This window comes from Chroicocephalus ridibundus, chromosome 2 (assembly GCF_963924245.1).
Source record: "Chroicocephalus ridibundus chromosome 2, bChrRid1.1, whole genome shotgun sequence".
Taxonomy (NCBI): domain Eukaryota; kingdom Metazoa; phylum Chordata; class Aves; order Charadriiformes; family Laridae; genus Chroicocephalus; species Chroicocephalus ridibundus.
The window spans coordinates 70,034,162-70,106,250 of NC_086285.1; the positions used below are offsets into that span (position 1 = coordinate 70,034,162).

The 72,089-nt window shown below is 41.3% G+C and overlaps 1 long non-coding RNA gene across 7 annotated transcripts; it reads left to right on the top strand.

Annotated features, from left to right (window-relative positions):
* Window positions 1-3,516: 3,516 nt before the first annotated feature.
* Window positions 3,517-31,574, top strand: LOC134511592 (uncharacterized). Of its 7 annotated transcripts, none has more exons than XR_010069920.1 (6): window positions 3,517-6,066; window positions 17,295-17,397; window positions 18,700-18,750; window positions 23,052-23,209; window positions 23,881-23,979; window positions 25,342-31,574. It is a non-coding gene; the product is annotated as an uncharacterized LOC134511592 (long non-coding RNA). The 7 variants fall into 7 exon arrangements; XR_010069918.1 differs by having other exon boundaries at window positions 25,695-31,574; XR_010069916.1 differs by having other exon boundaries at window positions 23,881-31,574.
* Window positions 31,575-72,089: the final 40,515 nt, after the last annotated feature.

The window sequence follows — 72,089 nt, forward strand, 5'->3', positions numbered from 1 at the left end:
CTATCCCAAGTTTGAGTCCCACTTGATAAGGCCATTTTTTATTTGTATTTAGGGACCAGTTCTGAAAGCGTTTTCATGTCTTCAGAAAAGTCAGTTCCTTCGCAAATTCTGTTGAAGAAAAGTAAGAATTTTGGATTTGCTTTTCTCCCAGTAGACTTGACTTACATGAAGCTTGTTGAAGACGTAGGGAGCAGGGGGTGGTGGTCAATACACTCCTTCACTGAAATCTTAAGAGAACCAGCTGTTGGGAAGTTCTTATACAATATGTGTATATTATTTTAAATACCTGAAGGCCCAAAGTTTGTACACTGGGAAGGAGTGAAAAACTAGGTCAACTAAAAGTGGACAGGAAAAACCTGTAGATTAATGTATTCCCTGTTACTTATTTACACAACAGCATCATTAAAATCAAAGCAATTGGATTATCTGACAAGTAGCAAGAAAAAACCTGAAAAGGTCCATTTGAAATAAATATTAGTTGATTAAAAAAATAGCATTTAAGTATACGCATTGACTAAAAACTACAACCAACAGAAGAAACAGAGAAAAAGCATAGAACATAAACCAGCCTTATTAATTTGCAGTGACGCTCTGAGATTTTAAAATAACATCAGCTGAATGAATATGGTGTTGCACATGTTTAGGAAGGGGGAACACAACATCCAAAGGACTTGTAAAACGCCTTGAGTTTGTAATTTAACATAATACATGGGATATATTTGGTGATGCCTTAAAAATTCAGCTCTAATACAGCATCCTGTCAGCAGTGCTACTGTTAAGAGCCTGTGAGAGAACGTCCCTTTAATGTCATTCGCCCTTCAGCTTTCAGTTTAATATTTAAGCTGTTTCTAATTGTGTTCAGCTAAAACTTGGCATACAGCTTACGGACTTGGATGCAATTTTAATTTCAGTAAAAAAGAAAAGGGGAGAAAAGAGGCAAAATTTTAATCTGTTCTGTTCCCAGAGTTATTAAGTGGTAAATGAGATAAAAGTTTTCAATATTTCACTTTTCCCAAATTTGTCCACGTGTTGCTTACTTACCCTAAACATAATTTTAATGCAGTGTAATATAACACATACACATGCTTACATAGCCAAGAACTAATCAAAACACTCAACTTCAACTTCCTGCGACAGACTTTAAAAAAACCAAATTAGGATCTTGTTCACGGGGGGAGGTGTGTGTGTCTGTGTGTTAATGACAAGAAAAGGAGCTCTGCACACATTTCAGGAAATTGCATTAGCCTTCATCAACACCAGAAAACTAAAGTGCAAAGTCAATCTCGAAACCAAACCCTTATGTGGGTTTCAGGAAAGCTCCTGAACTGTTGTCAGTGGATACGCCTCGTCCTTCATTTCACACATCACTGACCCCCCAGGGCACCTCTGCCAGAGCCAGCTGGCCTCCCTCACCCTCTCCTCAGCAAAGGTTGCAAGATGTATGCTCTGGCCTTGCAGGGCTTTGGGGGAATAAAATACCTCTGCCTATCCCCAAAGAGACAATGGGATTACAGGGAAAAAAAACTTGGGATAAATTTTCGGTCTGTGATTGTTATAGCTGTCGCTGGCCCCACAGCGGTTGGTGGGTTGGATGAAGCGGTGGTCGGGGAACAGGAGAGAAATGTTCCCTCCCGCCCTCTCCCCTCCCATGGCTGTAATGGTTGGCAGAAACGCATCTTCTGCCATCTACAGACCATCTTTCATTTAGGAAGAGCTGCTGCTTGAAAGATCCCTGTTGGAGGAGCAGCCATCCAGCTTATCTTGAGGCCAGAAAGTGAGGCCGTGGAGAGGAGCTCAGCAGAAAAGTGGGCTTCATTAGTACAGTCAAGACAATGCTAGCCATCCAGCAAGTCCTTTAAGGCAGGAAAACTGGCATTCTTAGCTTCCTGGAGTTTGCCTAGACTTCATGCTTCTGCCTAGCTTTTATCAGAGATCCCAGAATAGCAAATAAAAAGATATTCCTGAATAACAAGTCTATGGGGCTGTTGGAGGCACAGTCTGTAATTGAGGAGTGTGGTCGGTGGGTTGTATGGGGGAGGAGGAGGCATCGCCCTGCAAGATGTCTGTGCCGATTTTCCTGATGGCAGCAACAGTGGCCTTAGGGGCATTTAATAAAAAATGATTAAGGAAGAGACAGGACTGGGGCTATATTACTCATCCATTAACCGGCTACGCATGAGAACAGACATTTCTCCCCCTGAAGCAATATAGCAATGGACATACAGTCTTTGCATGGGCGCTCTGCTCTTTGTGTTGTCTAAGAGAATCGCACCTTAAAGATACAGCACAGCTTTTACCATTTTTATGGCTTTACTACAATTTGTTTGGGTTTTGGTGCAAATTGCTGTGTTATAACAGAATTCTGTATTATGTCCACTTTAGGGCTGATGTAACAGCATGAGTAGAGATACTGCAGGGAATACCAACTTGGTGTATAATGATTGCTTGCTTACTTGACTGTTGCTAAATATCAGGCTAAGACTTTCTGAATACTTTACAATGAACTTATAACGCGTCTCACTGAAATGCACAGCCTACAGTAGTAACTGTGAGAGCCAATTTAGTTCTGGCCTGAGCAAGTACAGCAAGTCCACTGAGATGAGTGGAAGCTGATCTAGGTCCTAGGCCAAGGGTAACGCTATATAACATAAATTCTTTCAGTAAGTGATTGGCAAGTTGATTTATGGCAATTTCTGGTGGACCTGCTCTATCTTTAGGTATAACTTAAGTAGGTAGACACGTGGTGAGGTTTTTGAAGAGCGTGCCTGACATTCCCCAAGGGAACATTCAAAGTCCCCAGTGGCAGTGGGGCACTTGACTTCTCTTGACTCCGAACTTTAATCAGTTCCCGTATTTGCCAGCTGTAAGACTAAAGTTCTCCCCTCCGATTTCCCAGAGGCGTGAGCAGCCAAATGCTCCCAGTGAATTTAGCTGGGAGCTACAGAGAACCGTGAAAATCAGTCTAGGTAGTTAGATGCCTCGATGAGAACTCAGAAACGTGCTCTTGCCAATTAGGACTTGCCTTTCGGGGTGTTCACCTGATCACTTTCTCTATCCTGGAGCACGTCAGTAGTCAGGGGGAGGAGGGGCATTAACCAAAACCCACCAGGTTTTCTTGCAGAAATGCGGTTTACAAGCAATACTTTTTACCTAACCACTCTTATAATGGTAACTGTTGTCATCAGCGGCACATGACCATATTGACTATTTCGTGATAGAAGGAAAACTGCTTGATAAACGACAAGTTCTGTTCTGCAAAGAAGAAGGAAAGGAGGAAGGGAAAAGAGACCGTTAAAGACCTTGACGATAATGCTATACATCGCCCCAAAATTGCTTGCAGGTGTACACGAGTCCCGCCACTCCTTCTAGCCCAATTTTTGTATGCAAGGTCATCCTCCTGGTGCTACCTTAGAAACTGGCCTTATTCTATAGAGGACATTGAATGATAACACTGCGAGTCAGCTGACTGCTGTGTCACAGAGCTGCTGCTTTCTACATTATCGCAACTGCCAGAGCTCTTACTGCTGCAGTTTTCTAGTCGCAGTGCGGCAAAGCAGACGCATAGAACCAGGCACAAAGCAGCATAGGGTTTTTTTTATATCCTTGCCTTTTTCATACGAGGGGAATTTTCCTGGTGTTAGCGTAGGAACAGACACGCAGCCTGGATGTGTTGGCTTCAGCCTGGCAGCGTTTTCAGCTGAGCAGGGACTGCGTGGAGCTCTGTACCCAAATTGCCTCTGCGGAAGAACGCTTGCTTTCCCACTTTGTGTACTAAGAGGGTTTGCTTTTTTTTTTTTTTTACGCTACGGTGATATACCTGCAGCGATAGGACAAAGGAGATGGCACTTGTCACCGTTTGTCCGACTGGGGCCTTTGCAGGTGCTCCACTGCCGAAGCCGTGCCAGCATCCCAGGGTCGTATAGATTGGTAATACCGATTGCCGCAATTTCTTACATCAGTTAGAGCAAAGCTCAAACAAGAAACCAGACTCTCTGACCTAAATCAATGCCAGTCCTTCTGGATACAGGGCAGCAGTCGACTAGCAATGACACAACCAGCCATCAAGTGGAGAGTCTCTGGGATTGCAATCTGTATCAGTTGGAGGCTGAGAGAACGAAACCCTTTCGGTTATCCAGTCGCTTCTCCTTCTTCTAATACTGCAATTACTACAACTACTACTACTTCTGGTTTTCTTGCCTGTAAGAAGCTATTAATTGTGCTTCGTCTCTGAGTGTGTATTTGTGTGGATTAGCCTGTCTATAACGCAGCCCTTATCTGCTCCTGCTGGAAATCAGGGCACGAAGTCAGCCTGCTTTAACAGTTGTTTCTTTCTGCGTGATGCTATGCAACTAGAATGGGTTACACTGACAACAAAGGAACAAGCACAAAGCACCACTTTCTTTGCTGGACTGTTACAGGAACATAACTCTTCTTCGAAATGACACCCTGGTCTCTTTGCTGGCTTTTTTTTTTTTTTTTTTTCCTCCTCCTTTAATTCATCTAATCGAAAAGCCTAACAGACACCATCGTGGATGTGGTTTTTTAATGATTTGGAAAAGACAGCCTGTGGAGACTGCGATTTGAGACAGCAACACATTTAGGTTATTGCCAATTTGAAATACTTGGTTTGTGAAGCACAGCCCTAAGGGACGAGCTCAGTAACTGAGAAAGAGATTGTAGATAAAGAAATAAAAATGACAAGCGTAATGGAGGCTCTGCAAAAGAGACTGTCAGAGAATCAGTTCATGGATGGCAATTTCACCAGTCTGAATCTGAATAATTCATAGATTGAAATTACCCTGCTTTCACCTTTCCATTTAAACCGGCATGATCTGAATCTCTAATAAATTTTCAAGATAAAGTAAAATGCCAATTTGAATCTGAAGAGCTTTTAAAACCAGATGCTACACCCTGAATCTTTCGATACCTTTCACAATTATCCTGTGAGAACCGCACTTCATCACGAAGCACCATTACCAGTGAAAATTACTGTGATTACAATAGCAACAATAGAATACCATCAAATGATCTCTAATTTACCTAATTTACCAAGGCTGACTGTGTGCCCATTGTGTTTCACTACGACTGGCATTGGATCAATATCACAGTGGAACAAAAATGCCTTAGTGTGTGCTCCCTTTTGCTACCTTTGACAGCACAGGGGAAAAAAAAAATTAAAAAAATCTATCTACTGTTAAAATGTTTTTACAGCCAATCTACATGCCTGCTGTAGGATCCGATTGATTCTCCATGATTTTCTTTACTTCCTGGGTATTGGATGTCATTGTGTTACTGATTTTGTTTATAACGTATACTCATGCACAAAGGCTGCAGCCAAACGAGTACCAGCAGAGAGACCCTGCACTGCTGCTGCAGTAGCAGCGCTCTCGCAGGGGAAGCCAGCACGAGTTCGGTGCCTTATGTGAATAATTACTCGTGTCTGAGTTACGCACGCTTTCTAGCATCCCCGGTCTTGGTGGTACTACGTGAAAAATGTATGTTAAAGCCATGGTCAAGGAAAACGATTGTGTGTAACACTAACGAGATTTTCCCCCCCCCCTCCCCTATTCAGCAATTAGCATGTGGTTGCGAGAGACAGGCTGCGGCTCCTTCTGTAGAGGTGTGTATGTAGGTACGTATGCACATACACAAATGTAAAGATACTGTGCTTTGTGAATGTGTGCCGATCACTGAAAGTAACAACTTTTTCTGACAAGCCAGGCGCAGTGCTTTGCCACAATCTGCTCGGTTGTAACAAATCCCTGTTTTGGAGGTGTAAATTTCCTATAGGATGATGCACGACTTCTGGAGCAGTAAGTACCATTTAAGCAATGCGCTTGGTGCCTATAGCTATGATACAGAATACTATTTTAAGCATAGTTTGAGTCCTTGAGTCCTCACTACAATGTGGAGAAGTGAGAAACATATACAGAAGGCTAGAAACAGGCATTCTTCATGGAGACGACTCTGTCTGCTGTCTGTATGCGTGTTGTACATTTCAGGCTTGTTTTTCATTTTATAACCAGATTTAATCTGCCTTCAGGGAATATTTTCTAAGGAGGGAAGGTAAGCAGTATTTCTCCTTATTTATATGACTGTGTCGTATTTCTTTTGGGGAAAATGCATGTTTATAGCACATAGTCATATAGTATAGCATGATCTCATGACATCCTTTTAAGTGTTTCAGTATTTGTTCATGTTAAAACCGGGCAAGAAGGCATATTTAAAATATGGCTTTTTATTCAAAATACACTTGTAGAAGTGCTACGCAAAAAAGAATGTAAAGATCGGGTTTGCATTCAGCTTTGACTCTTTAATGTTATTAAATAAGAGCCTATTCTACCTAAATAATAATGTTCTTGAAACCTTTGGATTTTAGATATTTTGTCTTCCGAAAACACAATTTACTGTACTTCTAAATTTCCTGTATATGAATAGAGACTGTTCTCTAGAGGTAAAAGAGGCAAAAGATTTTACAGCTTGAGCTGTGATAACAAAGGAATTTGAAAGGGTACAAAATATGATTATACAAAAATCTTGGATTTTAAATTACTCAGTAACATGATTTAGCAAACTGTTTTTCTTAAACAGCATACTCTTAAGTTACTACACTATCTGGAATTAATTAGTCCATTCAGTCCATTTATATTCTTCATTTTCACACGGTATTCAAAACTTAACAAAGAAAAATCCTTATACAGGACAAAGACTGAAACTCTGGTGAAAGTGTAAAACCTACATTCTGTTATTGTGGTAATAAAATCAAGAGATTAAGATCAAACTTTTCTGAAGAGAATTGGGTCTTTTGGCTTAACTGTTTTATGATGAGCATTCTATGGTTTTCTGTACACAAATATAACATATACTGATATAACTACTGTACTGCGAGGATCATGCAAACAGGAATGTGAATGTTTTGTAAAATACCATACGAATAGCTGCCAGCATTTACATTATTATTATTGCTATTACTACCATAATCTTCTAGTATCATATACTGTTTTGAAATTGTGGTCTGTTAACCGTTTTGATTCTGTTGAGTATTTGCAGTCAGATTTTTTTTTTACCAGCGTTACCTGCCGCAACAGCCTGTAGAGAGCGGCTGGTCATGGGGTGCTAGATGTCCTCATTAACAAACAACTGCGGAGCAGATCTAATATGCAGTTTAAATGCTCTTCGTGGTTTCATTTAAGGGCCTGATCCAAATCATACACTGGATCCACTCTGGAGTCCTCTAACTTACTTTGTGTTTCTATTATTCAGTTTTTAATGTGCCACTTTCTTTGGCAGGGGGCTTTCTCCCACTGCTCCACACTGGCCTCACATTTCAAAATACGTAATGCCGGTCAGGCCCAACACTGTTTCTCCGTGTATGTCACCGCAGTAGTTGCCAGAGGATGTTATGACAGTGCCCTCAGGAGGTGAGGTTATCTGTCTGGGAGACTCTGTTGCAAAGCACTCTGAAAAAGTTCGAAAACCTCAGGAAGTAAATCCTGCCTTTTGGGTGGTGTGTGTTTCAAAGAAGGCAGGATCGCAGTCTGCCAGCAGGATAGACTGCGCATGCGAATGAGGGAAAAAGCATTAAAACCTTTTCAGCCGTGGGATCGTGAAGTGAATATTAGCAATATTACCTCATAAAAAGCATTAAAATATAGTCAACTGTATCATCAATGTATTTTCTCATACGGCTATAGGTAATCAGGTGCAGCTACAGTTGAACTGTTTAAGCTGTATAATTGTACGTACTGAAGCAAATGGCAGACTGTGCAATATTCAATTTGTACCATAAAGCCGCTAATTTTAGCAATAGTGATTCAACAGTTAATCTCCATTATATTACAAGATGTATTAGTCTGGGTTTGTGCTTATGTTTTCGCTGTGTTACACCTGTTTGTAAATGAATCTGCAATGGCAAAATAAGGGCCAAACAAATTCTTTACACGAGTTCCCAGTTAAATGGAATTATCCAATGGAGTCAAATTTGCTCTATACATTCGATGGACCCATGCCCTCATCTGCAGCTAGACAGATGCGTGATGCAGTTCTGCATGTGAAAAACATACTGAAGTCCATTCTACTACCACTGACATTCATAGCAAGTCTCCCTGTGCCTTCAACATAAAAGATGGATTAATTAATGTCCTTCCATTACAGCCCTCCTGTGAAAGTTGTTCCTGGTTTGGTTTTGGCTTTTTTTTTTCTTTTTTTTCTTTTTTTCTTCTTCTTGATTGTAAGAGTCCAGTATAGGTGACGTTAACTTTGAACAGAAAATGCTTTCTGTTCACCAGGACACATGACCTGGGATAAACATACACTGAAACCAGCAACTCAGGATAGGTTTAATTGCAAATTGAAGGGACTTTCTTGACTGTAGTTTTGTTGATAATATTTGTGCTCACTAGCTTGACAATTCTGCATTCTTATCAGCTGCTATAAAACACACAAGTTCTGATCTGTAATGGTTGTACCTATTTGGACAAGAGCCCTGAGGATACAAGGGTTTGTTGTGGGTTTGGGTTTGGTTTTTTTTTCACCTTACAGTTGCTTTGAATTAATTGTAACTGCCTATGGAAATATGATCCCCTAAGAATGTAAAGAAATGCATTATTGATAAGTATGTATGAAGTATCTCTAGATTCCTCTGCACTCTGGCTGACGTGAATTTCACACCATTATTCCCGGGCAAAAATGTTAGGAGGAAAGTAAGGCTGAAGTAACCTGAAAGGATAACAGCAGCATTTCCAAACCATCCGTTTCGATGCAGGAAATTCAGATTTAAACAGAAGAAAACCCAAATGGGTTCATAAATGCAATTAAAATAGCTAAGCAGCTTACTCCCTTTTTGATGCCTTGTGATAACTGCAGGATGTGATAAAGGTAAACAATTTTGCCATTTCAGTTAGTGTTAACATAGATATGATCAAAAAACACCTCTGGCTTTAGAAGTATTTGCATCACATTTCACAGTATCGATTCAATTTCGGTATGGATTATAAATGTACGTCTGCTCTGCGCTTTTAGCTGCACAACTGTAACGTAACCAAAAGTTCTGAAAATTGAATAATTTCTAACTGACCAAAAGCGGGAAGTGAATTCCGAAATGGGAATTGCAGCACAGGCAATGGGTTTCCCAGGTCTCATGCCAACAGAGCTTCTTGTTGTGGGTTTTCTAGATCAGGTTAAACTCCTCATTGCGTCAGAACTTGTCTTAACAAACACAAAGTTAAAAATGAGTGGGAATTCAAAATATGGCCCCATTCGTACCTGAAAACTTGCCCTCTTTTTTTTTTTTCCTTAAACTACATTTGATGCTATTTCTGCCACAGCTCTTGTCTCAAAGTTTAGCAGGGAATTGTATCCGAAAGCATCCTTGGAACAGTATAGCTCGTCCATAGCTAGTCCTACATACCCAAGCACACACAATGAATTAACACCTGTGGAAAACGCGAAATTGGGAAATGCTGTTAAAATGAAAAAAAAAAAAAAATAATGACTGTAGGATTGCCATTGAACTGTTTGCTTATACTCAGCGTTTCACAGAGATTGTGCAGAAGTGAATGTATGGTTAAACTATACTCGGTTATACACAGCAAAACATTCAATAGAAAAGCCTTTTCTCATACTCACTCATTTCTGTTTCTTCTGCCTCCTACGTTCATTCAAAACCCGTCTCCAGTGGCACAGCAGTCACAGCGCCCTGCCACTCCTCTGACCTGCAGGTAGTAAGTGATGGCAAGAGGCTTCACTGAGAATGGGAAACTGATGAGATCCCTCATCCTCTGCTCCTAAAAGCAATTCCCTGGTTGGCGGGGCTGGGGGAGAGGGATGTATGCAGAGGGACCTCGAGGAAGGGAGACTATTTATGTGCTACATACTTCTCTCTCTTATACTAAAGCACAAGTGGAAAAATGTCATTATAAAGTAATTAAAGAGGAGTAGGAACATCTTTAGTTTTCGTGTTTTCTGTAAACTTGTCATGTTTACCCCTAGCGTGAGCACCATGTACCGAAACTCCAAGTCACCCAGAAAATTTAACTTGTCAATCAATATTGTGACTGAGGAAAAACAGTTTTCCTAACCCAATACACTTCAATAATGTTTATTCATATACATATACACAGTCCCAGCATTACTCTTCAAAACCAGCTTTAAGGTCTTTTTTATTTTTGCGTGTAAATGTAGCTACCTATGCCACCGCACCTGTAATAGCTATAAGTTGACCATATATCTCGTAGCTTAAGCAGTTACATCCCATTTAAAATGGCATTTTTGGTAATGTTTTTTTTTGCTTTTCCTTTGAGTGATATGGCATAGACTGTATTGTGCATAGAATTAGGATGGATTATTGCAATTCCTTTTCTAAAAGGGAATTATTTTCTTCAAATCTGTTCTGTACTAAACTTGTCACCTACCTTTTCATGAGGGGCAGCCTTTGTCAAGGTTGATGAGCTTGATCTGATTATGAATTGCTTACAGTTTCAGCTTTTTTGGTACTCTATGCTTTTAAAATTATATTTAGAAGTTGGAGTGCATCCTTTCCTCTGCCACAGAACTTGATGCTAGGCAATTACTTAAAACAAGCTTTTTAATGATATGCGCTTCATCTTCTGAATGCCCAACAGTTGTGTGTGACTTGCTCAATTATTGAGCTCTCGCAGCAGTATCTGTAGGATGTAGCAGTATGCGTAGGATGGATTTCTCTGTAAAGGAATAAAAAGTGTAACTTTCTGGTGCTTCAGGTTGTTTGCCCCAATTTAGACAATACCTCTGACAATAATCTCTGGGTCTTTATTTTATTTTTGTAAATAAGACTCCCTAAACACAATTCTTTCACCCTATAGTGCACTTCATGAAAATAATTTCATTAACAAATGTGAGTCAGATAATGAATAGATAAGTGTCAGGGGAAAAGCCGGCTGGATATTAGTGCTCCCATCATCAGTGCTGTGTGTGGTAAATTAGGAGCAGGGTCGTCAGGAAATGAGGACAAAAAGACTGAATTGCTGCTCACTGAGAATTTGTCTCGAGCACAGAGAAAGTTTTGCACTCAATGCTGTTGGTTCTTCTGCTCATCCCAGCATTTTCCCATTTTGGAAAGCAACCTTCTTGTCAGGATCTCTCTGCCCACTCAAGCCACCTTTCCCGAGGCTTCCCATTCCTTTCCTAACAGCTTTGCATCCCTACCACTTCCCACCCTAGGTCCCACTCTTCGTCTAGTCGATCCTAATCCTCTCCAAATAGACTTTCCTTTGCTGTCCCACTTTACACTCCCCTATCTGCCCTCTAGTTGAGTTTTGTTTCCAGCTTACTGTTTCAGCCTGTCTTTCAAAGTATAGGCAGCTCCAAGCACCCAAATCTGGGTGGATTTCCACAGAGAGAGCAATAGGCACGTGTCCCAGAGAGAATGCCTCTTTCGTCATTCTCCATCTCTACGGAGTTCTCTGAGGCATGCAGGCACAAGAACATTTCATGTGTTTTTAAACAGGGGTAAGGCCAAAAGCTTACAAACAACGGAATAATAACAGTAATTAATAAAAACAATAGAAACAAGGAGGAAAAAAATCTGATGCAAATTCCCTGTGTGGAAAATAGCAGCTGAATGGTTAAAGCCTGGCAGGATGGTAAGCATCAGAGAACAGGGCCACGTAAATGAGAAGTGCTGAGGAGCTTTAACTGAGTTACCTGCATAAACTTCCTATGCCTATGCCACATGCAGATTTCTATGCGTATACCTTCATATATTTGGGAAAAGAACTACTTCATTATGCATATTGCTTCTTCAAGAGCAGTAAGAACTTCCCAATTCTGTATTTGGGAAATATATGTATATATAACTTGGGGGAATTTTAATCACTATCTAATATACAAAGGTTATAAATTGACTACTCCAAAGAGTTTTAAGTTTTGGTGGCACTTCAGGAATGCTAAGGGCAAAAAATAAAATATAGTTGTTAAAGGGTATCGTACAGTTGTGAAAAAGACTGGGTACCTAACCATAATAATAATTTTTGTTTATCTATAAAGCATTAAAATGTTGTCTTCATTTGGTACTGAAAAATTCCCAACCTTCCTTCTGTATTGGCGGAGGTTCTTTCATTTTCCACTACAGCAGCGGTCCAGCGACTCTTGGCAGCTATATACTTCTGAACAGATAGTGTATCTTCTCTGTAGACAAGTTGTCCACATTCTTCTACAATTTCTGCGCATTCATAACAATAGGCTGGAAAATATTTGCGTTACTATATTTTTAGTCACAATACCTACCAAGAAAAATCAACGTCATTGTGCAAAGCACTGTATGAATGGAAAACAAAAGATCTACATTTTGAGTTTTATGTGACTGAAGAAGAGTCACTAACCATTTGAGAAAGCAATGTGCCATTTTGAGCTATTCAGAGAAGACGATTTTTAGAAAACACAGAAAAAAATAAAAATAAAGCTATAAACTATGAGCTGAAAGATTCACATTATATAAGCAACCCAGTTTTTTGAACAACCTCATTGCAATTCTCTTATCTATTTTTATCAAAAATGCAAAGGTACTTGTAGTGATGAATTGATAATTGCATTTAAAAGAAAGTGTGACTCCCCCTGTTCCCAGAAAAATAACTGTGGTTTCAGGCCCTGATTAGGTTTTGTAAAAAATAAAGATTTAAATAATAATAATAATAATAAAAACCCTAACCAATCACTCTTGGAGGACTCATAAACTGTCATGTAGCAGAATGTAATGTAATTTGCATATAAGTCTCGAACGGATTCCCATCTGCAAGCAGCAGTTTTTAAAGCTCCTTGTGTCTTCTACAAAGGTTAAGAACTTATCAGGCCTGGGTTGGAGTGACTCCTAGAAATATTCTGTGTATTTATCTGCAGTCACTTAAGTATAATGCAAACAGATCTTTCACAACCTACCATGTAGACAGAGAAGTTTCTGGATTTTCATTTAAACAACGCACAGTAAATTGCTCATTTTCATTACACACAGACAGAACACTGCATTGTTAAGAGGCAGATTTGAAAGAAGAAAATCTAGGAAATAAACTAATGTATCCTGGGATATCATAAGTAGAGAAACTTGTTGGTTTAGACAGACATACAATTTGCGCCATAAGAGTTCGTGGATATTCTCATCAGGTGCGTTTGTTTTTTTAAAATTATTTTAACTGTAAAGGTTAGGCTGGTTTCTTGTTTGTTTGGGGGTTTTTAGTTTTGTTTAGTTGGTTGGTTTTGGAGGTTTTTTTGGTGTTTTTTTTTTAATGTGATGATGAACTGCATCAGGGCTGTGAGCTCATTTAAATTCTTTCACAATCCAGGTTTAGTCAATATTGCTGTATCTGCATGAGAAAACTACGTAAATGAGTGAGTTGAAACTGAAGTTAGATGAAGGAACATGGTGGCTTTTGCACAATTAAGAAAGTAATTTTCATTGATGATGGACAAATATCTAGTTATTTTAAAGTGCCTGTCACCAAGTTTCTTAATAATATGATACGTTTACTCTTTTTCCCCATCCTTAAAGATCTATTGCCATTCGCAAAGTACTTTTATTTAATAGTCTTCCCTAATATCAAAGGCATTTATTCAGTTTTCTGACAATTAATCTATACTGACACTACGGAGGCTATTGAAACTGTATTTAATAGCTTCTCAAATATTAAATTTTCCTGTTGGGTTAAAGTGTAGTCTATTGGGAAAAGATCAGCCCATCCAAATGGCAGAGACAGAAGAAGGACCTGCCAGAAATTCAAACTAGTCTGACACAAAGATAAATCAGAAATCACGGGTTATCGCCTCTTTTTCATGCTGTTCAATGTTGATGACCACTAGAGCCTTGCTACTGAGTAATTTCATTCTTTGAAGCTCAGTTTGCTAGTTAAATCATGAATCCTTTTAGGCCTGGAAAACCAACTGAAGCAAAACTTTGGATCTCGCCTGTCCCTTTGCTTCACAGCAGAGACATGAAAAGGTCTTAAGTAAAACCTAGAGATTATAAATTTAGATAAAATCTAACTATAGTAAAGAGAACACTAGGAGGGGAGCATGGGGTGCAGGATTGAGACGTGAGGCAGAATGAGTGGGACCAAAATCTGATCTTCTTCATTGCTTGTTAAGAATAATCTGTGGCAGGGTCCTGTACCTAGTATAAGCCAAATCATCCCTTTGAATCCCTCCCAATCTTCTAGTTTCTGTTCATGACCCCTTCGCCATCAGCAAAGGTGTAAAACATAACTGAGAGACGCCTTTGCTTTCATCTACCTGAGCTCCACCGAGCACTGGTTGTACCCAATGTGTTAGATTTCTTCCCATGTTGTAGCTGCATTTTCATTGTGCTCAACCCTCAGAAAGATACAATAACCTGGCGCTTAGAGTAGCTTTTCTCTGTTTCTCCTCCTTGGAAATTGTACTTTCGCTTTCAAAAGCTAAATCAAGAGCTATTCATTTACAAGCCATAATAAAACTTTACAAAGTCCCACCCGCTGACTGGGTGCTATTGGGATGGGCAGCCCAGACTCCACAGTGGGGAAGCGCATTCCTCAGCAGCCCCTTGTCACTTGTTCAACAGACAAGAAATAGCGTCCTCCTAAGAGCTACATACGGGGAGCAATAACAATTCCTCATCCGAAATGTGTCCTCCTAAACCAGAGCACAGCACTGCTAAAAAACTCACTTGTACTCCCCGAGCAGAAGTAAAAAAGTAATGAAAACAAAAGTGCAAATTGGCAGCTGTCTCCTAAGTGTTGTGGCTAGTATCTGAGCAGCAGCTTCAGATGTAAAGAATTTGAGATCGCATTATGAATGATGTGAGTTCCTTTTGTTCTTAAAAACTTCCTGAGGCCTCCAGGCTTGTAGCTTCAGTCAGCTGTTAGTTGTGAAAGCTGCTGAATACAGTAGTTTGGAACTACAAGTAAGAAGGGGCTGAACAGGAAGAAGAGAAAAAAGCTTCACACAAAGGTGAATTAAAGTGAACCAAAAATTGAGTTTCATACTTTTGATTATTTTGCATTATTTTCACATCGTCATAGCATAACTTGATTTTGGTCAGGCACAGAACTGGAAAAATACGGAAATGGCTACACTTGCCTGTTTATCTAAATTTCTCTAATTTGGTTCTGTGGCCATTCGGACTCATATTTTTTCAGCAAATGGAGTGAGGTCCGTTACAGCCAGCCCACATAACGGCGCTTCTCCTTGATGAGCAAGGCAGGGAGGTTGTATGTGCCCTTTTCCTCTAACGTGGTACAGCCAGATTCCTCCAGTATCTGGTCAAGTACACTCACCTATGTGATTTCTCATACATTATTATGTTTCGACGTATTATCATAACATTTGATGAGCAAGTACCAACTATAAGCTATGCATACCGCAGTTGATAATGAAGTTTCTTCCATAATAAATCTTTTGTAAGTAAGTGGGCTTACAGAGAATATAAATGCTGAAAAATTTATGATAAAAAATACATTTATAATTATATACATATGTGTGCACATGCACTTGCAAATAAGAATTTTTAGCATGATTTTAAACTACGCATATGGAACCATTTCCCTTTGTTTTCAACAGGGTTCTGTCACTTGTTTGTGTTTTGACACCGGTAGGGGAATACCTCTGTTTTGCCTTTGTAATGTTTTGTTTTTCTTTCTACTGCTTGGCTTTGCTGATGAGAAAACGTAGATTATCTTATAAATACTTGTAATTCTCCAGATGGCATAGTGGTATACCACAGATCTAAATTTCAAGAGCCACTACAGTGTTGGGTGAACCATATTTATTAGCTATTAATAGAGAGACTATTAAAGGCATCAGAGGCTGCACAAGAAAACCTTCAGAAGTACTGTAATGTCAGGTCTTTAGGCTAAACTCCTGACTGCAATCTCAGCAAATTCTTTCTGTGTTTGTGGAAATTAGTTTCATAACATTTTCCTTATTTTCTTTGGACACACTTCCTGAATTGTAAGTTATTCTTCTAACTCAAATATGTTTATTTTATGTTTGCTTCTTTCTTTCTGATATCCAGATTCCATCTTTCCATGGTGATCATCATTTTTTTTGTTTTTCCTAATAGTGTTTTAGACTAACAGCAAATGCTCATCTGAGGAACTCAGTGGCCAGATTTGGCCATGACTGGTATAAATAAATAGGCAGACATTATTCTCCAGCTGGCTCCCATTGCTGTCCACACAGACTGATAAAACTGTTGTCTAGAACTTTAAAGACTAACAGAAGACGACAAAACAAAATAAAAGTAGTAGAAAGATAGACTACAAACCCCAAGAAAATTAGCATGTGACAAATTGCATCTTTCCGTTAGAAAGAATTAGCTTCCAACCACTGAAGTACAATGCGATACCTATTTATCAAGTTAAATTGTTTTCTTGTTGCAAAGCACAAACTTAATTACCTAGATCATTTACATATGGATGGCATTTGCTTAAGCAGTATTTCTAATGCTTTATGCATAAATATGATTTAATTTCAATTTTTTCTTTTTTTTACCCCATGCTTTCAGAAAATAGGCAAACATAATGATGGAAACTGTCTCCCGGATGATCAAAACGCAGTCCTTCACTTACATGGGGAACTGTGCCTATAGCATTTTCTATGAACCGAACTATCCTCATCATTAAATAGCTCGAGTTGTTATTTTTTTGTCCCCGCTATTTGTATTAAAAAACTACTCTAGAACCTCACCACTTTTATGGTCAGAAACCTTCAATTTCCAGCCTAAATTTATTCATGGCCAAATTACAGCCATTTGTTCTTGTGCCAACATTGTCTGCTAGAGTAAATAGTTCTTTTCCTTGCCTACTGTTTACCACCCTATTGTGTTTTTAGAGAATAATTATTTCCTGTATCAGCTTTTGTTTCTGCTAGACTAAACAAGAAAAACATTTGCAGCCTGGCTCTTAAAATGAATTCTCTCTGGCAAACTCAGCAGCTCTCCTCTTTACCTGTTTCACCTTCTGTGAACATGATGAAAAAAAACCCTGTGTGAGATCTCGCGGCTACCTTAAGCGATGGCACACATATTTTCCTTTTCGATGCTAAGAAATATAACTGGTTTGTCCTTGGATGGTATTTGCTTTTTCATGGTTCCATCTCACTGGCAGCTTAATAACTCTGCAGTCAGCTAATATGCCTACCTAAATCTGCTTCCTATGTTATTTACAACTGATATGCTCCTAGTTTATAGCATATCAATATTTTTTTTAATCTTCAAGTGCATGTCTCCACTGCCAACACTACACGTTTAAGAGCAAGTTTAGCAGCGTGTATTTTAATCTTCTTTTTCCAAGGGTAACAAATGTTTTGGATCAATTGATGCCGAAGATAACAGAAAAGTTAAAAGGAATAATGTTGGGAGACAAAGGGAGGCACTCAGCACACTGACAATACCAGGTGTGATGTAGTAAGCAATAAGAAATTTTCACAAGTGCTTCAGTGTAATACGCTAGAGCGTAATGGTTTGAGCGTGGCATGGTGTGAGCAGTACCTCGGGAAATTCTTTTTTGGTCCTGCATACTGATAGCTGCTTGAATATTGCATTTTAGTTGGGGAAAAAGTTTCTTGGATGCATTAGAGCAGGAGCTCCCAAAAGGTACCTACAGAACCTTCCAAAATGGCATGAAAGGAGCGCGGGGGAACACGCAGCCCACCACCTCCTCCCCAGAGAAGCTGGGGAAAAGGCTTCTGGATTGCATGTGCGGCCCAAGCAGCTGAATGTCTTTTCTGGTGTGTATCTGAAGCTCAGCACGCAGCTGGCAGCTATTGCTTCTACCACAGTAATAGAAAAGAAATCGATGGTGGCATCTAAAGCAAATTAATTTGGAGAATCTCTGTATTAGAGTGCTCTGTACTGGTAGTATCATTCACAAGCCAGTTCTTAGAAATCACACCACCACAGATCTGCCTTTTTACTTGGTTTTGCTTATTTTTTGAAGTTATCATAACAATTAGTGACTTGAGACTTTACAGAATCTGTATCTTTGAAGTAGCAGTGCAATATTTTCTTTACAACGGCTGTAAAGGTTCCACCTTAAGGGCCATACCCTTTGGATTGAAGAATACATATATGCACCTATTAGGGTTCAAAAGACATTGAGATTTTCAGAAGCATCTTAAAGATTTTGGACTGCATGTTCCACTAGCTAGGAATTTGGAAACTTTGAATCCTTTAAGAAAGGATTTAAATGTCCTTATTTTGTCACGGAAGCCAGCAATTTATAAAACACCTTAAGTTGTACAATTATAGAGAGCAGAAGTCTAGTGTATTCCCACTCTTACTAGCAAGAGCTTCACCATTTATTAGAAAGATTAACTAGGTTTTTGAGGGATTTTTTTTTAGATGGAGAAAGATTAATCTTTTAAAAATCATGTGATAGATGTTTTAAATGTTATTTTGCACCAGAGTGATGGAACGAGAACATTTATCCAAGAGAGTTATCTGCTAGGGCATGCAGCTTTATAGAATTCTTGAAAAATCTTTTTGTCAGTTTTAAATGTGATGGGAATCTGCTTATTGGGAGGGGAATCAGTATCTATTCAGGATTATTTTATCAAGTTATTAAAAGGCAGTTTATTTAACGTGCCCTCCTTGACTGTTAGTATATAATACCTTCTTTGATGTTGAAGTGGTTAAATGAGCGTATTAACTTCCTGCTGCATTATTAATAATGTTTAATATGTTGTATTCTGTTTAAGGCATCCCTGTGGAGCTGATAGCTGTGGACTACTGACCGGTATACTAAGCAGGTAAGCTTTGAACATCTTTCAGTGGTAACACAATGACTTTCATCAAAGGAGGAAGAAGTCTTGATACTTTTTATTTTGTTAAGCCGAGTCTGGAAGGCTTTGATTTTATAAATCCCGAAATCCGCGACATAAGTAAACCCAGCATATGCAAATAGTGACTTCAAAAAGTAAATGAATTCATATTTCTGTCAGAACAGTTTATTTCTCTTGACCCATAATTCACTATCTTTTTTGAAACAGTTGAGGCGAGTTCAGACATCAGAAACTTGCAGGCCTCCACTGCGGCGGGATGCAACCAAATGATCATTCTGACTTGACAAGATTAATTTTAAAGTTCTTCTCTCCCCTAACTTGCCTCTTTCTGTTTTGCTAGTTGTAGTTAGTAAGACTATCTGTCAAATGGGACAAAGCTTTGTCATCAGTCTTTTCTCTTTAGACAATGATAGATTTACGCTGCTAAAGGAAAGGGATTTGCAAAGTACCTTACAAAATGAAACATGTCACAGAGAGTAAACTATGCGGTGGATGGCAATACTATCCTACTGACTTTCATCTGGTAGAGGTGTTAGGCTAATTAAGAAACAATTAAACAACATATGATGGATAGCAGTCACATTGCTTAATATGCTGCTGGAGGATACATAGAACCGCAGGGGTGATGAAACCATTGCAAGAACATACATAGAAAAGTAATAAAATACAGTTGCTGCATGCATTTACAGTGGGTTATGCAGGTAAACATGGTATACTTGTTTGACAAGATGTTCTTTTACACAGTATAATTTTGCCATTAATACAGGTTCTATATAGAAAATATTTGTTGTTATTTAAAATAGCTTGGGGGTGATGGTCAGTGAAGAGCAGGGAATCACCCTTCAGCAGTTATTTATATGGGAAATGTTTGCATTATTCTCTTGATATGAAATAATTATTTTTCCTCTTGTGCAGTACCTTGGGGTGCCATTTTAAAATGACAATCAATAACATTTTTTCCAAGCTAAGAACATTTTTGTTTCTATGAGAAGCTGGCCTCATCAATAAGTTAATATAAAATATTGTTTGGCATCTACATGAAGAAGCATTCAGAAAATATTTTCTATGTAAAATGGAAAGAGCTTTTTTTCTCAGTTATTTTGTCTCCGTTTCTTGTGTTGGGTTCCTTTCAATTAGATTTCTTGGAGCTCTGACTCAGGGTGACATAGATCTGTTGTTTCCTAAAAGAAGATTTATTAGTATGGAGATACAGAGAAAAAGTTGTGTTTAGGCATAGAAATTTTTGGTCCTCTTCTGCGTATTTTTATACTGTTTCCATTTCTTTATACACTCAAGTCACATAAATCCGTTAGACCACCTAATTAGGTACCTCAGTATCGTAACATCGGTGAGACTAATATGTTTTAAGAAAAGAGGGATAAGGATAAAAGAAGGATATGACAAACCTCCATTTCATGTTGTAAGGAGCGCCATGTTGATTTAAGAACAAAAGTGGAAAAAAATTCCACTCAGGGATGCTGCTGTGCCACTCAGGCTAATGTGGGCAGGTCGTAGCTGGTGGGACAGCCCCCCTGCGCCTTGCTCCAATGCTGGCTTCTGCTTCCCCTTCGCTCCGAGATGGGGGTGGTTTAAGATAATAGGAGTCTACAATATAAGGCTTTCGGCAATTTGTTCCTGCTTCAAAGTAGCTTAATACTTAGCACTACCCTGTAGCTGGGGAGGATTTTCCTGTCTTTCAAGTAACTCCTTAAAATCAGGTGTTCCAGGGCATATCTTAACTTGTGGAGACGGCTGGATTGTTGCATGTGATTAGTTGTTGACTTGTGGATTAGCTGAAGAGAAGGCAGTATGTGTATTGTGCACGGTTCACGTACGTGACTATGGAAATGATACAGCAGATCACAAACACACTCCCATATCCACTAGCTACACGTTTCCCGCTTTTTCACACACAGAACTACAATAGGCAGGGCTGGTTTAGGAAGCGGGTTAGGAGGCTGTTCAGGATCTTAGCGGGGCGAGTAGTCCCAGGTGGAGCTGGGAAGCGAAGGAAACTCTACCAACCGGGAGCCAGAGAGCAGTAATGCAGGAGCTACGGGGAAATGCTGCAGCTCGTGAAGGTTTATAATATCTTAGATCACTGTGATTGTTAAAGAAACAGGAAATAAATAAGCAATTCCTCCCTTACAAGCACTTTATATAAGTATGCAAGACATCTGCAAAATGGTGGAGTTGGAAGGGAGATAAGGATGTTCGTACTCTGTGCTCGAGCTGGATGTGGGTTACTCCCTTTCAGGTGTGTGGTCTAAGCTTCAGGTGATGGGAGTGGTTCCACGTTTTTTGAAGTTTTACTTTTTCTTCTTTTTTCATCTTCCTCCTGGCGTATCACTCTGCTTTCTCATGAACAGTGTCACTAGTAGAGCAACAACCAGATGTCTCAGCAGGGCTGTTTTCACTTTGCTACCATGCTATACGCTTACCCTGGCTCACCCAACATGCTTTCTTTTGCATTATATGTTTTCCTGGCTATCTGAGCTTCAGCTGAACAGTCTGTTCATCTTAAAAACATTATCAAAAACAAAAGAGAAGAAAAAACTTACCCTTACAAATCACTTGCAAGTCCACCTCCAAATTGGAAGTTGCCATTTCTTTCTTTCTTTCAGTCCTGCTACTCTGTTTTCAGCTTTGTTGAGCCTCTGCAAGCTTTGTGTCGCTTCCAGAGTCTAGGAAAGTGGATTACTATAAATAAGAATAGACTCTTAGAGGCTTTCAGTGTGAGTATCCAGGTTGAAAGTCCTTTTAACTAATTTAATCAGTTTAATTAAGAAAAAAAGAATCTTCAAACCGTTCTGCCTTTAGTAGCAGCACAAAATCCCCCAGGTGCTCAAGCAAAAGGAAAACAGCAAAACCCCTTAGTACTTAAAAACATTAAATGTTAACAGAAAGGATACTTTTAAAGTAGTACGTGTGCATATTAGGCACACAAATGTTGAATACCCATTCCCTTAGAATCACCCAGTAAGGAATTAAAATATCCATTTGCATTTTACCCTTGCACATCGGTTTATTAAGATAATGTATGTATCTTTTTGTATGCTGAGCCATTGCTTTGCCTCTGCCTCAGCCTGTCCAAGGTGTATGAATATTGACTGTTTAATGTACACCCCGTGGTGTATTATTGCTTACTTAAAGCATAATACTGCATGACCTTGTTTTTTCTGTTAATTATATTTTTCCCTTGTAGGAAAGTAAGTTTACTCATTCTGAACCGTGCCAAACCGCATAATCTGGAAAGGAATATTGTGGCTCTACTTGGAAAGTACTAATTGGGCTTCAGCCATCACTGGGAAAGCTGTATAGTCTTTTATTATTTTAACTGGCCAAATGCCCTTTGTTACCACATTAACAGCCTCCCTATGGTGCCTGTAACTTCGATATTATTTTCACTTTTACGCTAAATTTGACCAGATGAAAGACGCAAACCCTCCAATTCTGAAATAAAAAAAATAGCATATTTTTTTAATCCTGTATTTCAGAGGGAAAGCCTGTGAAAATGATAACCTATGTCTGCTGGCCAAAGTTTTTGTTCAGTAAACCTATCTTGCCAGCTGTTCTCATTGGCAAGAGGAAAGATAATATTTTGGTATCTTTAATTTCTCCATTTTAGAGCAGAAGTTTTGCTTCTGTCATCATTTAAATCATGCATGTTAACATCAGTCTGGCAAACAATACCTCACTTTTTATAAAGACCTCAGTTTGGATGGTATCACTGCAGTGTTGCAATAAAGCTGTTTTAGGCTATTATATACAATTTAATTCTCTTACTGACTACAAACGATTGCAGGTGCTCTGGACTGTGCCGCTGAAGAAGTGCTTTGAAAGTCCTAAAAAAGACATTAAAGCAGATATTTAGGTGCGGTTTTAGTCTGATGTCACTGGGAGCTAAAGATGCAAACTACCTCAAAAGTCTGGGCTCTCACCCACGTGCCTTTGGTCCTCATCTCGCGAGGCAGACTGGAGAAGGATCAGCAAATGGCAACTCAGGTCCAGCCCTTGGCAAATGAGGAGAGATGGCCTCTGGCAGGAGACAGGGACACTGGCATTTCTAAGAGACAAAAAGCTGTCACCTAAAGCTCTAGGCTTAGGCAGAGACACTTCCCGCACTGAGAATATCCAATTCAAAACGTGCACAGGGAATGTTCTCTCTCCAGCTCCGTCTCTGACTGCAAGCTTTAATTTCTGCTGAAACAGAAAGGGTGTTTTCATCGTGTTTAAGACCATTTAAGAACGTCTTTCTCAATTTCCAGGTAACCTGAAGCTTGAGTGGTTACAGGCGTATTGGATCCCACACCTTGGCAGAGGATTATTTCTGCACATATTCCGGGACAGCCCAACACTGAAGACTTACAAGGAAGAAAAAAAAAAAAATCTTGATTCTGCAACAATTTGTTTGGATCCCTTGAAGGTTTCAAGGATTTCTTAAAGTCCTCAAGGGGCAAGACAAGCAAATAGATGAGGATAAAGCTAGGTTTCAAGTCTTTGCTTGTCTAGACTTAAAGCCTCTTTCACTAAAATGGAGCACGGGGGAAGACAAGGAAGGCTTTTAAAACAAGAATTTTATTCATTTGTGCATTACTGTAATGATACTACTGTCTTAAATTACTGTCTTCAATGCTCTGAGGTTGATGGTGCTTGTGACCTCCCCAGTATGTTTCATAAGGGGAACAGTAGAACCTTGCACTGCCCCAAGACAGAGCTGAGCCCTTCCGTCTATTAAAGCTGTCTGAGGCAATTCGGTGGGCACCGTAATGGCTCCTTTGTAGCCCTCTACTTGTACTTGACAGTGTAGGGCACATCTCAAGGAAAAATGAGGACATTTCCTGCGTTTTGCCTACTTACTGCTGTTGTAACAGCTCCGATGTAAAAGTTGATAACAAAATAGATGGCACATTTTGTTAGCAGGGCCCAGCCCCAACCACCACACTAACGATATCGTAATTATACCAGGGATGCAAGTTTGCTTCTAAATACATTTCCCCTGGCATCTCCAATAGGTGAATTTAGAAAAAAAGTATTTTTTCAAGTTTTAATTTCCTCCAGAAGCATATAATAATGCTGCTTTTTCCTCTCCTTCAGGTTAGCTCTCACCGCTGCAGATACAGCTACGAGTACGCATCTTTTGGCTGAAGTTTTCTTGCCTGCTGAACTGCCAGAGCCTTTCAGGGTAGATTTCAGGTAAGGTAAATCCATTAATCAAGTGCAAAAGCAGTAGGGAAATACATTTTAAAATGACAAATACGTTTTGGTAGCAGTCTCACAAGTTACTTCCCTGAATTTGGCTTTTTTGCAATTAGCACGCCGCATGCAACAGCCTGCCCAATTCCCGTATGTCTCCAGGTCATTACTAATGCGTACTGCAGTTTCACAAAGGAGTTCGGGATGGTTCTTGTCCCAGAGAGTTTGGTCAGAGGGAAACTAAACCCTGGCCTCTCCAAAATTTTTGCAGCAGGCAAAAAACTCCAGCGTGGTCCCACACGACACGGCAGCTGCTGGGGCATCACCAGGTGATGCACAAGTCTCTGCCCCGCGGGTTACCTTACTGACACTCGCCAGCTGCCAGTTGTGTGGAAGAACTTGAACACATTCCTCTTACCTTAGAAGAGGGAGGGAGGGAATTGAGAGAGCGGCTGCGTGGTCCTAGCTGCCGGCTGGGGTTAAACCACGACAAGCGTAAATTGGAGAGATCACTGAAAATTACATACCAGTAGGTTTCTAAGAAATAGAGAAACTAAGCAGTAACAATTTCAAAGAACAACCAAAACTGGGATTAATGTGCATGGAAAAGGGAAGATAAAGAAGACAGTTCTCTAAAATCACGAGTAGCAAAGACAGGTCAAATCCGGAATGGAAATTTTCATGTCATGAAAGGCAGTAAACAACTATGCATCAAATCATTAGTTGATTCAAAACAAATAAAACCAGAAGTATTTACTCATATAGCATGTTGGTAACTTTGAATTTCCTGGCCACAAAATGTTGTGGTTTACAGAATTTGAGATGAGTTAAAGATCTCTCAGACAAACTCGTACATCAGGACCAAACAGAAAGACTCTACCTCCAACTTTGGAAGTCACATCACTAGAAGCTGGGAATATTAGGCAGGTAGCTATCACTACATGCTTGTCATTTTATAATAATCTTTAGTAATCATCCTCCACTTTTCACCACTTTTCATCACTTTTGGAGCCAGGGCACTGGGCTTTTTAGCCTGACCTGGGACAGCCCTTCTTACATCCTGCTATTAAGTAGCTCCTGCAGTTTGTGGAGAACCCTCTGTGGATTCATTTGAGTCAACCTGAACAACAAGAGTCAGATACTCAACCTAAACAACAAGACTCCAAACAGAATTAAGACTGAAAATATAGGAAGAGGTAACTAAGAGAGCAGGATCAGCAAGTAATGTAAAGAAAAGATAAAGCAGAATTAAACTTGCATATAGTCTTTAAGTCTTAAAGTAAAAAGTGGCATTACACATGAGATGACAGAAAATAATTCTCCATCCTTGTAAAAGAAAAAAAAATACTCTTTTCCTCCCAGCAGGTGAAATGACAAGAAAATTGCAATGTGTCCTTAAACTGAAAGAAGCTTAATTCTCAGATCAAATCTATATCAACACAATTTAAAAAAAAAAAAAAAAGAGCTCTGGAAGTGCATGAGTAAGTACGCATAGCAAATGAAGAATAAATTGATATAAATAAGTGCAAAAATCATAGAAGCTCACCGTTATCTATTTTTTGTTTTAAACTAACTGAAGTAATCCCATAGCTATATAACCCATCTAAAAATGGCCTCGGTCATGTCAGTCCTCTGTCACTAAAAATAATTGGATATAAAATGTTCTTTCATATTTGTTCTATAAGTGAAATCCTCACATAGTATGAATCGCTCAGGGTTCACCAACTTCCAGAGAACTATGACAAGTCACAGCAGCTGAGGATGTGCCCGGTGTGTACCATGTTGGCTGACACAGCAAAGCCGTAAATCCAGCCTTGACAAAAATCACGGTTTTTCAATTGCACGTGAGACTGTTAACTGACCATTTACTGAGATTCTCATGCACCAACCTCTACCAGCAGAAGGGAAGGAGAAGAGAGAAGCAATGGTGCAGAGCCTGCAGTTTCCCTTCCCTGCAGCCCTTTGCTCAAAGACCTACACAATAAGGCAACAAAGTAAGCCAGTGCAGCTGTGGGATCGGCAGCTTTCGTGTTCATGGCCAGCAGCACACTACTCAGCCCCCACTGTCTTGGGGCTGAAGTAACCCAAAGCCGCTCTGAACCTAAGCTAGGAAGGGAGGAGTTTCTCCCACTACCAGCACCTATGAATGAACATTGTAAAGCCCAGTTGTCAACCCCGGCCTTGATGAAACGCTGCAAGATTTATTCACAGTTGAATCCAGATGTTTTCTAAATTGACTGTCATCATTATCTCAGCCAACAGCAAAGATAGGGCTGAGCTGCTGTCCAGTGACTTTCCCTCTCAAAGTACCTTCAGAGGTTCTGCCACCTGACAAACTGCTCCAGCGACAGGATGCTCTCATGAGATTCATCATTTTCTTCGAAGTAACCGGACCTCAGGCCCGTAGCAATTTTAGAGCCCCCTAAGAAATCTGTCCTCTAATTATCATTCTCAGTTTTGCCAAGGATTTGCAACTTCTGTATGAACTCCTTGGCCACATTCAGTAATCTTGTTGATCTCAACCCCCATATTTCTGCTTCTTTCAACTCCTGCTAGCAAAAATTCTGACAGTGCTTTCCCGAGAAGGACAGAAACCTTCTGTTCCCTTTTTCCCGTACACTCCAGAAAATATCCCTGACCATACATGCTTCTTCTATATTTCCTCCCAGTGAAACCCCTGAGACTTAACTCACTTCCAGTTCTCTGCCTAAATTTCCCTTCATTCTCATTTCTAGGTTAAATAACTGAATAAAATAATTTCAACTCTATAATTTATAGGAAAACGTATGCTTTGAAATAAAATCTTTGCATTTTCAACCACTGAAGGAGAATTGTAGTCATTTAGCAAACATCGCAACTTGAAGTTAACCCATTTTTTTTTTCCAGGACATACAGCTAGAGAGAATTTTTCCATTGTAATGGAATTCCCTAATGAACCATAGTTAACGTACTAGGTTGCTTTCTGTGTAATCTTGAAAAAAATCCAAAAGGTATTTCATTATGCTATGAAGAGATATATAAACATGCAAATGCTTCCTGTTGTTATAAGTTTTAAGGAAAGACTTCTGTAAGCATTTATCTATAGTATATCTGGATTAAATAGCCCTGCTAGAAGGAAGAGAAAACATTTTGCATTCACCACCATTATGCTTTACTTGTTGGAATAGATACCTGATAAGAATTGTACGAGAACTATAGCTGCTAATGAATGATTAAAGGCTAGGAAGCAGATGTGAAGGGAAAGTAGAACAACAATACCTCATTTGTTTTTTTCCGGGGATGCTTCATTCTCTTCTACTGAGTTTTGCTTTGAGATATCTACAATAAAATGGACTGAAGTAGGACAGGATTTGGACTCTTTACCATCTTGTAGAAAGCTCTCTTTCCTGAACTGTGACAAAAAAAAATAATTAAAACTCTGATGAAGTTTATGAACTAAAAATAATAATAGTGTCCAAAATGTCAATGGAATTATTTCATTTAGGTGATTTTAAAACAGTTGGATTATGCTAGAATTAGCTTATGTTTGTAACTAAAAACCATTTTACCGAAAACCGAAATCTTTGATTTGAAGCGTCAAAACCATGTTTTATCAAATTTAATTTTTCAGGGCGTTGAAATCTGATTTGACCTATTTCCTACAAAGTTTTGGCTTAGACAAATAGAGGCATTTTTGGATGAAACTCATTTTGTCAAAAAGCTCCAAGCTGGCTTTGCTGTCCATGGCAGTCCATACAAATATCACAGGAAACTTCTGGTATATGCAATGGCTTAATCAGCTGAAACTTGAATAACACGCAGACACGTATCTAACTGATCCCCAGATGACTAGGAAATCTGTGTCCCATATGCTGTTTAAAAAGGGAGGTCTTAAAATTTAATTAGACAGGAGAAAGAAACAGAGCCTGCTTTTTTTTTTTAATCATCATTCAATTTTTTTCACTTTGCATATCTATGTAAACCCCATCTATTCACCTAATCACAGATTGCTCCACAATCGCTTACAAGGTTTGTCATGTACTACCTAAATTCACCTAGATTTCTGTTTTATTGGCATCCCAAGAATCCAAATTGCAGAGAAACCAACTTGAGAACCCATGAGGTGAGTAAAATCACCATGGACAAACACACATGCTTGCCTGCATGGGAAATAATTAGCATGCAGTCACCTACGGTACAGATGCATACTTCACCAAATCAGTGCCTTTCAGTCTATACCAATCTGCGGGCTCCTAGTTTTCTTCTTCTTCCCAGTGGAAGTACAGACCTTTATGAAGCAAATCAAAGCTCCCTGACTCTTCACAGGTAAATTATCACAGACCGCTTATAAAAAGCTCACAGACCTCCAGACTATGCGTGGAAAGCAACACCAGCACCAGCGCTCCAAACTTGTTCCCACGTAGAAACTCTTTATAGTGCACAAAGACTATGCGTACCTTTATACCGCTTCCAGAAAACCCATCTTTTTCAAGTTCAACTAATTTCCAGTTACAAACACAGATGTGTGTTTGTAAGTGACTTGCCCAGGTGACAACAGGAGATCTATGGACGCTCATTACAAAGCTGATTATATAGTCCCAGAGTCCTGTGTTTTCTGGTTCTAATTCAGGTGATTTTACCCAACCAGCTGGAGAAAATTTCCCTCATGCTCAGTAAAGAATTGTGCTTGCGGCACAAAATAGAAATGTTACTACATTTCTTGGGCCTAATGAAGTGCTCATGGCATCACCAGAGGCTCTGACTTTATACATAAGCCTTATTAAGACTTAGTTACCTTTTAAGGTGGTAGGAAAGCATAGAGCATGAGGTGCTTTATTGAACCTTACAGTGGTGGTTCAGGGGATTACCAGCCGCAGCTATCTGCCTTCTGCGGGGGGGGATGCCAGCCCTCAGCTGCTCCCGTGGCTCTCCTGACTGCAGGGCATGTACAAACGCGGTTGGGTCTCCTTATGACACCCGCACATAAAAAACGAGTGGAAAATTCAGTGCCTGGAAAAGACCACCTTCCTGATTGCAGGGCACAGACAGCTAGCTGTCCTCCAGCAAAGCTAGCCGCAGTCATCCCTGCATTGAACTGGTTGGGAGGGTCAGCTCAGGTTAAAAATAATCAGAGCTTATTTGGGGGTATGGAGGGGCAGGGTTTGGATCCAGGTTGTTGTAAGGCCCCATAAACAATTTTACAAGAACAACTGAAGGAGGGCATAGGCTGGGAATGAGCAGCTGGGGGCTGTTAAGATGGCATTGTCAGTGAATGGCACTGCTTCCCCGAATTTTCACTGAAACAGGGCTTGAGCGTTCGGATAATCAGCCACGACATCTGAGATATGGGAGCGGTACGAAGCAGATGGGCCAGTACCTGCTTAAAGTGCTCTAGCTCGAGTCACTGAAAAGGACATCTGTCTCTGCTCTCAGACCGGGTGCCTCAGTGACCCCACCACAGCTGGGCAGCAAGAACTCTTCTGGGTGTTTATGAACGGGTATTTTTCAGAAGCTTGTGCTCCAAGTGGTATTGTGAATGAATTTTCACAAGGCAGCCAGAAAACCTCCTGCTGTCAGATGTGCTGACTATCAAGTCCTTGTTGCAACACGCAGAGGTACTACAGCTCCTCAGCAAAACAGTTGCAAAAATACTTTTAAGATGCCAAAACCAGCAACCCTTAGCCTTGATCGACAAAATAATTCTATCTGAAACTTTTCACTCTGAGGTACACAATAGTTTTGGAGATTTCAGCCCCTGGAATGAAAGTTCAGCATAGTTAATGGTATCAGAAAGTTGAATTCCTGAAGGCAAACACTGGACACCTGTGGCTATATTATACTTCGGTCTAAAAAGTTACCATGTCTCTCCTTTCCTCGGTTCTTGGATCAAACCCCAGACCACCATATTTTTCACTCAGGACAGCATACAACGCTAAAAGCATCATATAGAAATTACTAATATGAAAGGGCTGAATACAAGGCATTTAAAAAATAAACCAGAAATAAATCATTACTGAAGAATAATTGTTTTGTTTGCTTGTCGTTAGACATCTGTTCATAGACACTGCAAACGTTCCACTTGGTGTCTGGGTTTAATAGTAACAACTTTGCGGGGATGCCTTCTTCTTCCTCATTGTTTTCACTTGGTTTCTAAGGCAAACAAAACCTTTTTTTTTCAGCCCTTTAATAAATTGAAGCTGTTACAGAGTTAGAAGTAAATAACTGCACAGTATGGGAACTTAGATCCAACAAGCCTCAGAATGCATCAAAGGTCACTATATGCACAGTATCAAACTCTTTCTCACTCCCTTCCCCCCAGTCCCCGGTAATCCCCAGGACTTCACTGCAGTGACTGAGTAGAATTGAGGGCAAAAATTGACCTGAAAAATGTCGAGCTAGCCCTCCTCTTGCTCCCCTCTCCCTGTCATCTGCTAACATTTCCAGACAACAAATAGAGTGCTGAATGCGAACTGTTTATTTTGCTGGGAATGCCATCTGCGTGGTGGCAGCTGGGGTGGGAGGGAAGGCACATAGACGAATGAACAGCGATAAATATAGACAGTTGACAAAATCAGGAGAAGTTCTGCTGCTTTCCAGTGTTCTGGATCTTTGCATGCTTCCATTAAGTGGATACAGCTCCTCTTAAACTGGTGTTTGAACATCTGGATTATTTAGCAAGACAGCAAATTCAGAATATTTGAACGGAGATGTCAAACAAGCCAGTTTGGGCAAAATGCTGAGACTACTGAAAATGCTGAAGTCATTTATGGTTATATTCCATTTTTAACATATTGCAGTACACTGGAACTAGCAAGGGGCAAAAAAGAAGATGAGAGTAAGTATTGTCAAAAGGAATATGTCATAAATCATCCAAGATGAAAAATCAGTGAAGATCTGGAAAGAATGTTTCTTGCAGACCACAAATAAAATCAATGTCCAGATCATCGACAATTGAACCGGAATTCTACAAAAGAACTGCTGGCATAACATTTTAATTTCCAATTGCTATTCAAAAGGACCGCTTACTTTTGAATCATCCCTTTTCACTGTATTACAGAAAGGATAATTCAATAATTAACACCCCATCTTAACATATTCAGTTCTGTAAAGAAGATGATGTCAGAGGAAATTTTAGAGATTGAAATTTTCACTAGCAGATTGCTAACAACATCTTGTATATGCAGGATCACAGAAGGGCTGAGGTGGGAAGGGACCTCTGGCGATCGACAGGCCCAATCCCCTGCTCAAAGTGGGGTCCGCAAGGCAGCAGGTCGCACAGGGCCATGGCCAGTTGCATTCTGAATTATCTCCAAAGACACAGGCTCCACAACCCCCCTGGGCATCCTGTTCCACTGTTTGACCAGCCTCATGGGTAAAAAGTTTGTTCTTCTGTTTATATGGAATTTCTTTTGTTTCATTTTGTGCCCATTGCCTCTTATCCCTTCCCTGGATACCAGTGAGAAGAGACTGTCTCTGTCGTCTTTGCTGCCTTCTGTCAGGTATTTATACACACGTATAAGATCCCCCCTAAGCCTTCTCTTTTTGAGGGCAATATATTAATAAATATCAGTAAAACATTAATAAAATATTTTAAAATATGTTTACTTACTTTGGAAGCACTTGAGAAGCATCTTCCCTAATTTGTCCATGGTTTCCACATTGAATACAGCTCCCAAGACACTTTTTAGGTAAGTGCTGCTGTTGTTAGGAGTTTCATCAACTGCAGCAGGACACCGTACTTCAGCAATGTTGTATAGTTTCAAACGATACCTAGGTAAGTCATTTGGTAAGACATTCTCCTCTTCACTTAAGTCTTTAATTAGAATAGACACACACATTTCAACCTGTGTTATCTCACTCTTGGAGTTTCTCTAAAGTTCATGAAATTTAAGAGCAATCAATAACAACGAGTGAGCTCAGTCCTTGAGCAAGTCTACAGCTGCACTACACCTGGAGGAACTAAACCACACAGAAGCCTTTTAATGCACTTTAATTTATGGAAGTTGGACTCACATCCTTAACTTGATTTGCCTTAACTTTCTTGACTGTCCTTATTTAGAAGTGCCTGGAACTAAATGCTTTATGTTCTGTGCTGCAGTTCTCCATGTGTAAGACAAAGAGAAGGAAAGGACGTGTCATACTGGTAAACAAACTTAGCCAGTGTTGGTCCACTTTAACAAAATCTATGTAATCAGAAGTGTAAAACTGCATACACGTCAGTTATAATAAGCTCATCACTCTTATCTTCTCTTCAGATTTCCTAAAATGTAGTTCTATGTTGCAGTAATATTTGCCCATAGTGCAAAACCAGACTTTCCCTGTCATGGTAATGCCATCATAAGATGTCATGACAAAGACATCTAATATTTTCATTTAAGCATTAAATCTTTCAAAGTTGATATCCCGTGCTGATAAACAAGTTTCTCAACAGACAGCATGAAGCTCATATTACCAGCAGTACATACCTAAGCTGGGTGTGGAAAACCATGCAGTAGCTACCCCCACAAGGTTGCAGTTCCATGTCCCTCTTCAGGTGACTTAACTGCCAGGTGACAAGCCAGCTCCCTCCACCCCGCTGGTAGAGTTGTCCTGCCTTCATCTTTGCACCACCTTCGACATTCGCCATCGAGACATTTCTGCATGGTTGCCTACCAGAAAACCACCAGGTCTCTCTCTGCTGGGTCACATTCCTGTCGGCTTAGCACACCGAAACAGTTCAGTGACCAGGGTCAGCCAGCACCGAGCCAAGCCACAGTGTTAAGACCTGACCGTCGCCACATTCTGGATGACACCCCTGGAATATTCCAGCGGTGTTGGGAAAGTGAGGAGGATGTGCCTTGGTTCAAAAATGGGCCCCAACTGCTCGGAGAGCCAGCTGAAACAAGAGGATGGCATGCTAACAAATGAGCTAATTGTAAGCTTTGGTCAGTTTATAAACATTCTGCAGTGTCAGAGTAATTTCAAAGGATCTGTTTATTTGAAATACAAGCCACATACAGATTTTTATATAAGTTTTGGAGGCTCATTTCTGAAAGGAAATCATACTTCCAGAATGTCCTAAATATATACTGTTATGCATAATTCCCCTCTACAGTGTTCACGACGGATGAATAAACAAATGGGACCTAACACGCATCACATAAAAATGAAGAATAACCAACACTGCCAGTCTTCTGTGGGAGATATATTACAGCCATTCAGATAATTCCCATGGGCTCAATTTCTGGCCTTAGTGGAACAAATCTCTTTGTCCTTTGCATTTTACCTTAAAATCTTCCAATTAACAACTTAAATTTTTTCTTGAGGAAGAACCTGGAATCACAGGTCATCTGCAATAAAAAGGAAAAAGTTTTCCACCAGCCGCAGTGAGTGGTTCACAGAACAGCAAATAAAGCACAAGCAGACTGTTATGATACCTTAAAAATATTGAATCGCATTGTTCTGCATAAATTTTCACAGAAATTCTTAAGGTCTCGAGTAAGCATCTGAATTCCATTTAAATAAAATCAACCTCAAAAAACCCATCTATGTTCTTAGTCTCATAATTTTTCAGATATCTTGACATTTAAGACACCCCTCCCACCACTGAGAAGTTCAAATACATTCATAAAAATTTGAAGTTGATTGCCCCATCTAAGATTATATAAGAAAATGGAGAAAAAACATGACTCTTGATGTGAAACTAAGGGAGAACCATTTGCATGAACTGGTTCTTATTCTTCAACAGTGCACACAGTTCATATACTCTCAATAATGAAAACGGGAGCAACGCAATGCATGAGGGTCAGATTTTGATAATCCAAAACCATTTACATCAGATCAGAGACCTTCAGCAGGCACTTACACAAACTCCACAGTCACCTTCGACGCTGTAATTTCAAATTTGCAGCAGAGGACCTACGACAAAGCAAGAGTACTATGTATACCCTCGTTTTCTTGAACCCTTTTATGACACAGAAGCTTTGGTGCTCAGCAAACGTTCACCTGGTGTTTGTAGATTTTTATTTTTAAGGGACAGGTACTATACATATTCTTGGAATTAGATGATACAGATGATGGGTTGGAACTAGACGATCTTTAAGGTCCCTTCCAACCCAAATCATTCTATGACTCTATGATCTATTTTGTTCTTAAAGAATATTTGCCAATTCTGAAATGGAGCAATGGTTGAGCTGGGTAGCTAGTTTAATAAATGAGTGGATTTGGTAACAAAGTCACCAAAATGGCCACAGAGACTGGTGAATGGTCCAGTTTCCACCTCAACCATCTAAAGTTACTTACTTCTAAATAAAAAGCTGTATGTGGTGGTTAACTGGGAGAATAATAATCTTAAAAAGAGGCAAATTGCAATTTTGAGCCTACTTTGGAACGTCTCAGGGGAGTAGTATAGCACTGCTTATTACACAGCATTCCCTTCTCACCAGAATTTTCTGTGCTGGAGGAAAATAATTCATTTTGTGTTGTAGACAGAGACCTTTTTTTTAAAAAATAAACAAACCAAACCCAAACCCAAAAAATCCCAAACCAAAACAGCAGCCATTCTTGCCATCGGAAAGATCTTGGTGACAATATCATTTTCCTGGAAGAAAATCTGCAATAGCTCAGGATTTCCATAAGCATTTTGGATTCCTGGGAAAGAAGGGGGAAAGTTGTTGGGTTTGTTATGGTTACAAGTATCTCAGAGCAGGAACGCTGATTTCCTAGCACCCTTCTTCAAACGCAGGAGAATATTCCCTCCCATGCACTTGCAGAGGAGACAGGGAGCAAGAAGCCGGTTGGCGGCCTGTCCCCCTTCTGCTAGTGGTGCTTGAGAAGCAGCCATGGAGGACAGGCACGTTTCCTGGGATGGGCTACAGAGGTACATGGTAGCACAGCAGCTGCTGCGGACATGCAGAAAGAAAACTGGGTACATCTCCAACTGAATGCCTCAGCCAGGCTCTTCCTGGCCTTCCCATCTCTGAACTGTGGGTGTGAAGTGCAGCCCTATATGCACTTTCATATAGAGCAGTTTTTTGAATGGAGGGACTCCATTAGAGATGGATTTGAACTTTCATTCATCCTCCTGCCTCTGATGAGCACTGTAATTGCCAGGCACAGACAACACTTGTCTCCATTTTCTTCCTTCATGAGTCCGAAAATGCGTATAATGTGCTAGTTTAGAAGTGGTCAGATTGGTGAATGAATAGGCTTTTAATGCAATGAATAAGACATCATTCAAAGACTGGTTTTTTAAAAATAGCCTTTTCCAGTACTCAGTGAGCCTTGATAAACAGGCATACCAGAAACTAGTTTATACTAGAAATTACTTCCAAGCTGAATTTACGACTTCATCATCAGGGAGTCGCAGTTTACAGAGAAAGCAGATAAATAGGTTGAAAGAGAAAAGATGGCAGTGTGAACAACAACAGTGGGGAAAAAAACCACCTATGAAACACAAATTCTGTGGTTCAAATTAATTACTCTGTTCTCTTGGAGGAGGACTCATTGAACCTGGGCAGAGATGCCTTTGGTTTTGCCCGCTAAATGTCTTCTGAAGTTTCCCCTCTAGCACGTGGAGAGGAACAGAGTCCTCTGAGAGGCAGTGAGAGCAGAAGCCTGGGGTAGGTGTGACGAACACTGCCTGGAGGAACCTTCCTCTTCACACACTGTTGAAAATTAGGATGCTGCCTGGCTAAGCGAAGTACTTCATGTTGGGTGTTCCACATTAAAAAGATTCGTTACCATTTTAAAAGGGAAGATATCAATGTTACCTGACAATAATTATTACAGAATCCTGGAAATTCAAATTCTTCTTCTTACACATATTCATTCATGCAAATGTGGAACCTGACCCAGAAATTTTATTCAGGTGAGTAATCTGCCTTTGACTTCAACAGGCTTCTACAATACAAAGCAATCGGGTCAGGTTTTGCATTTGCACAGCACCCTCCATTTGACTTCAAGTGGGATTGTTATGTTGTAAAAACTTCCAAATCATGCCAATTTGTCCAGACAAGATTTCAAATCTCCATTTCAATATTCAGCTTCAGCAATATGGAAAGCAATGCTGCCAAATATTCCATAACCATTCTACTGCAATTACTCACATTTTTATTAGAAAATTCCCATAAATATCATTTCACAGGGTGCTGTCACCTGCCCTGTGTTAGATACATCATCTCCTCCCTGCAATTAGTTATACAAACATTGAAAAATCAGTTTATGACCTGGAATGGAGTTGTGATAAACCCTTCTCAACACATACCTGAAACACAACCCATGAGAATCCTCAACAGATACAAATGATTTATGTGTATACAAGCAACACACAGCCTCCAAATAAGCTGAAGACCTGCCAGGAGGAGCAGTAACTCAATATCAGCTTTAAAAGGAAGAATGTAAAAGAGACTGACTGAGGAATGAGGCACTGAATCCTCCAACCGGGGAGAGGTAAGGAGAACACTAGTAATTTGGGGGATTTACAACGTCCCTGTACTTCCTAATGTGCAAAAAGGTGAGGAAGGAGCACGGAACAAGAACGATTTGGACAACAGATGTGGAAAGCTGCACAGCAACAGTGCTCTGCCGTTTCCTTATTTCAGTAATTAATACTTGGTCTTCTGAGCCACTGGCCCCACTCATCCACCACATGAGCTACACTACTATAAAAACAGTGACCGTAATACGTTCCTTTTTTTCCTCTTCTTCTGCACAGGCTGTCTGCTGACTGTCCTTCTACCTCGCTTGTGCTTGGGTGACCGCTACCACTGCGCTTGGGACAGCACTGGTTCTCCCGCGGCTGAGGCTGTGGGCTTCAAACTGCAGCGAAACTGATAGCAGCCCGGCTGCCATGAAAAGGGCTGTCCCCACACGTCCCCTCTTGCGTGTCGTCGTCATCACCTCCCTCGTGCCGGCGGTGGTCGGGTGAGTCGGTTCAGGGAGACGGACAACAACAGGCCAACCCTCCCCCAAGAGGCAGTTCTCAGGGTGGTGTCATCTTAGCCAAGTCAGTCATTAAACAGCAGCAAGCCCAAGCAATCGCTAAAAGCTCTCTGAGTGGTTTCTTCACAGGTGGGCTAGAAAAGAAAGAGGCTGTGGTATTGCTGTAGGAACCAAGAGACCCCAAATACCCACTATGGTGAGCACCATTCCGAAAACATTATATTCTCTTATTCCTTGGAGCAAATCATTGGGTGCCTCATATTGAAAAAGAAATATACTAAACAAACGAAAACAGTAGGTTAGGAGCTGGAAAACAAAAGCAGCTAAACATAAATAAATCATGGACGTCTAGTAACATAGTAAAATTCTTCGGCATTGTCATCTGTTGCTTATTACAGTTTCATTTACATTGGAATTTTCTTTGTTTCCCTGCAACTTTTGTGTATCCAAATAATTACAGTTGTATTACTGTATTATTTTAAATCTAGTCAGTAAAATGAATAGAGGAGCTTATCTCTGCATTATTCTGGCCAATATTACATTCTATTACATAAGAAATGGGAATTAAATCAATTTTAATGCAGCACTTTAATAAGACGACAACCACAGTTCTAGATTGCAATTATGGAGATAATTACAATTTCACCGGTACTGCTTAAGATTAAGAACACGAAATTTACCTTGGATGAACAGTTCATTATCTAAGATGAACCCAAGCTATTTTTCTTCTAAATCATATCTTGGCTTGTTTTATTTCTTAACTTTGACTGTTTAGTAAAGGCATAAAGAATTTTACAGGTAGAGTATATCAAAACAGGCTAGCTGGTTCAACGTCACATTCCTGTACAGTGATCTGAGAAAAAAAACATTAATTTTGAAACAGCTCTGCAGGCTGAGTATAAAGATTATTAAACATAAGTTTTATATATGCAGAAAAATTGCTTTTGCATGAATTCACTTTTAAAATGTTAATATATGCATAAGAAAATTGTGTTTCTTAATCTCTGAAGAAACACTTATCACTAGGAACCGCTTAATTCTTTTCCTGTGCTTGATTTATTAGCTTATGAAATTATGCTAATAGTTTGCATGTTAATGGTTTTGGGGCTCAAATGACCTGATTTTAATAATGAAGTAATTTATGCAGTAAATGTAATCAGCATCTATGAATCTCACTTAAAAGAACATATCAGTGATTGCCCATGCCAAAAACCAAATGACTGTCAGCATGGTATACACTATACGTTACGACAGGGAACTGGGAGGCGTTCAGCTCAGCACACTCTTTAGGCTGGCTGAGTCCCGCTTCGACAAACCACTCTAAAGCCTGCAACCGCAGCTCTAACAACCGCTTACGGGCCTTCAGCTGCACGCTGACTTCCTCACGTGGTCATATGCCAAGGAAAAAGACAAGGGCAGGAGATGGACAGCACCAGAACCGAAGTCCAACTTGGAGCCAGTAGGAATTGCTCCGTGAGCAGAAGACCCCTGTGGCACAGAGACCTCATACACCTGGGTGAAGGAGGTTGCAGGAAGAACGGAAAGCGTGTGTTTGGGGAAGAAGTTGTAAGTTTTACAAATTCCAAGAAAAACGGTACTTTTATTAAGGATGTGACCCGCATGGCATATAAAAGATTCAAACCCCTGCAACATTTGGGAAGCCTATGTGAAACAGATCCTTCGCAAAGATTCTTTCCTAAAACACCTGTATTTACAGACCTGCTCACTGTCAGGATGTATTTGAACCATGCCTCTGTTCCCCTGCATCGTTTACTGTGCTATTCCCCAAGACAGGAAGAAATTCAAGACTGGGCTTTGAAAAGTAAAAAGCAATGCTTTCTTTGCAGTAATGTAAGCTTGTGCTTTGATAACCTGATGAACGTTGACATTCACTTTGGTATAAAAAAAAAAAAAAGAAAAAAAAATGCAAAAATACATTACTAGCTGCCAAAGATGACCTAACAGTTCAGACACCCAGACAGAAGCTGACGGAGGTCAGATTGGAAATTAGCCAAAATGTATAAAGTCAATGGAAGAAACCCCGTTGATTCAGCAGAGCTGGATCACTTCTTCCCCAAGGAAATGCCTAAAGGCCAGAAATCCTGTCCCCTTCCAAAGACCAGAACTGAACAACTGTATTTTGTAATTAATAAACACCTTGCTTTCAGCATCACAAGTGTATGATACACAACTAGCATCAAACACCAATTCCAGAGTTGTTCATTTCACAAAGCAAAAAGGGGGTACGCTCTGGAGCGTGGCTAGTGCTCTTTATTCTTCCAGAATTCAGACTATTAGCTTTATGCAATTTATTTCATATCTTAAAGAGGAAAAGAAGCACAGGTACCAGATACTTCAGCATTTTTTTATGTTTTACCCCAGTCATAAACAGACCCCACGTAAGCCCAAGGCATGTATGGATCATGCAAAAATAACTCAGCGGAAGCTGTTAAAACCTTGCTCTTCCCATAGACCAGAGAGGCCTCGCTGCGTGTTCAGGTGCATATAGCAACCTCATTCAGGGGGTTGTGGCAGAAAAGGCAACCGAAAGCCCAGGCTGCTGCCTGCACATAGCTTCAGAGGATGGCGAAGCTGACCCTTCGCGTTAGCCCTTGGATAGGGGCTGGGCACAGCGACAAGAAACCTGATGGAAGCGTCCCTGTAGGGGCCGAGACAGGGCTCGTTCTGCAAGCTGCACAGTCCCCAGCTCCCGAGGAACCCAGGCTGGGCTGAACTCCACTGGTGTAATAAGAGCAAACTTGATCAAAGCCCCTGCGCTTGCTTTAGATGTGGATGCCATGCATGCTGTTACCACAGAGCTGTGACAGCTTAATGAGCTATCACCCGTCAACCCAGTCGCTGGTACTGTGTGCACGCTCCTACCCTGCCCCCCCTCTCCAGAGAAACGATCTTCGAGAGTCTCTCAGACGAGTCCTAGCTGCACCGAGCTGCCTGCTGCAGTCCCTCTCCCAGACCCAGACACCCTCGTCTTGCCAAACAGGATTCCTGGAGGTGAAAATTCCCCTCCTCCATTTCCCTGTGTTGTGCCTGGAGGACACTCCCCTGACAAGAGGGACCCGCTGTCGGCGGAGGCAGGGTCAGGAAGGCAGAAAATAAAAGGAGAAATTTCAAAGTTCAGACAGTTTTCTTGGCAAACTCTAACAGCTCAAAGGGGTGAGTATCTGCCTGCTGTTTACTTGGAAATCTGACAAGAATAACTTGCCGCTGACAAACTGGGCTCACAAACGCCACAAGTCCAAGCCACAGAGCTCCGAGTGCTGGCTCACGCTTCCCATCAGACACACACGGAGACACCCGGCCTCCGTGTTTCAAAAGCAAACAGGACAATCCCGGCATGCTCTCTCATCCCCACTTGTGGGAATCTCAGCCTCCCTGTCTGGGTGAGGACCTGGGGCCCTGCGGTTTCCTCGGCGTTGAGAGGACAGGGAACGCTGCGGTAGCTGCCCTCTGCCCCCAGGCAAGGGCTGGGCACAGGAGAGAGGAGAGGGTGTCTGGGGCTGCCCTCACCTGCCCACCTTCGTCTCTCTGGCAACGTGAGGGTGCCATTCCCTTCTGCGGGAGCACCGAGGTGGTCGTTGGCGCTAGGAGATGGATGTTCGTCTTGCTGTGCTGCATTGGTTCTGGCTGAGAGCTTTCTGCAAGGCAGCGGGGGTGAATGGAGGCTCGTGCTTAGTGGGGGAAGAGCGTGAGATCTGGAGGCAAGAGCCAGGGGACCTGCGGTGCTTCCTCACCCGCTGTGGCTCAGGAAGGGAGGCACAAGGAGGACGCGTGTAACCGCAGCGTCTTCACTGTAGCATGGAGGGAGGCTTCATACTGACATTTATGGTCCAAAAAAAGCATTGCCACACTGAAACACAGCATTTACAAATGGACTGATCAGCCCTAGGTACTACTCAAACACCGCAATTGCAGAAATAAGCTTGCTAGAAACCACTCTCGTATTTACTTATCTGCGTTAAAGCAGAACAGAAACATATCACAACATGTACAAAATGTCAGATGATTTGAAGCTATCAAATTGTTCATTAGCTAGCTTAAATAACAGCAGACTGTTAGCACAGCCATCTTCATTTCATGCTACTCTTGTTTCTTACATTGTGCCTTGATTTAATATTAGGCTTTAAATACTTCTGGGCAAAGATTTGTTTCCCTGTATACTCGTTCTACTCCTAGTAAATAGGCCTACATTCCAACTAATGCTTGCAGTTTCTAAAATGCAATCAGCAGTAATATTTATTGCTTTTTTGTGTGCCCATCCAGAAAAAGAAAATTGTTACCAGAATAACACTCAGAACAATAACAGGACGAAAATGTGCGCCCTGTTCTTCCAGCTTGCATGCTTTACTTCAGAATCATGCCAGTTTGTGTGGAAGTCAGTGGGAAACCTGACCAAATGAGGACTTCGGATTTGTGTCCTAGGCATCTTTTTGCTGGATTTATCACAGCTAATGCCCTTTTGTTTGTGTCTCTTCACATTCTAGGAATGTAAGTAGGCTACAATGGCAAATCTGCACATTTGGTCAAAAAAGCTGCTGTGATTTCAAAAATAGGTGTGAAAAACACCATATTGCAAGCTGAGAGGAGAATAAAAATTCAGGATTCGGTGTATTGGTGATTTTTAGAAAGAGAAAGGAGAAAAAAAGCCCAACTTTCAGTAACAACGCGGAGCCTTTCCTAAGTCTCATCACTCTCTATTTCAATTTTAATTCCTGGAATCTCAACAGCCTGATATTCCTGGATCAACTTGCACTGCCGCAGAACACCCTGATCCTGCTTAGGAATGGTTAGCCACAGGGATACAGGGTTTTGCACATCTCTCCCTCTTTCTCTCCCCCTCCTCCCCGCTCCTGAATCAAACATCTCCTGCCTCCGTCAGTGTTGCTTCACGGCTCTTCCACTCCTCTCCTCTGCCTGTGGCCTGCCTCCTGGAGCATCTTTCATGCTTCCCCCTCCCCAGCAGACCAGCCCCAGGCCAGGGTGACATCTCCCTCGGAACCTTTTGTCTGGCCACCCCTGACAGCGCGGAGTGACAGCGAGCAGCATCCCTACCTCAGCGCTTCCCTAATCAAGCAGCGCTCGCACAGCTCACACGCCTGCCTGCAGGCTTCTCTCTTTAATGTGACATTGATCATCATGACACAAAATGGTCACAGATATCACTTCCTAAAATTCAGGAATGTGACAGCTAGAGACAGAGTCACTAGTCTATGGCCTGGAGACTATATGGATTATTCAGGTCAGGATAAATCAGGATGGATATTTGCCCTACTTCCATATTCTAGCTATTAATAACCAAGAGCACGCCAGATTGTGGCTTGTTCTGTGCGACTGCACAAGGGAGCAACGCTCCCTCCCCCACGCCTCCACATACACATGCACAGACGAATATTTTTGGCTAACGTTTGAAAGCCATTTGCAAACCCAGCCTCTGAGCTTGCAGTCAAGCCCCAAGCACGTGGAGGCCCTCCTTCACCAGGCAAGAAAGGGAAGCCAAGGCAGGCTGTAAAAAGATATGGGAGACCTCTCCTGGTCTACTGCCCCAGAAACCATAAAGAATACAAGCTGCTCCTCTCCCCTCTTTTCTTCAAGCCACAGCACAGCTGAGTCGGTCAGGGCTCACCCCCTTTGCCAAGCATGCTGCCAGAAAATTAATGTCTTCTGGGAAGACCTGGTAGAGAAGCTGCTGAACACCTACCCAGAGAAGCCCAGCCACACTGCTCCTGGTAAAGCTTTCCGGCCGTCGCACCTATCCAGGGTTTCCACATGAAGAAGCAACACTTCCCCCTCAGTACTGAAAGAGAGAGATGATACGGTTACAGAATAAAATGAAGTTGCACCTTCCCCAGCTTTAAAATAGTGAGCGATTTGCCCTCCATATCAAGTTCAGCATTCACCTTTGAGAAGGATACAAGACAGAAATTGTACAGTGTCTCTTTGCAGAATACTAGCTTTTATGAACCATCATTAAAATTTTGGAAGATTAAGCCCTCGGAAGCCTGAAGCTCTTCTACTTTTAAAATAGTCTTCCAAAAGCTAGCTTTTGCTTTCTGTTGCGAAGGGAAAAATATGGATATTTTTCAGTCGACTGACAGGGAAGCACTGCCCTGACAGCTGAGACAGCTTCCCTGAATAGGATCCCTCTGCTCTTGGGATTTGGAAAGTTATTCTCCGCCATCCCTTTTGGGTCACTTATGCAATCTGCTCTAGCAACTGGTGCCAGTTCAGTCTAGCTGCAGACCAGACTCTCTGGACTGTCTAAATGCCATTCCCTGGATTTGCCTAGGAATAAAGCCTTTATACTTCCCTCAACCACCATATTCATGGCCTATTACTGTAAAGCATTACTACTAGTCCCAGTCTAATAAAATGCCATAAAATGCCACCAGTTCCCGTTTTAATTCCAAAAAGATAGCTCTTATGCGGCAACCGCACCACAGAGCAGTTAGGCAGTAGTTGGGCTCTCTTCCGTCTGTGTTTCTAGACACTACTCCATATTTTATTTATCAGCTAAAAGCAAAGCAAAGTAACAATAATGAGAGTAGGTCGAGTGCCAAGAGCAGCATACGATCCTGAGCAGCACCCGTCTCCCCTCTCCTGCTTCTCCCGCACCGCTCTGCCCACTGTTGACTCTGATCGTACTCAGTTGACATGAGGCCTCGGCGACCGCAGTTCATAATCCCCGTGTCTTTTGTCCTCTGACGAACATAGTGCTAGTATTTCTAAGCAGTTTTAAACAGGCTCTTCCTGCTCAGCTCATTTAATAACTAGATTTGCTAGATCTCTAGCCATTATTTGGCAGAGGGCATAATAAGTACTTGCCAAGTCCTATCTTGGGTTACTCTTCCAGAGATTCTTTAGGCTGGGGAAATAAAAAGTGTCCTACACTTTGTTTTAGTAAGAAAACCTCTTTTTTTTTTTTTTTCCTGCTTCCTTTGTTTCTAATCACAATATCCTGGACAGAGACATCTTGAAATAAATAGTGGTCGGAGGTTTCCTGAGGACCTAAACTGAGAGCATGTTAATAAAATAACCAAAAGTTCGCTCTACTCTCCCCCCTGCATTGGATTGTCCGGCTAAAGTAACTGTTCTTTTGCTTACAAAGCCACAAGTTTGACCAAATTCTCCACAGCAGTCCAGGAATCCGAATGTGTGGATAGTTGTTCAGTCACTTTCATATTAACATGGGTACCTCCATTTCCAGGAGTACTGGAACCTCCCCGCTGAAAACACGAAGAAGAAATACCTGCAGGAGGCTTGTTACATTAAAAAATTAGTGAGGAAATGACAGGGGAAAGAAGAAAAAAAGTGTAGCACCCCCACATTACAAACATCATTTTAAATGGACTTTGAAGGAGGTAAGAGAATGAAAAAATGAATGTTTCCTTCCCTTTGCATCCCTGCTAACAGGATAAAAAACAATATCTGGGCTGCTAACCTTTCTAAATGCAGGGACTGAAAAACAACATTAAGGATGGCAGAGGGAAGAGCCCTTCAGAGGAAGTACAGAGAAAAGGCATAGGCAGCCCAAGGGATGGAGTTTTGGTATGGAGCTAATCCACGAGCAGAGACAGAAGGTGAGAGGGAGATTTCTCTCCTTATTGCCTGTCCCTATCAGTCAAAATCTGAAGCAGGAGATCTGAAGTACCCTTCCAACTTTCACCCTCCACATCTCACTAAAATAGACTGGCTTAACAGCTAGGATAGAGCCTGACACTCCTAAGGGGGTAAGTTTCAGATCTAAGCTACAAGAGTTAAGAACGATTGCTTGCTACAAGAGTTAAGAACGATTGCTTGGCCGACAGCTGGAACTCTAACAGGGAGTCAAAAATTTTGGAGAGAGAATAAAGAAAAATGGGAGCGTGTCCACCTAGAAGTGAGATTCACACATGGAAAAAGCTTACTCTTGAGCTACAGTCAGCCTCTATTCACTGTAGAGGCTTACTGCTGTATTGGATCCCACATTACAATTAGCAAATGAAGCATCAAATGATGAACATCTGATTTCGTTTGCAAACATATATATACACAAGATGATGTCTCGTCAATGCAAAATACAATGGTTTAACAAATTGTGTAATTATACATTTCCTGCAGATTTTCTGCTACTTTTCATATAGTATTTGAACATTGCTTGACATGTTATCAATAGCTTCCTGTTATTTAAATATTTAAGCAGCTGAATACCACATTTCTGCATTACACAGCTACGAAATTTGGTGCTCTCGTATAAAAGGTACAAAGATAAAATTGACTTTGCATGCAAGGGTCTTTTTTTCAAATATAATACTGGCTTTGTGGATAACAAAAGCGTATATAAAATGTGTTTCTCTATAATCACTACTTACTTTTACTGTTCCTTGTATTATACAACATGTGATAATATTTAGGGTGGCCTGCTGGAGCTCTTAAGGAGTTATTTTTTCCTGCCTGACTGTACCAGTGTTATTTTCCTCTAGACATACTTCAGAGAAGCACTAGTCCAATAAAAACCTTACTTCCTAAGGGAAATTCCCTTCAGAATGCTGTCAGCAAGAAATGATATCAGACAAACAGGAGGAAGACACATCGGAGTCAACTTCCCAAACAAATCTAAGCTCACCCTCATGTTCCTCTACTTAATAAGGCAACAGCTCTGAGCTTGAGCGATGTGCACAAGAGATGCAAATGCACTAACACATTTCCTGGAAGGCTTCTGGGAGACAAACAACAAATTTACAGCAGCATATTATAGACTTACCAAATATATGCACATATTTATTAGAGTAATATTAAAAGAACAGACTGCCTTTTTTCACATGTCTGTGCAGCTTGTGCACAATGGGAGCCTCTTTCTGTTCAGTGTCTCTGGGCATACTCCTTGATCCAAAAAAAAGAAGCAACAGCCTCTCCCTCTTTCTCCCCTCCCATGAGTATTTGAGATTCACATGGTTTTGTTTGCTTCACTGAGAAATGGAAAAAAGACTAAAAGGAGGGTCAGACGCTCACAACAGTCTGCTTTTTTTTTTTTCTTGTTATTATTAAAGGGTGCTATTTTCCTATCTAAAATCATTTTATTTACTCATATAGCAGAAGGTGGGAAGGACTTTGGAGGCAGAACATAAAGTGAAATCTGGTTTTGCAGAGGTAATCAAGAAGGGCTCTCAGAAGATAATTCTCAGAGATCAAAAGTCTTGGACACAACTTGGGTGTTCTTACTGCCAAACATTGTCACCTAATTCCTGGGAGGATTTCATCAGCGTTACAAAGGACAGCAATAATCCCACTTAAAATGCCTTCTACAAAAAGACTTCTTTCACCAAGGAGTTGATTCCCTAGGGAAGTCTCTTTTCTCTAACCAGAACCAAAAATCCAACCTCAAGTTCGTCTCTGGTATATGTCTACAAGAGATATATATGTGACACGTACATGCACAGAGTTATTAGTTGTAGCTGTCCGTATACGCTAATCCAAGAATAATTTATGTTTCTATTGGACCAAACAGGAAATCCATGTTAACCCTGGTTTATGGACGCTATGTGGTATGCCACGTGCTAAGGGTGAAAAGCCTCTTTCTGAGCAAAATGAGCTGCATTTTCAAAACAGTTGTTTCAAGGTTCACCCACACAGGAGTGAAATCATCAAACCAAGGTCGATGATGTCATTCGGGACAGCCCCAGACCACAAAGCACAGGCATGACTAGCTTCTCTTAAAGTTTAGGAGTGCCTGGAAGCGCTCGGTCCCCAAGCTGGCACTTGGACTTTCTTCTAGAGGTAAATTTCAACCACAGATGTGAAAATGATCGAGGGTCAAATATAGAGTGAAATGGATATTCTGGAAAGGGGAGGGAAGAGGGAGGAAAAGACAGAAATATTACTAGCGTACGGGAAAGCAGGGAGAGAGGACACCAAAGAAAGCACGAGGTAGGGCACGGAGCCTGCATGACTTTAAGCTTTGAAGTTGGGTATCCCAGGAAGGCCTGGATCTCTTGCCTGTGTCTGGGACTCTGAGCTAAAATCTTTAGTGACGGAAATAAAAAGGAAATCCAAACTCTTACTCCTGAGCTGCACTTCCCTGAAGTTTGGCTCAGGATATTTAAAGGGGCAGGAGCCAAACTTTTACGGTTTTAGGCTTTTTTAACCTGGGGCACGAAAGCTGGCCAATGCTCTCGGTGGTTGTACAACAGATTGCACCACCCCATGTGCCACAAAAGCATCTGGTGAGCTGCAGTGCAGTTTGCAGCACCTATCCTGCAGACATCCAAGACGATAACAGCAGAGGCTGCTGAAGATGACAATAGGTGTCTTAGGAATAGCAAAGGAGGTGTAGGTACCATCTGCCTCGTCTTGTGTTAAATTCAATCCAGTTACTATTAGCTCATCAGGATTATAAAACTTTATTACACTCATCCACAAAACCAAGGAATTTTAAAAAAAAGGACGGGAAAAATTCTCTCTTGTTCAAACACTGAGGATGGAACAAGAGCAAGGCTGGTACAAACATTTCAGTCAAATAAACAGGGGAATTCAGTAGATGCCAAGAAATGCATATTAAAGAGTCTCACTTAGGATATTGTAACAGCCTGCATAGTAGGCTTCAGCACAGTATTTTCATACGACATACTAACAACAACAACTGATGAAATGTCACATTGTTCACAGTGAAAAGAAAACATTAGTTCTTTTTCCACTGTCTTTGCTTTGGTTTAATCTTGCCCCAGCGTATTTTAACTTAAGCCAATTTGGGATGTTAACAGCATACAAACATGCTTTTCCCGTGAGCTGCCAGAGAAGGGGTTTTTGAGATGGAATTGTGTTAAGCTGATTACTTCTTTTAATTTCTTCCTAATAATAAGAGCATTTTTAATTGTTTGAATCCTAACAGCTGATAGAGCTGTTTAGAGAGTCAGGGAATGCAAATGAAGACTGAGAAATTCTTTCAGTATAAAATCAGAACTCTCCTATGCCATGGCAACAGCAATTTTTCATTAAATTATAGATTCCTTAGGGTTGCTTTCTCCGTATTGACAAGATCATTTCATAGGGAGAGGAAGTAAGAGAAAAGAGAGATCTTACTGAAGAAACAGAGTTGGTATGACCAGCAATTAACATATATCCCAGCATGTCACAGTGGGTCTTCTCCTTTCATTCCATGAAATAGACTGATTATAAAAACGCTTCCCGTTTGAGTGCCTCAACCCTAACACGGTTTGCATCAGGCTGCATTTTCTCTCAGGCTGAAAAATACCGGCATCGACTGGAACACTGGATGTGTTGAACTTGCCATCACCAGCCTGAAAAACCTCTGTCCTCACTGTCGCTCAAACCTTCTAGTGAACTGCCCGCTTGCACAGATGGGGCTAACTCAGTTCCCCTAAGGAGTCTGATGTCCCACAGAGTCACACTTTGCCATTTCCTCCAAATATTCGCATTTTGCATACGCTGGGGTTTTTTACGTCATCCCTTCCCCTTAAAATCCATGCAAACCAGCTACACCAAAACCAGCCCAGAAGCCTGCAGAACCTCTCCTCCACAGACGCTTTAGGTAAATGATCCAGAACGAGTGGTGATAATGCAAAGGCACATTTACACGATAACATTGTCTGTATTTGCAGATCACAACAAAGGTGGTATCGACAGAGCTGCGACAAAACATAACACTATGTTTTTGTTGTTGCTTTTTCTTACTTTCATTGCCTATAGGAACTGTTATGTCTTCCCCTCTGAATATAATGACGTGTTTTCTTAATGGAAAACTAAATGAGTCCTTGTTTTTCCCCTCTCCTTTTCTGAAATTCCACTCCTGGCCATAAAGAGTTATCCTTTATACCAATTAGTTAGAGAGTGAAGGTGTTTCTCTTTTAATCACGTATTCCAGGGTAAGAAATGATACCGAGCACTAAATCACAGCTCGGTAGTAGGCTTTCTAAAGGAGTTGTGTCTAAACTGAATGTTGGGCAGTGTAACCCTGGAGGGCTAACGGTGGCCCACGGTCTGAATTTGAGCGACGAATCTGGGTACAGATACAACTTGTACTACTGGGAGGTTTTAACTGGAGTAAAAAGTTTACACAGAGTCTACTGTATTACTGCTGAAGCTTCTGTCTGAACTGAAGTCCTCTGTCTAGACCTGAGTTCCAGAAGGCTTTCCTGTGGGGAAATGGAAAAAATTAACCCACGTAGTTTTCTCTACTTCCAAACTCCTGGGGTATCTTCCACCTTTGAAATCACGCCTTCTTCACAGCAGTTTAGACAGCCACATAACATTTGTACAAAAAACAGAGTGCTGAAAGAAAATGTAACTCAGAATTTTTCTCATTCTGGTTTCTCTTCAAATTTTAAAAACATTTAAATGGCGCAAACCTGAAAGTGTTACATAAAGCAATCATGGAAACGAGAGCATAACCACTTATTTTTTGGTCTAGAAAACCAACCCTATTTCCAAAATCAGAACTTTAACCAGGCTTCATACTTTATTTGACTTAGTATCTGAACACACTGAAAGAAAACGGGCCATGCTCCTGACACTGTTGAGAACATGCTTAAAGAAAATCCCACACATGATAACAATCAATGATGAATTAGACTTTGCATATCAGGATTCCCAAAAAAACAAAGGTGCTTAAGAGAAAGCAGAAAAATAGGATGGAACGTGCAATTTGATTTTCTGTTTGCAGTGTTCGGATTCTAGCAATGAGCCTCAGTGCTGGGGTCGTACCGTCGGCCTTAAACATCCAATGTAGAAACAGTATTTTTGAAGTCTATAGCTGACAGCTAAACTCAGTTTTCCTTCTCTATTTCTCTTAAGTTTATCATAGAAAAAAAGGCCCCATCTTCAAAAGACATTTATTGAAGGTTTGTCTACAAAAGCTGTATCTTCAAAAATCACATTTGCACATACTGAAACGGTACCTCTTCATGCACAGAAAGACACCTGTGAGCAATGGGCTCTCTAGTATAGGCAAGTGCTGGCCTGAGATTACAACATATGCAGGCACATAGAGCCAGCAAGAGATATTAAATCTGATGTTTCCAAATATTTAGACAGGATTAAATTTAGTTTTAACATTAGGCACTCCTTTTTGGTACTACTCTACCCTGGCGCCTCCCCCACCTTTGAAGCCCCTGCTTACAAAATGTGATCGGGGATTTCCCCGACACCGTGTTTTAAGCCTAGCCCCTATCACAGCACATAGACTTGTTCCTCCCATCATACTCCTGTACGGTTTGTTTGGGGGGTTTTGTTTTTGGTTGGTTTTGGGGTTTTTGCTTGTTTGTTGGGGTTTTTTTAAGACTCCGATCAGCCTACACCTGTTCGGAAACCTGGTAAAAGTGCCAGAAAATGCTAGCAGAGTGATCTTGCCCCCATGTTTGCTAGCTTCATGACACATCTGCTTCTCTCCTGGGAGTACGTGAGAGATGAGTACCTGCTGCTGCCAGCCAGTCCTGCGCGGGCCAGGGCAGAGCCTCAGAGGAAAGTACAGAACCACAGCTGCTTAGTGGTTAGCAAAACCCAATCTTCAGCTCCAATTTGGGGGAGAAGGTGGGAAGGACAACACTCTGCTATCATTTTCTTACAAAATATGCATAGCAAGGAAAAAAAACAACATAAATAAACACTTGCAATGTGCTTCTCTCTTCCATGTGCTTTCCAAATGCAGTTCTTCCACATTTTCTAACTAAACCCAGTTTACTAACAATGAAGGATTTACTGATGTGTTGGGGAAGTATCCACTTGTCACAGAATGAATTCCCCTCTGTGTTTTACATCCAGTGGGTCAATTATTTTATTTGAAGGCTTGAACTGATTTCAGGAAGAAGCACACAAGGGCACAACTTCAGCTGAAGTAGTGGCTTTGCCTCATTTTATAGGTCAAACGTCCAGTACTTCAGCCTAACATCTACTCAAAATGATGTTATTGCTCTATTATTTCTGCAGAGCCACCTACAAAGTTTCTGGAAGCACCAAGTTCAGTGGCCGTCTACTCTAACAGTATGTATATACGTAAATGAGCTGTTTAGCACATAAACTGTTCTTTAGGAAGATTCACTGACTAGAGATGTAAGATAAGAACAATAAAAAAATAGCTGTTATTTAGACAACAGAAATGGCAGGAGGTCTTTGCAAAAGGGTCACTTCTAAAAACTGTTTTCTAAGCATCCCACTTACCCAGATACAGGGGTTTTGGCTGCCTGTTGGCACTGAAAGTTTATTTAATGCTTCAGAAAAGTAAGGAAAGGAAAAGCACAAGCCCGTTCCCCTCTATGGATTTATTCATCATGGAGAAAAGCCACTGAAAACGGGGTGTGTTTTTCCCAGACTATTTTACATTCAAAACAACAGCCCTGTCTGCACTGGAAAATTCCACGGTATGTGGAGACCTAGAGAGAGACTGAACGAAAGGACTTGGAGAAAAAGGTACATGTTTTAATTAGATTAAATAAGGATAAATATGCTCCCAATAAACCCCACTCAGACCTCCTGAAATTCCCCCAGAAAAATCAAAAAAGCCAGATTCTTATTTGTCTGATATTTCTAAAATTAATAATATTGCCAACAAGGCAAAGAAACCCCACATGCTTCTCCACCTGTCATTTACCTCTTTTCAGACATTCTAATATAAGAAAAACAAGTTTTAGAATGGATAAGCTGCTTAGTTTTAAGCAGTCTTCCATGGTGGTCAGTGATTCCAGTGAAAGTTGATTGTGCTCAGCTCCCTACAAAAATGAGTGCCTGTGCTGAACAATATGCCTATGTACATTATACACACACATGCATGCACGCACGCACGCGCACACACACACACTTTAACAAAGATACAGATTTATCTTTGCCCTGTTTATCAGGTATTCATAAACTTTTCAGTGCCAGTTCAAGCTGCATTGCTGGGAAGTCATAAGCAACTTGAGAAAGGGTTTTATATGAAGTATACGTGGATTCAGTACTCTAATGCTTTCCATAAAACACATTTAGCATAACACACGCACGTAAACACCAACTGTCCACGCGGGAAACATATTCACTATGGTTATTCAGAAAATTCATTAAAAATTACGAGGCATGTACAAATGTATCTAAATCTTTGGTTTGTTCTTACAATTCAGATGCTAGCGGAGCTGGGAAAACACCCTGAGAGCTGTAAGAGCATTCTGGGAACCAGACTGAAAGCTAACCAGAGCTTCCACTTTGCTTCTAGAATAGCCATGCTATAAAAATTTCACTCTGAGTAAAAGAGCCTTTCCAGATGTAGCTTGATAATACTGAACTCTGTTTCCACTAAGAGCTTTAGGAATAGTATTAGCTCACATGGAAATAATTTTTTAACTAGCTGGGAGTGGTTCCCTAGCAGTTCCTGAAGCTGTTCCCCCATGCTCATATCCCCTCCTCTCTGGCTCATTTTAGGAGCTACACCCAGTGTGCAAAATGACCTCTGCACCTAAAGAGGCACAAACTATTTCGTGCATGGAAAGAAACTAATATGGTGACTGACTGGCTAAAAACACCATAAGAGCCAAAGCAGAGATTTGTACAGTTTTTACCTGACAAAAAAAGCCAACAAGATCAATCAATCTGTCTTAATGATGCTCTGATGAAATACTTCGGTTTTACAGGGTCTTGGAACATTATGACAAATGCAGCTTCCCATATGATGATGTAAGAAGCTGAGAAGCTTGGTAAAACTGGACTTGTATTTTCTCGAAGTCGGTAAATTTGAAAGGTGCTCTTCATATAGTCTAAGGTCAGAAAAATAGAGGATTATATAAAAAGCAGTGATGGTAGAAGAAGAGCCAGTTGCGTTTAGACATGACAGCAAAGATTCAGGGCTTTAGCCCATGTATACTGAACCAACAGGATCACTTTTCAACTAATCTTTCTCTCACCTTGTCTCTTAGCAGATTCTTTGGCCTGTTCACTGAATTTTTTTCTACCATCCATCTGGGTATATTTCTGAGATATTAGACTCCAAAATATCACAGCAATCAGAATAGTTTATTCTGGGAATAGTTTACAAAGAATGACATATATACATGCAAGATGGGGAAAGGAGAGACTGAGACCTTCAAACTCCAGTGGGATGACAAACCCAATGCTTCAAAGAAAGGAGAAGCGAGTAAGGGGATTAACAAGAAAGAACGTTTTTCTGCAGAATAGTAAATACACAGAATTATTTGCCAAGTAAAAGACTACTCAGGTATTTAATGGCTGGTCAGAAGAACAGAGCGAAGAAAAAAATACAAGAAAGAAAGAAATTGGGACCACGTTCTCTCTTCAGTTTAGGAATTCTTCAACCACTGTAGAGACATGGATTCTCAGCCTGCCAGTCACACACTAACCCATTTCACTCATCTGTAAACTCCAGGTTTTATTGCTGCAATGCAGTGGACCAAGCATCTTTCACCCTGCTTTGCCATGAAGTCCGGAAGGTGGAAGAGGCTTAGTAACTGCTCCTGACTCCTACGTTGGTGTAAGAAGGATACTTCAATAATTCTGGCAACCTTGTGCTACCAAATATAGACTTTAGTGGATGCTCCCGTTAACCAAGAGAGCTGAGCCTGCCCTGGTCACAAGCAGGAATGGGCATGCCAAAAGCAGTAGGAAGGCAGTTTGATCCACGCTCGTCTCTACTTAGGATCTTGCTCATTATATGAAGCCACATACCTCGAGGGACCACCTCCACCTACCTTGCGAGCTCCCTTCTCTCTGCTCTCCATCACTGTAATGGGGTTTCAACACTGATATTTTGTGCCAGGTCTACCTGAAGGACCACCACTGTGTGGCCACGGTCTCCCGCACCACTTGTGCTTCACTATAAAAACAAACCCATCACCAAACGTAGGCTATGCAGCAGACAGGGCCTATACAGACTCCGGGCTTGCCTTGCATTATCTGTTAGTACTGTGACCAACACCAAGCTGCAGCCACAGCAATGATTGACATGTATTTCTCCAGCCTAGATTGCTTTGAACACATTTCTACACACAAATAAAACTGACACGAATGAAGTTATTCCTCCTACAGGCTGGAAAGGAAGAAAGTAAGCCAGTTGTTATAAGTATTGTTAAATATTCAGGAGGAAGTCCCCCACTTTCAGGATGAATGAATGGATAGAGATACTCAGTCCAGTTATGTTATTAACAATTTACACTACCTTTCAAACTGCATTAAATTTGCCCAATGCATAGCCTCTACTCAGAATTTAAAATATCAAACTAGTTTATTGATTAACTTAATTTTCTGCTGGATACAGCACCTACTTTGCATTTCAGAATGAGGCTTCATCACTTTTGTATCTTTGTTGTTTATCTTCCCCCGGGAAACTGACCCCAGAAATTTCATTATTCTGTAATAACATATAGCATTAACACCTATTTTAGTCACAACCCTCAGAATGCAAATACAGGAGCTGACATGGTGATTTAATTGAATTTTACATGCCAGTTTGGAGTCACTTTCATTTAAATCCAACTTAGATGTGTCTGACAGTTTGAATATCATTATGCTGTAAGCCAAGACGACAAACCAGTCAACCACAACACTGCTAACTGTATGGATTTCTCAGTTTGCTAATGTAATTCCCTCCAGTTTACACGTCTTGTAAGCAGTATCTTTGGAAGTAAACAACTGCAGGAAGAAAGCACCAGATTCAAAGACGGCTTGACTCGTTTTCCCATTGAAGGACGTGGCCACGTGAGATTTGGGGCCATGTGCTGGGGAGAGCAGAGCTGGCAGGCACAAGACATTTATTATATCTGGATCCACTGCTTATTTCCCTGTGAGCTGCTAAAGCACACTTAGCTCCAAAGCAAATAATAAATACAAGCTAGAGCACCCTGATGCCCTAAAACTGTACAAGCTGATGACAATGTGTGTGGTGGATGACACATAGACTGCAGTCCCCCAAAACGAGGGAAGTCTTTGCTTCTCCTTGTCTGAGGGGTTTAATTCGAATATTGATCAGATGCAGCCTGTTGAAAAGAACAGGCAATTCTTCCCACCACACACCAAGGAATTAACTGCCCCTTCAGAGCTGCATGTACTGGAACAACCTCTGCTGTCAGTCCCCCTTTTTGCCCTATATTCCTCCCGCCATGGTCAAAAACTTAATTTTTACTATTTACTTTAGTGTATGAAACAGCTGCTTCACAGTAAGACAAACTTGGCAAGTTTGAGGCATCAAAGCCTGACCGAGTTTTGCGAGGTATGATTTATAGTTCCGTTCTTCTTGTACTGTACGTGGGGAAGCCAAGAGTGAATAATCCTTTTGGGTAACAGGAATCCAAAAGCCTTGCATCCCAGCCATAGCCATCATCAGGCAACTGGTCTAAACATTTTTGTGTTAAATTTTTGGCAATACTGTTTCTTACCGGGTTCATCTAAACCTGTAGAGATTATAGTATATTCCGAACTTTGTGTAAGTAAGTGGCCTATATAATATGGTAGAACAGGTAGTTCACAAGAATTAGAAAATGCCAGCAATGCAACAGATGCAAAACATTTTTTAAAGAGAAACCTATTTGTTTTTCAAATTAAACCTAAAAATAGCAAATGCCATGTACACTTGATTTTAGCATTTGGAGTTTTCATAGCCACACAGCTTAGATTTTATTAGCTGGTTAGGTTTTATTAAAAAAAAAAAAAAAGGGTTGGATTTTATAAAAGCACTACCTTTACAAGTCTTCATTCTTGTTGACATACAGTTCCCAACTCAGCTGCCAAACCTTTTGCTTTCTTTTTTGTTTACAACTACATCCTCATTAGCTCTTTTTTGTGCTGGTAAGAAGCAACACAAAGCAATTCCAGCTGATTTTGGCCAAAGAGATCGAACACATACTGTATTCTATTTCCACATACAAGAAAACAGTTTATTTTAAAACCAAACTAAGCAAAACCAATCAGCAACTCCAATACAAAAATACATATCAAAGAACCAGAATCTGACATTTGAAGCAATGCTAGTGATTTGTTTTGGTATCTGGTGACAAATTTATTTCAAAAAGGGCTGTAAATCACGGGTGTCACACTCAGCCTCCGCCAGAGCCTGTACGGCACAGAGAATTCTCCTGTGTCTGTGGTGTCAATGGCATCCACCACTCTGTTGAACTCACCGTGGAGTGTGGAACATTGATCAAGGGAATCTTCTTTAGTCTGTCTGAAAATCTGTGCACGAGCAAAGTTATTCTCTGCAGATTACCAATCAGTTCAGCAGGAAATAATTTCTCAAAACTCAGGGTGTTAGGACTGATTTTAATGTCCCATTTTGTTGACTGTCGAAAGGTACACCTTGTATGCAGTCCTCACCTTTTTACTTGCATACTTGCAGAGCTCTTGAAAAAGCAACGTGATTTTCAAGGTGTATGGGAGGAAGATTTATGCCACTGGAACGAGAACCTTCATATTGATCTTTTGTAAGTAGCAATTCCAAAAGTAAGCCTGTGTTGCCAACAACAAGGAAAGGGATGATACCTGAAAGTCAGACACTCGAATGCAAATTAAGAGAAGGAAAAGAGCAGCAAAGAGCTTTCACAGTTGCCAGAGAGAGTGAGCAGAGATTTACAGGAAGAAAAATGTCAATTCTGTTTGTCTGTGTATGCTGTAAACATACTCTCAGTTGAAAAAAAAAATCAGCTTATGGAGGACAAGGCTCCTGCTCTGTCTCTATAGCAATGAACCGAAGACCTGGAAGGGCAGAGCTGCACCAACCAGGGTAGATAAATAAACCTGAGGTGACTGTGTGCAGAGTAATGCCTGACTTGTTTTTATGATTTCCAAGTTACCCATTTAGTGCTTGAAAATATCAAATTAGAATAAACACCCTTATACATCAAGCCCCTTATTAGGTAGGAAAACTCTACCTAAAAACTCTACTTCTTCAGTAAATGAATTTTGCTTAGGAAGTCAGACTTCACGACGACAGAAAAGCAGTGGGATGGGGAGAAAAAGTAAAATCTGGTCGCTAGGGGAATTTGCTTTTAGGTCTAGATTTTCACTGTTCATGTATAGGGTTTTACACCTTTCTCTGCCAAACATTTAGCAGGGAAGCTGGCACAACTACAATAGACACAGTTGCTCCATCTGAACCTGCAAGACACACCTGATGATAAAGTATATGAAAAAAACCATGTGCAAGTCCACAAATAAGACACAAGGCACTTGAGAGAAAATAAGAGACTCTCTCACTGCCCCCCTCCACGCACACACACTTTGTTTAATAATTACGAAAATAATCAGTTAGTCTTTGTATCACAATTCTTGATTAAAAAAAGGATCATTTCTATGTGAAAGATGGGTAGAGTAAGAAAAAATAAATAAAAGAGAATAACAAGAAAAAGATTTAGTTAATTAAAAAAGAAAACTAGTAAAGACCAGGATCAGGAAATAGCAGTTTGTATCAATCTATTTAACTGATGGATAACAAGCTCCAGAGGGAGGAATTAAACTAGTTGTACGAGCCTTCAAGTCTCAGAAGAGAATTAAAAAGCATAATGCCTCACGTTGGGAAGATCGAACCTTTCATTTGGTTTAGACAAAATAAAATTTATAGCTTTGCTTGGCAGCAATAAGTATTTTTTTAAAAGACAAAAATACACATTTAGATTTCATATTTGCAGTTTTCATAAAAGCAAACTTTGTGTTTCAGCTGATGGGAATACTTCAAGAAATAATATTGCCCTTCGTCCTACAGGTATACAGACAAACACATCTGCAAGATCAGCAGCTGCCCGCTCTTCTCAGGCTTCTGAGACCACAGCCATTGAGGCTGCCCCACAAAACCACAAAACTGAGAAACTTAGTAGTGGTAGTAAACAAAATTTGCTGTTAATTTAAGGCCTCTTTTAGCAGAACAGTGTGAAGCAGACTTGGTGCAAATGAGAAGGCCAGTGAAATCAGACACATTTTGCTCCTCCTGAGCCAAATCACTGCTGAGAATTCATCAACAATCCATAATATGCGAAGAATGATGGAAGTGATTCTATACTGTCTATGATGCACAGGTGTCTTTAATTATATTTTCCAAGCATGGGAAACAGCACTCACTGGCTAGATACCATTAAAAGTAAGTAAGAAAAGAGAAGGCTAGAACACGAGAACAACTGAAGTTTGGCAACAAAGAACTCCTGTGTTCCCAAAGAAAGAGGCACTTTTCTTCTTAGTCAGTACTGCCTGGAGAAGTATGTCCTCTTGTATTTAGGGTAGGGTGGGAGGGAGGGTGAACACATTGCTCTTTAGCACAAGCTTTTCCAGATGCCCCTGATTATCCCCCCAGATGTGAGGAATGCATCTATCTGATGTGGAGAAGGATGAAAATCAGGAGGTTCTGTAAAACCTCACTGAACTCTGCCACTGGATGAACAGATTTGTGCCTAAGTTTATCATCTGTAAAAAAAAATATCTTGACATTTACTTTTTATTAAGTATCTGGATAGCACATAATGAATAAGATGCTATTAATAAACAAACACTGTTTACAACATTTTTCCGCAGTAAACCAAAAAATTAAAAATGCAGCTTACAGAAGGACCAAACATTTTTTGCTGATAAGGGAAAGCAGATTTTTCCTTCAGCGACTTGAATGTATTCCAGCTACAGAAATCAATAGCTTCAGAGGTCAACAATGCAGAGGTGCTGAGGCTGAATCCTGAAGTGAACAGGCAGCTAATATTGGAAAAATGCCAAAGCTACGCAGAAATTATTGGTGGCACCCTGACCTGACACAGCAAACAGAGGAGGAGATGTTGGTTAAGCTTTCGGTAAAAATGTCTGCAGTACCGGAAAAATGCAGAGCAGTAGCAGGAAAAGCAAGATATTATTAGCACTTTCCGTCAAAATGGGTTCTGTCAGGGCAACACAACTGCTACAGTTAGAAAGAGCAAGCATTGCTTTTCCTGGCTGATACAATCTGTGAAGAGGAGAACCAAAATGTACCAGGTAGTAGTTAAGAATTTTTAGCTACAAAACTTAGTAAAAACCAGCTGGGTCAAAGAGCAGACGAGCAAATTTCATTTGAAAGCATGTGTTTATTCAGGAAAATAAAAAACTGGGGGACCATGGCAAGATGGGCAGCTGAAAACGGGGAACGGAAGCAACAGAAATAAACAGAATTAGAGGGCAAAAAAGTCCTTCCTTTGTCATGGGACTCCTTGACTAAGAAGACAGCAAGGTGTGTCAGAGCGGGGCTGTGTGCCACTCTGTTTTTACAGTGTTACACAGAAGGGACACCGTTATCCTACTCATTTGGGCCAGCTCTCCTGCTAGAAGATTCTCTCAGCAACCTAATTCCCGAGGCCAATTGTCATGCCAAAGCAACCATCCCTGTAGGATGGTAGTACCAAGCTGTTCAATTCTAGGCAGGTCCCTTACTTCCACCGAGAACATGGAGGAGGACAGTGCCACAGCCCTTTTCCCATGCCATGATGAAACCCTTGCACCTGCCTGCCGTGGCTTTTCTGAACATCCCCCAGGTCACCAGCCTTGGTCGGAAAGCCCAACCAAGCACGTGCGTGCAGAAAACTGTAGGGCAGCCAGCTCCTTACCCAGACGTTGCCCAAGAACAAGGGGAAAGACTCAGCTGCTGTAAGCAAAGGAGCAATTCATGCTCTTTTGGTCTTTCTTTTAGCCACCACCTTTGCGATTGCTCCTAAGACCTACGTGGGGAACATGAATTGCATCTTTTCATCTGGGACTTTTCCTAAGTTCATTTCACCCCAGCACGATGGGCTGAATGTCCCTCAAGCAGTGAGGGAAGGAGTCCCCAGGAGGAGGTTGGTGGTTAGAGGAAGGTGCTCACTTTCACGGAAACAATCCATTTGATCAGACTGTGGAAAGAAGGGGAGGAATAAATTACCCTAGTAGGCCAGGGTGATCACACAGGACACACACCGGGCACTCCTGCTGTAGAAGATGTCTTCAATTAAGAATGAAATTTAGGAAAAGATGCTTTTGCCATCTTAGTTAAACTGAGCAATACCTTTGTAGATCCATTGACTTCACCAGGATTTCCACAGGGGACAGATAAGACTGAGCATCAGGAAGACAGAAAGAGTGGACTAGGACACCCCAGCCCTGTGGGTTGCAGCAACATTTAGGGACACCTCATAGATCAAAGCCACATTCTACTAGGCATTGAGCAAACAAACCACAAACCTCACCCAATGAGCTGCTACTTGCACATTTGCAGAAACACTGGTAAATACAGACGCCCGGGGAGAGCACTGGTAGTAACAAATCTGCAGGATAAGCAGCAGCCACAACATGCAATTGTTAGATCATGATCAAATACTTTTGCATTTATCTTAATAGAGAACAATTTAATCATCCCTAATTTCCTCTAAATACATATCAATACAGCTCTCTCTCTTGCCTTCAGTTTTCCACTTTTACCTAGTGCTTAATGCATTCCTCTCCCCAGCACATCCTCCCTATCCTGAACCCTCTCTTTTCCTGCTCTTTCTCACCTTCCCCCAACAAAAATATACTTTTTTAAAAAAAAAAAAATATTGTGCTAATGTTTAAAGCTTTCTTTCTGTTTCCCCCCACTAAGGTGCACAAAGATTTTCTCAGAGTGCAGCTCCATTTTAGAATCTGACATTATCCCCTATGACATCACAGTCACAATAACTTGGTATTTATTTCATTGCTAATAATACAAATTTGTCCTATATGACAAAAGGTTTGCTCTGTTAATAAAAGAGACACTGTTGCTACTGAATAAGCAAAAGCTTATTTTCTGACTTTAAAACTCAATATAATTAAACATAGAGGTTAATATTGGATTCCCAAGTAACATAGCTCTGCTAATGTCAATTATTCTTTGCAAACAGAGTATGAGTTTTGATTAATGAAACAAATCAGTTCAACCTGCACCACTGCATAAGCCCATTGTACTTGAAATGACCTTGAGGTGACTGACTGCATGTTCCTTTCCCCAAAGGGTATTTTCCTTTTTTTTTTTTACTTTCTGGTTTAGCCTTTTCGTAATCATGGACTGCAGAGAGTCAGTTGGAACAGTAACACCCAAAAAGAAAAAAAAAAAAAAAAGAGAAGCACACAGATGGCTTTTAGCTCATGCATCAGGACACACACTTCACAAAAAAAAAAAAGTCTTCCTGAAGCAAAAGTCCTGAATGTCAAAGATGAAAATAATGTATCCTCCAGACTAAGAAGCAAAGTGGGAGGCAATGTGGCACAGACAACACCTGTTTGTCCTCCTGAAGCCTTCAGACTCTCCGATTATATTCTCTGATCCTTTTTCTGCTTTCCCTAGGGAAGTCGGTGCTTCATGTGTATTGAATTCATCACAGAGCTTTCACTGCACAAATGGGCCTTGCTGCTAAAGTGCCTCTAGCAATAGTTTGAGGTAGGTGGCTGCATCCTGGCAACATTTTCAACATGACCCTACTGGGCAGGAAAGGGCAACATGCATTCTTTTTTTCAAAGGCTGTCAGGAGACCATAGCACTATTCTACAGAAATTATATGTATCTTAGACATATGACACATAAAAGAGATGCTTTTACTGGGGACATTAGCATTTTCTATGTCAAGCTCCCATCAAAGCAATGTCACAAAGAGGTAGAAGAGGTCCTTAATTTGATTTCTTCGACAAAGACCAATAAAAGTCTAAAAGCCTTAAAAACCAGATAATTTTTCCCACCAAATAGTGACATTTAATTTGGAGAAAAGCAGCTCACTTCTATGACAGAGTTTACTTAGCATGAAGTTTTAAAATCAGCTGAGTGCCATACCACCCATCTGCCAATCATGGCTACCTGAAGAGCAATGTCTATTCTGGGACTGACTTGTTATAGAGGACACAGGGCTGATGGGATTACCTGGCTCTTTTCAAATGCATGTAACCTTTCTGAACTTTTCCATGTTTCATAAAACTAAATTTATTTGAGTTGTCCAGCCAAAACAGTTCAGCAATCTTTGGAAAAGCGCTAAGGAAAACCACTCCAGCCTTGCTGCTTTCCCGTTTCTCCAGGAGAAGGGAGAGGAACACTCACACCGGTACTGCACAGCCAGTGCACTGCCTGACAAATTTAATTCAGCGATACAAATTTTATTCAGTTCAGGAACAGGCCCAAGATCATATTTCCATTTGATTAGCCAAAGCCACGTGGAGTTTATGCTTGCTACAGGAAGACAGACAACGGCTTGATCTGATAGTAAGGCAAGCAGTTGAAATACTAACGCCTCAACATTTTGGAACAGATTTGAAGTGCTAGTGTGAGTTCATACTGTGTCAGCACTCTGCATCACGTGGCTGGGGCATTTTTGATCTAGAGGCTGTGAAATCAGACTTACTGCCAAAGCACAGACCCATCTTGCACCCCTACTGCTATTGCTCTTAACCACCTCTTATCAATTTCTGGCTTGGAAAGCTGGTAAAGGAAGGCTTAGAGAGCTTTTGTTCAGACTTTGTTGTCCATCAGCACGTTCTCAATCTGGGTGCCCATATACCAGAGAGACAGAGAACTGAGCTGTACAGTTCCTCTCAACCTCAAGAGCAGCTCGTTCAACTGAAACTATGTCTGATAGTGTCCGAAGGACTTCATTCAGAGGGAAAAAAATGAATGCACACATTCATGATGCAAGTCGTGCACAAGAACTACCTCTGTTTCCTTCCACAAAATCCCAGGCAAAGACATTTCCTAGAGCACTGGACAGGGACAAATTCACCTAGAGATGAATTTGGCCGAGAGACTCCACAGATGAACATGGCTCAGTCTGCTCTTCTCTCCTCCCCTCTCCAGGCTCCAACACGGTGCCAGCTGGGCTCAAAATGCTACAATGATATTTTCTTGGCAAGGCTCTTTATAACATGTTTAAGAAAACTAATTATTAGAAACACAGCCCACCTGCTGCATATGCTCTTCCTCACTCCAAAATTAGTTGGGGTATCAGACAGAAGGGAAATAAGAGTAGGATCAACTTTTGACTTGTAGGTAACAATAGCCTCATCAAAACCAAGGCAAATAACACCACCATGGATAATTATACGAACCTAGCATACCCCAGTAAAAATCACAAGAACGTGTGAGCTGTAATCTTCCTAAAAATTTGTTTCCCATTGATATAAAAGCATTAGACTTCTATACGTTAGTTTAAAATAAAGGCAATAATTTGTTTCCAGCTGGTGCAAGCATTTAATAAAATGCCTGCTGTGTATCCAGGAGTAATATTCTTCTTTCCTTGGCAATAAACATAATTACCCTGGTTTTGGACCACCAGTTAAGTCTGTCCCCAAAGTGTTCTCACTCTAAGTACAAGATATTCAAAAAGAATAATTTGCCATATGGAAGATAAGAAATTTAAAAAAAGTATCCCGAAACATGCAAATGATTTGGGGGAAAAATCTAGCAGAAGGTTGAAGTCACTTCACTATTATAATTATTCACCTAATGTTTTAACAATAAGAAAAAAAGCAGTCTCGCCCTCTTCTCAACCAAATCCAAACTCCATACTTTGTAGGTGTTAAAATTAGCACCTTCAAGCTGCAAGGAGGTAAGAAGAAGAGACAGCTTCCAAATAGCAATAGACTGGATGCAAATACTACCTGGAGCTGTAGTTAATTATCTTGCTGATGTTAATTGGCCTTGTTTGTCAACAGCAAAAGAAGAATGAGGTGCTAGGTGTTGCTGAAGGGTTAATGTAGTGCTGTCTGTAAGGCTGTTTTCTTTAAAGATAAAATTTACATAATGTATAATAACTATTTCCCTTCTCCAGGCTCTAGAACAAATATTTGAGTAATAAAAATAAAAGTGATTATATCATAGCTTTTTTTTTTTTTTCCTAAAGCGCAAGTAAGACAAGAGAGAGGAATAAAACTGTCTATGGCAGAACTGCCCCAGTGGTACAATACATTTTTCAATATTTTGATGAAGCAGTTTGTTAGGACAAAATAGCTGTGTGTTTATGAAACAATGTTATTTAGCACTTTAAGCCTGGAGCTGACATGCATTGCTCCCAAGCAGGGCAATCAAATTTGACTAGTAAAAAGAACACACTTTGTTTTCCTTTTCCCTGTGTACTTTGGAAAATGAAGCATAAGATAAGAAGAGATCCATCTGATGGCATTTCTTGGGGAATCAGTCAACAGCAGCTCCATAATAGCCAGCATGCAGCGAGGTGATAGCAACTCAGGCACACAAGCCTAACGAAGGGAACACGCAAGTACGAGGCAGATGGGAATCGCTGTAGGTACTGCAATTCAATGAGACGAGAACCTCATGAGGTTCAACATGGCCAAGTACAGTGTCCTGCACCTGGGCTGGGGCAAGCTCCGGTATCAATACAGGCTGGGAGATGAAAGGATTGAGAGCAGCCCTGCTGAGAAGGACTGGGGGGTACTGGTGGATGAAAATCTGGACTTGAGCTGACAGTGTGCACTCGCAGCCCAGAAAGCCAACCACATCCTGGGCTGCATCAAAAGCAGCGTGGTGAGCAGGTCGAGGCAGGTGATCCTGCCCCTCTACTCCGCTCTGGTGAGACCCCACCTGGAGTACTGTGTCCAGCTCTGGAGCCCTCATCACAGAAAAGACATGGACCTGTTGGAATGGGTCCAGAGGAGGGCCATGAGGTTGATCACCTCCTCCATGAGCCTCCATGAGGCTGCAGCACCTCTCCTGTGATGACAAGCTGAGTTGTTCAGCCTGGAGAACTGAAGGGTCCAGGGAGACCTTATAGAGGCCTTCCAGTACTTACAGGGAGCTTGCAAGAAATATGGGAACAAACTTCTCAGCAGGGTCTGTTGTGGTACGACAGGTGGTAACTGTTTTAAACTAAAAGAGGGTAGATTCAGACTAGATATCAGGAAGAAATTTTTTACAGTGAGGGTGGTGAAACACTGACACAGGTTGCCCAGAGAGGTGGTACATGCTCCATCCCTGGAAACATTCAAGGTCAGGGGCTCTGAGCAACTGATCTGGCTGAAGACATCCCTGCTCATTGCAGGGAGGTTGGACTAGATGACTTTTTAAGGTCCCTTCCAATCCAAATGATTCTTTGGTTCTGTGAAGAAATCCATAGTCCTCAGCAAATGCATTCATCACTCTCTAGGAGGAACGTAGCAGCAAGGTAAAAGTGGTGGTAAATACTTCATGAAATTTTGCTGAGCAACAGAGAACTGTACTGTAAAGAGGCATGTATATAACAACACAAAATATAATCAAAAAAGTATATTCAAATCCCAGCTATTTATTACTGACCACAGCTTTACTGGAAAAAAAAACCAAACCAACAAATGTTGTTCTGCTCACTGTCAACAGTAAAGCTTTTGATTAAACAACTGGTCTGACTTTCCATGCTCCTAGCAATCTGAGAACAGCGACAACTTAAAAATTTGCATACATTTCCCAAAATGAGTAACACCTAGGTTGTCTTACTAGCCCCACTAGAGACATTTGCCTTTGCCAAAGCAGTGCTTATTCTCACAGCGTGTTGATGCTGCAGGAACCAAAGGTCCCCAGGCTGTTCCAAGCCAAGACTCACTGGAGAAAGCTCATGGTGCTCCACCCCTTGCAGTGCTCAACCCCTCGGGTGGTTGCACTGAGGCTGCTCTTGCCACCTTCTTAAAGGCTAATTACAGAAACACAGAAGAGAACTACCTGAGGTGGCCTGCGCTTCCTTTAGCTGGTCCACAGCAGTGCTTGCGAGCCACAGCTGAGAACGGCAGTACCCAAGGGCTGTGGCACCTTGGAGCTCCAGGTACATCTGTCCAGCCAAGACACTGACAGGAGGCTACTCCCACTACTTGAGCTTCTGCATTGAAAGCAATTTGGTGTATAGAAATTCCCTTAAAACCCTGGGCAAGCTCACTGCAATCTCAGCTGAAGAGATGTTTTCCATAGCATAAGCTTTACCCCACAATTTCGCCCGCCCCTTTCAAAATGAACTTGTCACAGGCCAATGCCACTTACTTTCTTGGCTTTTAACAGGGACCCATACACATGCCACCTTTTCCTATATTATTCAAACTCGCTCCTCCTTAAAGTGAATAGTATGTAGAAACCCCAACAGACATAAAATGGAATAACCTTTAATTTAAGATAGAAAGGTCAGTAAGAAACATCAGACCCACAGTTCTGCTTATTCCCAGTGATTTAGTGTTCACCGAGTCTCTTTAGAGTAGAGCTGGCCAAACGGGAAATATTAATTTGGGCACAATTAAAATATTTCATGGGAATGTATCCATTTTGTCTAAATTCAGAGGAAATTATATAAAAATGAATATTCTTATAAAGGTCAAAATGCTTCCTTTTGACATTTAAGATCTTTAGAATAAGTGACATATGATTGTGGGGGAATCACAACCAATTGTACTTTGTACATATGAAGGGGTCGTTCATTTCCAGGGAGCTCCAAGTCTAAACAGACAAGAAAAATAAATGGGGATATAACATCCAAACATAGGAATAGATTGTAATACTTTCACTCACATTAAAGAATAATTTTTTATATAAATAATCCCACTAATGTCAGGACTACTGATGAAATAAAGGACCTTATTTGCCAAAAAAAAGATGATAGTCTGGCTTTACCCAATCAAGCTTAGGAAAGGAAAATATCCCCACAATCTGTGATTTGAATATATTTGATGGCTTTACTTGTTTGCTACTTTTAGTTTCATCGTAACCCCTAAAGATTCCACTTTGTATTTACTTTGGCCAACTTCAGCCAACAGCCTGAGGTTCCATCCCTTCCTAATCTTTCACAAAGTGATGAGGTGCAGCTGTTCAGATCTGTTTTCCAGAGTTTTGCTAGTCCTCCCTCTACAAAGTCTCTTCTGAATGTGATTGAGGAGAAAGAATTGGAATTAAATAACTTGAGGAAAATTAACTATTCTGGATAGCTACAACTCATGAGCATCTTAAAGAAGGCACAATAAAAACCCAACCACTTAGTGAGAGAGGCATAATCAAATTTAGCATTTGCAAGTAACTTTTCAGAAACTCTGGCACCCCCCAAGTCTCTAATTCATCATAGGGTTAGAGCTGTTCCATAGCTTTTCACATTTACAGATTTATATCTTCTGCCTTTGATAGGGTTTTCCAGTCCAAGCCAGTGGCCCTTCTGGAGAGTGACTGATCTCTTCCAGCAGCCTTTTTCTCTCACGCTTGTATGGATTTGATGCTCGTGACAGCACCAGACTTACAGTTCTTGAGGCCAAGCCTCCCTCTTTATGCACTAAACTGACATCGCTAGCTCCAGCCTGCTTGCCTGCCTGGCCTGGAGGTGAGCGAAATCCGTAACAGCGATAATCTAGTTCTTGAAAGCATTCTTTACGCTTGCACATAGTAGGAAGAAATACGAGGCCACCGTGTCATTGTGACAACTCAAATCCTTGGCTCTGCTGGTGAGTTACCAACCAATTTCTAAATGAGTGCTGTTTGGTAAAGACTTCTGTTCAGTGGGAGGCAGGTATATACATCATGTGTCTGTTCCTCAGAGGTCAATGGCTCTAAGATGGCAAACAAGCTACTATAGCTGACTTCCATCAAATTCAAACCTGGAACATATAGAGCCTTCCACATCTAAATTGGTTTTCCTCTGTTGGCCGCGACTTACTACAATCAGCACGCTTTCAGGGAAAGATTCCAGCTTTGTTGACATCAGGGATGAATGGAGCAGAGATTTCACTTTCAGTACTCAAAATCATGGCGTTACCAAACACTCAGGTTTGGGGGGACCTCCCAAGGTCAGTGGGCTCAGCCCCCTGCTCAGAGAAGGGCCAGCTTTGAAGCAAGAGCTTGGTCAGCGTAAAATCTTGGCTGTACTGGAAGACGAATTAAAATGGATCGCTTTGCCAAATTAAGGCAACCTTTTATTTATTTATTTAGTTAGTTGGTTAGTTATTCTCTATTATGTCCTCTTAGGAATAAAGAACCTTTCACTCCAAAATCACTCACCCGCTCATTGCAGTACAGCCACCCCCTGCAACAAAATTTCCACAGCCTGTTTTTTGCGCACCCTCCTGCCCCCAACACTCCGTCAGAAGCTGCTTTTTGCCCCCAGCCCTTGGCAATGGAGATCCTGCCTCTCTGCCTGCCCACAGCTGATTTCCTTTTCTGTCCCTCAGGCCCAACGCCCAGCTTCTGCCCTTCCTCCCGCCGGGTGCAGCAACATCACCGCAGAGCCTGAACTAACAGCAGATTTATTAGGCTGGCCTCTGCTCCCCTCCAAATTCCGCTTTCAGTATTAGCACGTCTCATTAGCGTGCACACGAGGCCAGCTGAGAACCAAAGGAGACACAGAAATCACTCAGCACTCCCATGAAGAGACATTTTAAAAGTTTGCTTTAAGTATAGACGTGAGGGGGAGACTAAGGCATTTTATCTGTACCTAAAGAAATCAGTGGCAAAATTTGCCAACTCTAATCTATGCAGCATACAGGTCTGTTATCTACTGCAAAATGCAAGATAAAACAAACAGCCCCCAGCAGAAACGCTGCGAAGAAACCCTCCAGTCAAATGTGTCATGAGAAATACAGCAAGAAAAGGTTTTCCCCAGATGAGGGGAAGGACAGAAGTATAGAAAACAGAGGTTAAACTTCCTTTTTTGGGAATGGTTCACTGTGGTTTTAAAGAACAAAAAATGTGGTGTGTCAGCCACTGGCAGAGGAAAATGGTAAGTTATACTATTTTCAGCTACAGATCTAAACCTTTGTTTAGTTTGGCTTTTTCCCCAATCAGGTTACTCCTCAACCTCCTGCCCTCAGCAACGCTACTCCCTCCTCCTTCACTGCTAGACAGCAAGGCACTTAAATCAGAAGACATCCTTGGGGGGGTGCGGGCTGTGGGGGTGTGGGGTGTGCGTCACGCATTATGGCTCAGAAACAGCAGTTCATTTAAAAGACACCTGAAGCTCAGGTTGAGTCCCACCTCCTGCGTGCACTTGAGGAACCTCTTCTGATAGCATTCGGCTGCCTGTACACATAACACGAAAACCTGGGGTTTTCTCATAAGGGCTGCAGGGCGATGCCTCCTCTAACCGAATTTTGAATAATGAGTCCGCTTACACTACCACTACACAGCCCAGAAATTAGCACCTCTGAATTTTTGTATTCACAAGCCCGGCAAGCGTATTTTTGGGAAAACATTACCACTTGTACCACACATGCAAAATTTGCTGCCCATGGAAATTACAGCCAATTTCAGCCTCAAGGCTAAACAAACCAACCTCTTTGTAGGAAACTAAAAGGGAAAAAGTCAACACAGGAAATATTACAGAAAATCACCATTCTCTTGTGCTCTTCCCTGTCACACACACTCTCCTCTGGCTTTAACCATGTGCTTAGATTTAGATGACACAAAAGGGAAGAATTCCTGCTGCCTCTTCTTGCATGTCAGTAGCATTAGTAACATCACTGTCTCATCACTGTCTATAATCTTGTCTCACTGATGACACCAGATGCCAGTTTTATACAAGCATTCAATTAACATTTCGTATACCACGAAGCCCGTAGGTTATTTTTTAATGTAATATACACACACATTCTCTATAAATTATTTTATCTGCTTTGATGGTTGTTTTGGAGCTATCTATATCTCACTAGCAAAGAACAAGTGCTCCAAATTAGCCATGTGTAAACACCTTGAACCCCACAAAAGGGCTTTAACATTAAAAATGCCTCTATTGCCACATTTAACTCCTGGTGTTCAGCTTTCCTGTGGAGCCCTTCTCCCTTTCCAAGTTACATGCCCTGCCTCAGGCCTTGGTTTTGAAGACAAGTCCCCAACCCTCTGGGAGTAAACCTAAAACTCTCAGAGTACTGGGCACCTGGGGGTGACTACACCTCCACTGTTCCTACAGGAACCTGCTTTGAGAGTTTTAGTGGTACCGAAGAGACAGTTCAGCTCTGCACAGCAGGTTTAGCTCTTCCGGTAACAGACCACCACCTAAAGCAGGGGTCTCACTTCCCCAGCCTAAATACCCCAACCTCCTGCTCCTGACACCGAGCAAACTTCTGAAGAGACGAAGACCTTCAAAGAGTGAGTTCTTTCCTGCTAGTGTAACTAACTCCCTGCAATGCCTCGCTGCACAGGCAAAGGAAGGCAGCAAGGCAATAGCCTCGATGAAGGCACTAAGCCTTTTGACTGGTTCAACATTACCCATAAAGCGCACCCTTGACCCTTTGCGGACTTACTCCGTTTCCTCCGGTCAAGGCCTCTGGCCCAGGAGCTTTCTACCCAGCCCAGCCCTGTGCTGCCAAGCTAACTACTCGGAGGTGGGCAGCGCTAGCACAGGAGGGGTTTTATGCTTGCTTTTCCTGCAGTGCAATTCCAGATTTTAAGTCGGGGCATACATTTATTCTTCATATCCAGGCAGAAGAGAAGACAATTAATAAAAAGGGTACAGTACAGTTTGCTTGCTTTCTTTTTTTTCTTTTTTAAATAATCAATGGATGACAGACTTATTTAGGCAGATGCTTACCACTCTCAGTACCCGTGACCCTTCTCTTTGCTCATTCACTTCATCCACTCAGTTCAGTACCTAGATCTCAGTTTGGAGGCTTTGCACATTGACCGTTTGCTCCAATCTCTTCTCAATCTGTTGCTTGCTCCTTTTCTTTAACCTAAGTTTTTCCTGTACCATTCTTCTTGCTAGGACTGGTTTCCTCAGCTGTCTCTGCAGCATGCTCTGGCGGCATCCAGGAGACACAACAACACCATCCGTCCACTGTGACAAAGACATGAAGGGGCCTCCACCGCTCCATCAACAGATTAAACCTCAGGAACGTCCTGTCCCCCCGTGGGACCTCCATGAAGGCTCCACATAACTGGCATTCCAGACAACTCACGTTTGAGACTGCCTCCCACAGAGCCTGCTGTGAGTCAGCTTTGTGTGGCGAACGCTGGAAATGGGGCAAGGCCTGCATTAAGGTAGCCATGCAGCGTGCATAGGACTGCAGTTTCAGAGAGGCAATTTGCAATGGCCACGTCTATGTATCCGTCTGAAAAAATCCCAACCAGTTCTAGTTTGGCGGTACTTTTCAGGCAGAAATAGGATCTCTTTGGGAGGGAAAAGCTGTCAAAAGAATACATACAGGCTGGTTTCCAATGATGGATAAAAAAAAGATAACTTTCACAAGACCAGGAATGGTAATTCTCCAAGCTGGAGGTGATCCTGACTTCAGAACAAGATGTCTCATGTTGTTTTTAGGAAGGAAGCCATGACGCTGATGGACGTGCATCAAGCTATCATTGAAAACTGAGGGGACGTGACCTCATCACCAGTTGAATGAGGAGAAGAACGTCTTGGACATTAGAAAGGATGGGGTGGAAAACACCATTAACACCACTACCACCACCACGGGCCACAACTTTAAGCCACCAAAGTTGAGCCTGGCACATCCTTTACCTCCTCTACCTATCCTTTATTACAAACACATCTTGAATAAACTAAGGACATGGTTGAACTTTCTGAAGACACCGGACTATGGCTGCATCCACAATGGGGGGAACAGGGAATACATCTGTTGATCAGGCAAATTGCTAGACCGGTGGTGTAGCAGGGGGTATTGCATGGGAAAAAGGATGTCAGCTGGAAAGGTAGATGCTGGAGGGCTGATGATACAGAGCTGGTGCAATCAGCACTAGGGTGTATAAATAATCCATGATGATCAGTAAGACTTTAGAGTCTGACAGAAAAAAATCATAATGGTTATTAATAATTGAGGCCATTCTCAAAGTGCCCTGGAGCACTATGTGTATTCCCTCAAGGACCGTGACAAAGTGTGGCAGCGATCCTGTCCTGCACATCTAAAGCAGTGACTAGCCAATAATCTGCAAGAGACCGGCGCTGGCGCCGGGGTTATCAAGTCAAGTCCCAAAGATAAGGCGGCCGACTGGCCCTGCAGCAACCGCTTGAGAGGCTGCGGCTCGCTGTGGTGTGTTTGCCTTTCCGCCTGTCTCCTGCTTCTCCCTTTTGCCCGGAGCTGCCTCAGCACGCTGGCAGGGCTGAAGGGTGACAGGCGGGATGTGGCGGGCGCAGCACACAGGTGGTGGGGGCGAGGTACCAGGGAGTGCCAGCATCGCTGCCGAGTGCCAGCGCACAGCGTGGGTGGCCCTGGGTGCTGCCGGAGTGCCTTGGTAGCTGCTCAAATGGACCTACGTGGGGCAACAAGCAGGGGGTAACTGGCATGGTGTGACCTAAAGGGGTAGGGTGGCCATGTCCATGTCCCATAGCCAGGTGTCTTCGTTCGGCTCGGTTCAG